Raw genomic sequence first — 72,089 nt, forward strand, 5'->3', positions numbered from 1 at the left:
CTCATACCTTCTGTGCTGGGGGGGCCCACTCTTGTCTCATATTTTATCTGTGTCAGCGCTCCTTCCTGACCCTTTCTCTGGGTCAGAACCCCTTGGCCCAGCCTGATGCACAGGCAACATCATACCATGCGCTACCTCTCCCTCATGTGCATCCTCCCATGGCCCCCCAGCCCTGTGTAATCCCCATGGTCATTTGCATGACCCCAAATGCTGCTTTTCCTCAAACACATGCACAGCTCCCCACATAGACAAGGATGAACTCTGCTAGACAGCTTCCAGTGCTTGGACCAGGCAACGCCAGCAAGAACAGGCGCTGGAGCCTCTGGCTGGCCAGAGACCTTTGTTTCATTCTCCCCACATGTCTGCACCCTGCATTTCTTACTCCTTAGGTTCAGGTGAGCTCAAACTGGAGCTGCAGAGGGGTCCCTGGTAGGGCTAGGCCAGCCCCGCCAGGGAAAGAGCAAGCAGACATCACTTGAACTCTCAGAGGCATCACACACTGAACCAGCTCAAATATAAGGAGAGAGGAGAGGATTTTTTTCAGATCTTTATTTTAAAACCCCTTTATTTTATACATAGAAGCTCAGCATTTTACAAATGTCAGTGTCTAAGTTTAGACGCCTCTGTTATATAGCTTCAGATGTATTTGATATCTCTAGACTTACTGAAGTTAGCACTAATTTGTGTAGTGCTATGAACATTTAAAAGCTGGGTGCTCTTATTTAATTGTTAACATCAGGAACCAATTTTCAGCTCCTCAGCAGGAAAATATTTGGCTAAGCAATTATATTAACAGCATTTTCGGTTCTCTTCAAATTTTTGCTCTTCAGGTTTTATAGAGATCAGCAAATTTACCATTTACTATTGCAACGCCTATGGAATTCTGCATAAACTTTTTTTTCTCTATGTTACCTGTAGCAGGAAGCATTAACACTCTAGTAAACACCTCATTTGTTGCTAAGTTGCAAATATCTTACATATGTAGCATAGAATAAATTCCAAATCAAATGTACACCCTTAGGCCAAAACTAAAGTCAATAGTACTAGTAAGGAAACTGATACAATATTTTACCCATATTAATTTCCAAGTAATTGAAAGTGAGACTATAACTATTAATGTTGCTGTCACTTGCAGCAGTTCTAAATTTGACTTCAGGTGTCAGCTTCAAGTGATTACAAAGAAAAAATACATTCAGATGAGTTATGATAATCAGAAAACTTAACAAGCATGTATTTCCCTGTTTACATTTCCCATTAAGGCCAGATAATGACAGCTTGGAAGCACTGAAGGAGTGTACGCAATTAGTATATATATCTCAGTGTCTGAGAAGTCCTGTGAGACAATGCTAACAAAATGAATGATATTCTTCCACAGTATCCTTCTAAATTCTGTCACCCACTGAATGTCACAAAAGCTTTCTCCATATGGGTCTCGGTCAACTCTCTGATTAAATGAGAAGAACACTAATATACAGAATAATAGGGATGGCTAATGTCAGGCAGATTTCAGATTTAGCTCTCGTGCAGAAGACAGGTGATATGGAATCAGTATGCACAGTCATCTTTTTCAAGCTCTGTTGTCTTCTCTCAGTGCCTCAAAAAATGATAAGAGCTGATAAAAGGCAGGGCGCTTTTCTGGTAGCTAAATGAAGCAAAGATGATGGGTATGGTTATTTAATTTTGGAATCACTCAGGAACTGTAATTTGCATTATTTTTTCTTGATTTTAGCATGCAGAAATTCATAGAGACAGTGATAATTATGAGGTAAAGAAAATTAAAGTTACTTTTTATATCTATCTTATGTTGTGATAGTTTAATCTTCTTCCTTCACATTAACATGTCCTCAAATATAAGTTGTTTTTCTCATTTTTCTGACAATTATATTAAAAAAAACCCCAAAACATCACTGTCATTTCATGGTATTACCAATAATGTGCCAAACAGTTCTTTGTTGCTGGTAAGAAGCAAGTCGTGGTCCACAGACAGATGACTAAAATTACATGAAGAAGAACAATAAATCAGGATAATTCTTGGCACAGAGGACACAGATCTCTCAAAATGAGATAAGCATGATCAGCATTTGACTTACAGCTCCCAGAAGACTCACAGATGGGGTAACGTATCCTTCTCATTCTAAGGGTGGGGTTATTTCACACAACTTAGCTATCTAAAAAGGTAGAGGTCCCATCTACATTTACTGTTTAAGATTTCTGTATAGGAAAGCAGATATCTTTTATTAAGATAGAAAGGACAAATGACCATGGAGAGGTACCAGTAATGGTCCTGTAATCATGGAAGAAATTTAGACTATTAGCTTAGCTCAGCACCCAAATTTTAAACCATTAAAATTAGGTGAGAAGAATCTCATCCTGTATATTATGTTGATGTTGAAGGGTGTTTTACTGTTATTTGCTTAAATACGCGGTTCTGAAAAGGGAGCCAATCTTCCTTTATGCCCTGTTTCCTGTACTAACACTGTCCTGAACTAGGCTGCTATATAGAATGTACTACATAGAAGCAATGGCTTTTGTAAGGGATTTTTTCCACTATGAACATTACTTCAGCTATCAACAGGGACTCCTAGTGACTCCTGTTATTTTGTTTTCTCCGGTTTGTATGTGCAGATATACATACCTCGTGCCAGCAGTTGTACATTATCTGGTAGATGATGTCTGAAACCTGTTGTGGTCTATAAAGCCTGTATCCTTGAGAAATTTTCTCAATCACCTGCATGTTATCATAAAGCTCATAGGGCTGCTTTCCCAAAGTGAACACCTCCCACATTAAGATACCTGCAAAAATATTAATGGAAATGGAAGACAAGAAATGCAAGTCAAGAAATGCAAGATAACCCCATTTTCTGAAACAAGACACACACATAGAACTGATCAGACTCTTTACAGAGAATATTGTCCAAAGAAAAGTACGGAGATGACTGACAAGTGTGATTCTGTACCCAAATGTAAAACAACTTCTACTGCAGAAGAAGGTAAACTTAGTTGATAAAGTTAATTATAAAGTATAATTAATGCGGACAATGATTGAGAAAACACAAGACATAGCTATCCATGGACTGAATTTTTTACAAAATACATACAAACATCCCCATATATGTGTGTGTGTACACAGAGAGCAGGAAGGAAAACCAAAATGACAGCTGTAGATATCTATGTGTTTATAGAATAATAAGACTTTTACTGATTTTTTTAAGTGAGTGGGACATATACTTCTTTGGTATCAGAAAGATTTCCGAATACTGTGTCACCTACACATACCTATAAAAACTGGATTATACTGAAGCAATAGAAAGACTGGATGATATCATAATCATCAGTTCATAATGATAGCTTGGCAAGAAGCAATTTTTGTTGTAACTGAACATATGTGATAATCATGCTAACCATAATATAAAAAAATTGTGAAATATTTGTTCATCATTTGTTCATTTCATCACAATGAGATATAATACTGGCAGCAATGATTTTTTTTTTTTAAAGAAATTTATTGGATCTTTGAGTTGCCTACAGCTTGAAGACTGGAGCACTGTAGTATCACAGTGGGATCAGAATAAAATGGTACCTGAATCTCAGCTTTCCCCGATGAGAACATTAAGAAACCAAGATTATTTGTTCTCTGACATCTGCTTTTGGGATATGAATACATCAGTTCAGTTCTTTAGCCCTTTAAAGACTCATTAGTCAAAAACAGCCAAACAAGAATTGATGGATCCCACTCGCCCCTTGCTTCCACTGCATCGATGGGTAGTGTTAAAATAAGAAAACACCTTCAAAGGAAAAATAACGTTTCTCATTGAGGTTAATGCCAACATTGAGGTTAACTACAATAAAGCCTGGAGCCAGGATTTCATCGATAAGAGCAACAAGAAAATGCATCACCAGAAAATCCAACTTCTGATTTAATCTTGTATATTATAAACAACTTGTAAAGGGCATGAATGAGCTGTTTCTCCGCCAGAGTCATTAATATTGGGAGACTAGCTGAAGTTAAAGATAAGCAGCAGCCCAGCATTTGGAAACACTTTCATCTGCTTTATTCACCATTGTTCAATGTCAAGAACAGTGGGCTGCCAATCTTTCATCAACTTGGCAGCTGCCAAAATTTTCCTACTAGAGGAGTAAACCCACGTAAGCGGAATTTAAGCCCGTTCACAAAAGGCTCCCTTTCCTTTGACAGCTTTTTCAGACTTTTAGAAACTCTGAACAGACTCCAGGGATTTGTAAATCATAGCTTGAAACCCACTGAAGTAGAAGTTCAAATGTTTGAAATTCCTGGGTAGAAAGTGGTCTGCAAACATATCTTATTTTTGCTGAGATACAGAGTCCCAGCTCACACAGTTGGCTTATGCACAGAGTCCACTCTGACCTCTGTGACTAACAGAAAAGCCCTTTTGACTTGGGCAGCACTGATCTGCCAAAGACACTGTTTGATCTCCACCACCAACAGTTTGCCATATTAAACACATACACAGCAAATGGGGAGAGAGCAGAGTTTCTATATGCCTAAAAGAAAAACAGTAGGGCTAAAAAAATCCAAAGAGGATAGGGCTTAGATGCATAAAAATATTAAACAAGAACATAAGCTGTAACTGCTTTTTACATTCCTTCAGTGTGTAAATGTCTAGCATTTCTGCTTAGTAAGCTGAGGAAATCCAAATGTAATGGCATATATGCATACATATTTATATGTTAAATTCCATACATACCAAAGGCCCATACATCTGACTTGCTGCTGAATTTGGTGTAATGAAAAACTTCTGGTGCTGACCACTTCACTGGAAACTTGGTTCCTAGTGAACTTATATACAGGTCATCCAGAACATACCTACAAAGCAAGAACCAAACTTGGTTGTGATCGAGTTACAGTGAAATAATGTTTACTGCTTCTTCCTTGTACATCACAAGGTCCCTAAGAAAAGCATGGGCAGAATCCCAAATTTCCAAAGGATACCTGACAGAGGCATTAGCTGTAACCTATAGAACAGATCATTGCTATCAACTTATTAGAGAAATAATGCAGAATCATAGAAATGCCTGTTGTAAGGCCATCTAGCCCAGCCTTCTTCTCAAATAGGATTACTCCCAACCTCAGATCAGGTCAGCCATGTTTTTGTGTAGCCAAGTCTTAAAAGCCTCCAAAGATTGCAATCTCATAGTCTCCCTGACTGGCATGTTGCACTGTTCCACCACCCTCTTGGGGAAAGAACACCTCTTACTGTCCAACTTGAACTTCCCGAGCTACAGTATGCGGCCGATATCTGCTGTTATATCACCTGGCACTGATAAGACTTATTTGTCTGCATCAGCTTTGTAACTGTAAGTAGCTCTAGGCAGCTTTTAGATCCCCTCTTAGCCTCCTCTTCACCAGACTAAGCAGCCTGCTCCCTCAGCCTCTTCTCAGAGGATGTTCTCTAGACTGCTCATCCTCTCCAGCTTCTCTCTGTTGAGGCTGCTGATTAAGATGTTTGGCCCCCAAATTAGGTGAAAAGCTTGTACACAAAGTAAACTCTCAGATTTCTTTAACAAACATGACTAGTGAAATCTCTCAGCTGCAATTAGCCTTTAAACCTTAACTTTTTGAGACAGCAGAATGACTTTATTCTAACCCCATAATGACTTATGGTCATTAATGGAAAGGAGACACAAAAAGCTGTATCACACCCTGTGGCTTAACTTTCGTAACAGCCAGTTGCTACCTGATTGATGCCAGTAAACTATATATACACTAACATCATAGCTTTACAAGGCTCCCAATTCTTTTACTTACCTAGTCATCCCAAAGTCAGATACTTTCACAGTAAGATTATTGTCAACCAAACAGTTCCTAGCAGCCTTTAGTAGAGAAATGAGAAAAAAGATGAGTGCAAAAAATACAAAGAGGAACAAATAATATCATGTCTTGGTATTTTGCTAATAATAATTTCTGTCCTCTAGCATTTCAACGAATAATGACATTCTTTGACTGAAGCATTTAAGTTTGGAACTGTAAGGGAACAGTAAGTAGTTCTCTTATTTCACTTTTTGACTATTGATTGAAAAACATTCTTTGCCATTATCCCAGCTTTACAAATAAGAATATTGAGGGATGAGGAAACAGAGGTGTGAAACCCACATTCACCTAGAAAAACACCAACAGAGCCAGAAACTAAACCTTGTCTTTCAAATGGCATCCTACTCCAGGGTCCTTTTCAGTAGTCTCAGTATTTACCAAGGCAACAAAAAGTGAAAAACATTGACTGGATTATTCACGATGCACTATAAACAGAGTGGAGCAATGAAAAGTGATTTAAACGTCTTGATTTATGAAAAGTTCAGTAGAAGCCTAGTTCTGCAAATGATCACTTGAGAACATTTATCTAAGGATGTATTCTCTGCCTGCATGCTTATTAATTTCTGTGATACAGTTTGCATCTACAGTTTTCAACCTGAAATCAAGCTCAAGTTTTATTTCTGTTTTCCCATGGTGCACAGCCAGTTTTTAGGAAGCTTACTTTATATTTACAACTTGAATTCTGCTGCTTAAGTTATCTGGTATTCCTGATTTCTGAATCAGGGTGTGAAAATTGGTGGAGTATGGATTTAACAACTTTGTTTACATGTAAAGACAATTCTTTGAAAACATCAGCAACTGGAACAGGTTGCCCAGAGAAGCTGTGGATGCCCCCTCCCTGGCAGTGTTCAAGGCCAGGTTGGATGGGGCTTGGAGCAACCTGGTCTAGTGGAAGGTGTCCCTGCCTGTGGCAGGGGGGTTGGAACGAGATGATCTTTAAGGTCCCTTCCAACTGAAACCATTCTATGATTCTATGATTCTATGAACAAGACATTTAAAATGGTACCTGAGGAGACTGCACGTCTATTGGAAAAATAAGCAAGTCTGTAACATAAATTGTCACAAATCTTCCAACTTATTTTTCTCTAGAGTTAGAAGGCAAAATACTGCTACTGACTCTGAAGCACAATGCACCAGAAATTTGGTTAGGTTCACTTTTAATAAGCCGATAAAATAACAGCTTAATTCCCCAAAGCCAGCATTCTTGAAAGCTGTTTTGCATAAACGTTTGGTCCAAGTCCTTGAAAGGCCTGATCCATTCATCAAGAGCAACTTGAAATACATGCTTGAAAACTGGCAGACAAATTTATTTAAAAGAGCTGCAGACTTTCAAGTTCTGTTCCTGCTTGCAATGCACCAGAAAAAAATCCAGTTTATCCCAGTAGTGTTCACACTCATAAGATAAATAATTGCCAGTTAGATAAATCCCTAACTCATCAAAAAACAATCTAAGTGACTGAAATCTTTAATATTGCACTGCTTTCTCCTGGAGAACTACAGCGTCATTGGACAGAACCCTTTACTTCGGTGGACTAATTTTACAATTGGATGTCTGTGCTGCCAACTGGCGCATAAATCCATGAGACTAGAGCCCATAAATGCAGGCAGCACAGTATGCAGTGCTGTAGACCTGTCAGCTCAGCTCTGAAGCAGAGTATATTAGCTTGTGGGCAGTGCTGTTTACATGTGGCTTTAGTGCCAGAGCTGCCTTGCATTGAGCCAGCTGGGTGTCTCTGTTCAGTGGACCATAATGCTTTCTGGGGTGAGTGCCAACAGATCCCGTGCAGCTGTGGGTGATCCTGAGGGGCAGGACTGTCTAGTGTTAGGTCATCCCCCTACCTTCCCTGTTGCATTTCTGCTGTGGGATAGCTTACCAAATCTCTGTGTATGAACTGACAGCTCTCCAGAAATGCCATAGCATCACAAACATCATAACATATTTCCAGAAGCTGAAGGGGTTGCAGTTCCTTCCCATGTCTCCTTAAGTAGCTGAGCAAACAGCCATTAGGCATGTATTCCATCACTAGATAGATGGGATATGATTTTGAGCACACACCATACAGTCTAACAAGTTTGGGATGATTAAGTTTCCTAAAATAAATAAAAATAAAATAATAAATGGAGATTCTTGTGCATTTCTGTAAGTTTTATTCTTCAAATATTAATACAACATACTGAAAGAAATTATTGAGACTGGATACAGTCCCTTCTCAGACTTCAAATATTCCTTTTCAAGAAGAACTGAGTGTCCTGCTGATTACTTTGAAACTCAGTATTGATGACAATCAAAACAAGACTCAATATTGATGAAATGACAACTTTATAGTCAAAACCTGAAATAGGATTTAGTAGCATAAAAGTGCAACCTTATTGGTGGGAGAAAATAGATCTCAGTTGGTGGGGTGGACCTTAGACCTTAAAGTGTTCTACTAAAACTGTGTTGCAGAATTTTCACACTGAGAGTCCTGATCATATCAGATAGATAGTTAACTGACAGGAATGTAGTGCATCCCTTCAGGACATGAGATATACAAAATATTCTTGAATTCATATGCTTCAATTATCATCTCATGGAATTTCACTGGAAATTCTAACATCCTTACCTCTTCGGAGTCAGAGACTAAAAATTCAAGTCTCATGTTCATATTTCTGGCATTTCTCAGTTACTGATCTGTCTCTCATTCCTACCTGCAGGATGGCAGGAACAGCTTTCTAACCATTTCTGTATAAATACTAATGAAGCAGAGTTTTAAGTGACATATGTGGAACCTCTGAAACTGTGGAAGAGATGTTAATTGAAAACTTTGTAGATGACCATATCAACCTTTGTGAAATTCTTTTGGTAATGCTTCAACTATCCTATATGGCTACCTATTTAGCTTGTGCCTAATGTACTCAACCCTACATAATGCTATTTTTAAGAGGAAATTCTCCTTCCTGTCTGTGCTATACATTACTGATTAATGTTTGAAGAGATCATTATTTCCAAATAATTAAGCAATGCCATAGCTTACATCATGGTCTGAGCTTCTTCTATGAATTCATCTTCTGACATGGCTCCTTCTTTAATCATCTTTATGGCCACATCATATTGTCCCTTCCACTTTCCCAGTTGCACCACTCCAAACTGACCACTACCTAGCTCTCTCAACAGGGCAATTTCTTCTCGTTTCATCTCCCAGATTCCTAGTGAGACAAAAGAAATTCATTTAGCAAAAGAAAAGGACAAAAGCAAGTGTGGTATCTCCCACAAGCAATGCTGTTGTTTTCTCTGGACGGTTGCAGAACCATGTGGCACTGAAGCAACGTACCTGTCTCTCAGCTTTGTGTTGAGTTATGGAAGGAGACTACACTTCCTACAAGTGTTGTTTGCTACTGCTTAGGTTTAAGCCTTATAAATAGATTTGAGAAAGAGTTATGCATCAAGTGATGACATATTTTCATGTAGGAGATTGAAGAACAAGTATTACTGTGCCAGGTAATGTGGCAAAGGGAAAGAACGGCCATGACTCAGGTGTGCTGGGGAAGGAAGTGTGCAAGGTCTTGCACAGTTGATATAAGACCTGACATAAAATGCCTTAAAGAGGGCACAACATGAAAGTTGATATAAAATGCTTTTGCATTCATGTTGCCCTGGATGTAGACTAGAGGCACTTATAGGAAGGGATACCCTATTTCATAGAACCATAAAGCCTCAATGCTACACCAGACAAGAGGAAACTACAGAAGGAGCTATTTAGTGAAAGACCATCCTTCCCAAATTCTCACACTGCCTCCTGCATGAACAAGTGGAAATGGCCACCAAACAAAGATTCTGTAACCTCCTGCAATCCTGAAAGCTGTAAGAGTCATGATTTTCTGGTTATTCTTTTCTCGGTGGCCAAGACTGACACCAGTTTCAAAAAGGAAAGTTATCTTCATACCATTTCCTAATGAAGCTGTGGATGGGACTTTGTTTACTTGTGTAGACACTGCATGCCGGAGCCTTGTCACCATACCTACAAAGAAAATCTGTTAAAGGTCACAATATATACATGAGTCTTCTGAAATAAAAGAAAATACAGAGAAACTAATATCTCCCTCTCCTTGCCATATTACAACCATCCAGGTAATGACAGATATTCAATACTCAGCAGCTGCTGCATCATTTCACAAGACTGAAAATTTTCTGTGCTTGAGGGCTAGTCCAGCAGAGGTGTTGCAAGAAGAGGTAGTACAATATCAAAAAGTACTGTACAGAAAAGGAAAGCAACTGTATTGATTGTGAATATGTTAGATCAAGTTCCACCCAAGCGCTCCCAAAACATGTTTCAGTATTTAGAGTATTCAGTATTGGAAGAGATTCATCATAATGCTGAGAAGTCCAGAAGTCTAAGCCAAAGCCAATCAAGTAGAAAGAGCATATAGGATTACCGGCCGAGTTGTGCTGATGGTAGTGTATAAGCTTGGGAATTGATTCAAAACAGTAATTTTCAGCAAGGTAATACTTGTTCTCAGGGGTTTTGTGCACATGGTAATGTCTGACTGTTCCTTTTTTACTTCTGAAAAACATCACAAAGTGCAGTACATGTCAAAGCCTTGCAAAGTGCCTTCCAGCCCATGCGTTAAAAGATTAGTTAGTTGCTGAATGAACTGCAACACTCCAGCTGGCCAGTTAAAAAAATATGTAGTAGTTGTCACCAGGAAGACTCACATTTGCCTCAATCTGATTTTCCCCCCTTAACGCCTGCTGGCTATGTAGTACAGGCTCCTAGTATGTTGGAGACTTCTGCTGCATACTCTAATGTGGTCTGATGGTTAGTACTTGTCTCCCAACAGTTACATCTAGAACAAAAGACTTTCGGATACTGCCTTTGCAATTGTTCTACATCTAACTTTCAACACCTTCCCTTCCCCATCTCCTTCCCATTCCCTTCCTTCTCTCTCACTCTTGAGACCCTGCTAGTTCCCTAGATTATGTTCCTGTTATATGCCTATGTTTAGATGAGAAAATTCTGGACCTTCGTTCCCCCATTCAGGGAGCCACTGTCATGTATGAATTCAAATAACTAATATGACCTGAATGTGCCCGAGGTTCACCTTTAACACAATGTAGAGATTTTGTTGTTGACCAGTCACACCAAGCAGCATGCCCATAGAAATGGTACACATTCTTTGGATACTCACTCAGGAACCTTGCTGAATACAGACACAGTGTACATTCCTGCTTGGCTAGATTTCCGAACCATAAAAGCACCTTCTTTCTGCTAATTTAAAAAAAAAAAAAAAAAAGAAGTTACAAGGAACAATGAGGTTGAGATTCATTTCAGTGAACTTTAGGCTTTTACACTGTAATGTCCACAAAGGAGAAAAGGAGACATGACTCATCTGACCTCCTTTAAGGACTACATTAGAACAAGATGAATTATGCCTTAGAAATATTTATTTCTCTCCACTAAAAAGAGGGTCTAGGTAACTGGTTGTGGTATCCCACTGTAAATATTTAAAATTAGCTGAGTTGTACCCCAGCCCAGATATGAAGCAACTAGTGTGCAATTTTGTTTTGGTGCACAGATAGAGATTTATATCTAGGGAGATGGAGAGTTGTTAACCCCATCTCCTTTCTCATGTCCCCTCCAGAGGTGGTACACATTGTAAGACCCAAACACTGTCACTTACATCTCATTTGAATGAGAGCTCTATCCACCACACTCAATTCCTTTACATAATGCATTAGATGGATGTATTTTCTATTGCCAATGTATTTCTGAACTACTGAATAAGTAGAAAGGTTTTTCACTGCACTCTATTGTATTTGGACTATTTTTAGTCTTTATGTGGTACTCCAGTCCTAACTTTCGATGTCCACTTTTACTTCTGTTAATGGTTTACCATACTGGGCTGGAAATTCTGGTTTTCAGAGTTCATTTAACAGCTACCTCCAATGTGCTAGGAATGGCTATTGCAGCAAGGAAAGAAGACATCTAGAACCTCACATACAGACCAAGGTTCATTGCTGTGAAGTTCAAAGGAAACTTTATGTCCCCTTACAGTTGACTGGAGTCAGAAGGATCCAGCACCTTTTGGGACTGGGACATAACTGCCTTTCTCCAGTGATTTGCCACACTTGAATTTCATTCCTGAACCTATGGTACAGATTTAAGGGAAACGACACTGAGCCAAGGCTTCCAAAGGGTTGGGTCATATCAAAGTTGTTAGGGGCTGAGTACCAATTAGACTGTCTGTGAGAAAGCAGCAAGCCACAAGAGGAAAACTTATTTACACAGCACACTCAAGGGCAAAGCATGGCTGAGGCTGGGTACATGGACATGTCCCTCTGCAGTTGTCTGCTGTAAAGACTTGTACACCTGACTAGTCCTATGGTGCTATCCATCCTTGCTCCTAGTCAGCTGCATCCAGCCAATGCTCAGTGGGCATAATGCTGAGATTGCGCAGGGTTGTCTGCTTGTCTGGGTGAACTTCTTTTATTCCACATTTGTATATTGCACGTACAACCATCACAGAGGATTCCTCTGGACTGAAAGAGTGGCAGGAAGAGCCACACTGAGGCAAGCAAAATAGGCCTAGAGATAAAACCAAAAAGCAGAGCTTTGAGGGAAAATGCACTCAGTGTTCGAAGCGTATTTTAGAGGTGCATCATTTGTTCATTTATGTAGAAGAGCCATCAATGCATCCAGGCATTTTTGGACATCTGTTTATTGATATCAAATTAGCACAAGTGTTTCTAGCACTCTGTAATACTACAGCTGTTTGAAGAGCGTCAGCATCCTCTAGCTACACAGTATAGCAAAGACAACAGGCACGGAAACATTTCCACGGTTGTTTTGTTTATATACAAGCGATAAAGGATATGTAGGACCTTCTGATGGAGCAGCTGCTCAGACTGGGCACGGGAGATATTACCAGCATACCAGCTGCAAAGAGAAATATCGGGCTTATTATTCACAGGCTGATTTCTGCATAAGGCACAGCAGAAACATGGAAAACGCCAGACGTCGTAAATATTTTCAAAACTGCTTTTAGAAGCCAGAGAGTAGACCTGTGACTTGTCCTGCATGTGTGATTTTTAAGCCATGAGATAAAAGGGAAACCACTAGTTCCCATCTGCTTCCTCTCATCCATCCGATGAGTATCCTCCTGAAATATCTGGGCCCACTCTGTGACTCTGACTTTTTAAAGTAAATCCTTAGAGGAGGATCCTGATGCTCTAATGCTCTGCCAGGAGCTCTACCAGAAGTAGTTTGCTCTGTTTCCTGCAGAACATGACACAGCTGTCTCCCTAAAAGCTGGGAGGTGCATAATTCCCCTCTAACCTTGAACCTTCTGCTTGTCATAATATTTAAGTAAACTGAGAGTTCCCAAATGGAGGAAACAAAGCAAACATGCTATGTCAGATCAGTTCGGGGAGCTCCAACGAAGCCTTTTTAATAGCGGTTCACTTTTATGAAGCGTCCCTTTATTAGCGTACTAGACTGATTTGTCTAAATGCCTTTTTTTTTGTTTGAAAACAAATACATTCATGCCTTTGGAAGTCTGTGGGCAGTGATGTTGCTGATCACAATATCTGCAATTATTATGATTATTATGACAGCCATACATAAGATAACATTGCTCTAGGTATAGTGGACATGTAAAGTGGAAAGACAGTCTCTGCGCAAAGAATCTTTTGGTTCTTATGAAGACATATTCTATACACTTACTCATGCTTAGCAATAGTCTGCTCTTCTGCTGATGTCTGTTCACTGAAACTGGAGTTTTCCCTGCAAAACCAAACCAGCATGCTGAAACCGTGAAAAATTAGTTATGAAAAATACCTTCCTTGGGTTAAAAGTCATACTACGTATCTTTTTTGAGTAGTCATGCCATGGTCTAAGGTGAATATTTCAAAATGTTGAGGCATATTTAATTGGATATTTTAATGACTTGGTAAACACTTATACAGCCTTTCCCCTCCACTGTGCAACGTGTTGGAAAGCCAGATATTCTCTGTGCATGCTGTAACAGGCAATGAAACTACATATCCCTTTAGTGACCCTATGAAGAGATTGTATCTACCTTTTAAAATATACATGGAAGATTTCCAAAACTGCACAACTCTAGGCTTCCAAATAAATGTTCTTAGCATGACAGACAACAGAAGGAGTTCATGGGGCAGAAAAAGAGGCCTCTAAAATAACCTCTTGTGCAGAAATAATAATGATTCTTATTTATGCTGCCTTTTGCAGGATACTGTAAAAGTAGGGTTTTTTTTTTTTAAGGAAACCTCTGAATCTAGTCCAGCGTGGTTTACTATGAGACAATCATCTGCTACGTTTCTGTCAGATTTTCATTCAAATACTTAGGCATACATTTAATGCTTATAAAGCCATGTCATCTTACTAAAAAGGAAAAGATAGGTCTGATGTAGCACTACGACAGACCTGGATTCCCTTTACCCTGTACAGGACTACTCACATGCATACAAAGGCACGAGAGTGCTAGCAAATCTGATTTAATGCTGAAATAAGAGTACAAAGATTGAAATCCCAGTGTCATTGAGGTCAGTGGCAAAACTCTATTGACTTAAATGAAACCAGGACATTCAGCTGATGTTTTTTGCATTCATGTATAAGTCAAGAAGACAAATTGTGTCTGGTTCTATACCTTTCAGGAAACTTTATGCTTAGTACTTGGAAAGTTATTTAAAAATAAAAATTTTCCAGAAATATTGCCTAATCTTTATTAGCAACCTGGATTATTAATTAATCTTTAATTAAGCAACCTGGATGTCCATAAATCCATGGGCCCTGATGGGATGCACCCGCGGGTGCTGAGGGAGCTGGCGGAAGTCATTGCTAGGCCACTCTCCATCATCTTTGCTAAGTCGTGGGCAACGGGAGAGGTGCCTGAGGACTGGAGGAAAGTGAATGTCACTCCAGTCTTCAAAAAGGGCAGGAAGGAGGACCCGGGTAACTATAGACCGGTCAGCCTCACCTCCATCCCCGGAAAGGTGATGGAGCAACTTGTTCTTGGTGCTGTCTCTAGGCACATCAAGGATAGGGGGATCATTAGGGGCACTCAGCATGGCTTCACCAACGGGAAGTCTTGCTCAACCAACTTGATAGCCTTTTATGAGGATGTTACCCGGTGGATAGATGATGGTAAAGCTGTGGATGTGGTCTATCTCGATTTCAGTAAAGCGTTTGACACGGTCTCCCACAGCATCCTCGCAGCTAAACTGGGGAAGTGTGGTCTGGATGATCGGGTAGTGAGGTGGATTGTAAACTGGCTGAAGGAAAGAAGCCAGAGAGTGGTGGTCAGCGGGACAGAGTCCAGTTGGAGGTCTGTGTCTAGCGGAGTTCCACAAGGGTCGGTTCTGGGACCAGTTCTATTCAATATATTCATTAATGACTTGGATGAGGGATTAGAGTGCGCTGTCAGCAAGTTCGCTGATGACACAAAACTGGGAGGAGTGGCTGAGATGCCGGAAGGCTGCGCAGCCATTCAGAGAGACCTAGACAGGCTGGAGAGTTGGGCGGGGAGAAATTTAATGAAATATAACAAGGGCAAGTGTAGAGTCCTGCATCTGGGCAAGAACAACCCCATGTACCAGTACAAGTTGGGGACAGACCTGTTGGAGAGCAGCACAGGGGAAAGGGACCTGGGGGTCCTAGTGGACAACAGGATGACCATGAGCCAGCAGTGTGCCCTTGTGGCCAAGAAGGCCAATGGCATCCTGGGGTGTATTAGAAGGGGTGTGGTCAGCAGGTCGAGAGAGGTTCTCCTCCCCCTCTACTCTGCCCTGGTGAGGCCGCATCTGGAGTATTGTGTCCAGTTCTGGGCCCCTCAGTTCAAGAAGGACAGGGAACTGCTAGAGAGAGTCCAGCGCAGAGCCACGAAGATGATTAAGGGAGTGGAACATCTCCCTTATGAGGAGAGGCTGAGGGAGCTGGGTCTCTTTAGCTTAGAGAAGAGGAGACTGAGGGGTGACCTCATTAATGTTTATAAATATGTAAAGGGCAAGTGTCAAGAGGATGGAGCCAGGCTCTTCTCAGTGACATCCCTTGACAGGACAAGGGGCAATGGGTGCAAGCTGGAGCACAGGAGGTTCCACTTAAATTTGAGGAAAAACTTCTTTACTGTAAGGGTGACTGAACACTGGAACAGGCTGCCCAGAGAGGTTGTGGAGTCTCCTTCTCTGGAGACATTCAAAACCCGCCTGGACGCGTTCCTGTGTGATATGGTCTAGGCAATCCTGCTCCGTCAGGGGGATTGGACTAGATGATCTTTCGAGGTCCCTTCCAATCCCTAACATTCTGTGATTCTGTGATTCTGTGATTTACTAGAGTGGTGAGGAAAACATTTAAGCAGTGGATGGCTGCATATTGATTCACCTTGGCTCATCATCATTCAGAGATAACTTTCTCAAGTAAGTGCTCGGTACAAAACCTTCATTCCTGCGAAATAAACAGTTCACAGTTTAGTTATTGTACATGACTGCATCTTAAATATGATCACTTACTTAAAACCGGAAAAGGGATTAATCAGAGAGTCACTTTTTAGAATGCCACTAACAGAAATGCTCATGGGTAAAACATTTCTGTTTTACTTACCAAGTACAAAAATACAGGCGTAATTTGTCTTAGAAAATTACATTTCAGTGAAGTACTCTTTTTGCTAGTCATTGAAATGGCTTCTTCCTCAGTGATTGGCTTCATTGTACTGTAGATTGGAGCAACTGTTCAACAATTTCATTATATGTCATCTCAGTTGCTGGGAGGAAGGACGCCAGTGGGTGCCAGCAGAGTATCCAAGGTTGAACACAGAAAGCCGATAGGTAGGCTCAGAACTCTTCCTGACGTAATGCCAGATGCAATTGAAAAGCTCAGCTAGGTGAATATGAACAGCTGAGCTACCACTTAAAGCAGCTGACAGCATGGCATGATGGACCTAAGTTATGAGGGCCAACAGGCATCTGTAGTTGTAAGGGGGTGGGCTGTATGCTGTGCCCATCAGAAAAATAAATGGGAGGAATAAATTGTATATTTGAAGATGGATGGATGGACACAGGAAGAAAAAGCTTCTTTAACACAGATCTCGGTAGAGCAAGAAGAAAACTGAGAGTGTATGGAAACAGCTGAAAGAGGTAATTCCTGATGTTTGTTCCTACTACATTCGAGAAAACAAGATCTTCAATATTTTTCAGGCAGAATTTAAAGTTTTTGTTATGATGTATATGTGACTTGTGCTTACAGAATCAGTACTGCAAAAGTCTCAGTTTCTCAAGCCAAAGAAAAAACTGTAAATGTCCCCCCTTTCTCTTGATCTCTCTCTGCTCCTTCATTCATTTTAGAGCACTCTATTAATGCTCTGTAAGCAGAGCTGCCTTTTATTATATGCTTTTACATAGCAATAAACGGTCCAGTGAAGGCATTTAAGAGCATATCTCAGCTTATTAATTTATTATTTCTTTGAGTTGCTGGGGTTGTGTGCTGCTTTCTTCATCCAGAAAAGTATGCCAGTCCTGTGAGTTATAAAGTGCGGACAATTCACCTTAGGTTAAGGTTGCTTTATTTGTTCTTTTTCTTGCAGTTGCAAACTTAATCAGTGAATTCTGAGTGGATCAAGTAATTTCATTCTGTTGCAAACCAGTCTGGGCATCCCTTAGCTCAAAAATTCTTCCCTTCCACATTTCTATATCAAGCACATAAAATCAAACTCAGTGAGTATCCATCATGAGACAGACAAGGAATCTTATCTCTTCCAGGCAGCTCCTGTTTGTTGCACTGCCTTTGTCTCCAGTGTACTCCTAAAGCTGTTTCTCATTTAATAACTTGTGAAGAGATGCTCTTTTCTGCCCCAGCTGGATAATTAATGAAAAATGTCTTATTTTAAGTTGCTGAAGGGGTTCCTCCACCTCTGAACCTCAAAGACAATAATTAAATCCTGTGCAGGATGTGGGTGCCCTGTCTTTGTGGAAAAGTATTGCTAAAGCTGAGGAGACTGAAATGGTAAGTGATTCATGCCTCAGCAGTTCTCACTGGTCTCCTCTGCTGTCACTGCTATTGCAGTAGTAATGGTGTTGGTCTAAAGATGGTTTGTGCATACAAGAGAGGCAACATTTGTGAGGAGAGGTTTTCTCTTTTTATTCACTTAAACTAAACAGTTGGAAAAAAAATGGATAGCTTCTGTGTACACAAGCCCTTCTTCAGGCACATATCAAAATTAAGGCCACTGTATACTATCTTAGCTGGTATACTAGGCAATGACTGTTGTAAATCTTACTCAACCCGGAAGCCAAGGATGGTAAAGAAAATGAAGTTGTACAGAAGACAATAAGGCTTCTAGAGCAATGTTTAAAAGCTACTAAGGTAATTCGAATATAGGTCCTGAAAGGTACCAGGACTGCCTGGATTGTTGTCTATGAAGATGAGATATGTGGAAGATCATGGTCATAGAACAGAAATATTCTGCAGGGCATACTTACCCTTCCAAATCCCTTACTTTCCACCAGCTGGAATCTTCCTCTTGCAATACATAGTATTTATTGCTTCTGACAAGCCGGATAGCTGAATTTCCTTCAGGTTCATAGTTGCATTGGGCAACAGCCATATTCAGGACTGACTTGTCTGGTGATAGCACCTGAGGCAGGCTTCTACATTTCTGCTTTTGAAGACAGAGGAAATAAAATGATAAGGAGATGCAGCACAAGGTACAGTAAGAAATAACACATGAAATGTACATGATCACTTATATCTTCAACATGTATAATGATATGAGGCAAAATAATCAAAGCTAAGAAGGTGGGCACAGACAAGCAGCTTTTTCCTCATCCATTTAGAAGCAGAGCCCAGATACTGTTGTCAACATTTGTGAGAAAGGTGAGAACAGAACCAAGTTCCGTGATGACACCAGAAGCAATTAACACTGAGTGGAGGCTGGCACTGTTGTAACAGGAAGCTCTCATTACCAGAGTTACCTGATAGACTTGACTTGTATCAACAGCCTGCCACCTGTCTGAAGCTGATACTGCTTAATGAACTGTTGCAATTCATGTGCTTTGAACACCACGTGACCAAACTGTGCTTTACTGTAACTAAGTGCAATGATGTCCTGTTGCATCAAAAGACCCCATCACAGTATTATTAAATAACTTTGTTTTTTTGAATGGCTTTTGATCAATAGCAATGTTACTATGAAGTACAACAAGCATTAGTCAATTGTTACTACTAATCATCGAAAGCAGAAAGCTATGCTAATTCTAAATCATTCCCTTTCCTTACTATGTTTTATTGATGTTTCTCTGCTAAGCATGTTGGATATAAGGAATCACACTCCTTGGTGCCTAACTTTTCCTGTGCAGTGTTAAACAAGTGTAGGTATGTAACTACGGGATTCATCTTACCTAGCTTTGACCCGTGTCTTCACGTGAAATATGTTATCCTACAGAAGTATCTACCTCTCATCACTGATTGTTGAGGAGGTCTACACAAATGACTTGGATGAGAAGCCTGGCATTAAAGTTAGGTGACATCAATCAAAAAATGGGCAAAAGAGCATCTAAATTTATGGCACTGAAATGCATTTAGAAATTGGGGAAATATCATAACTGAGAAAATCCAGACATCACAATTCTTTAAGAGCAGAGAAAACTACACTTGGAACACTGACAGCGAAGGATGGGGGAAAATAAGAAAGACTTAGGAGAAAAGGCTCCAAATGCCATCTATTTATTATTGAAAACCACTGTAATGCAATGCCAGGGAAGAATGCCGAGCGTCCTGAAGCAGGCTGTGATTCCTTTAAATCAAGTCCAAGTGACCATGGCATTGTACGTTTGCTTGTTTTCTCTTTATTGACATTTCTTTACTTAATTTAAACAAGGAGAAACCAAAGAGCCAAGTGGATGCCTGATTGTGTCCATTGAGCCAGAAGACACACATGACCTCTTCCTGCAAACACACACAGTCTCAATCTGATCTCACTAAGCTCCAATGGAGATACTAATTCTTTAAAGAGGTATCACTCACAGCAGAGTCCTCTTCATTTGACTAGAAGTAGGCCCGTTACTCATCAAGTATGACAACTTGAACCCAGTAAGGGTGGTTTCTGTTGGTCATATCTGACTTCGTTGGAAAGGAGCTTATAGCTTGAGGGCCTATGTTAGTCAGGATTCAAGTTTTAGACTGCTCATTTGCTTTCTGGAATAATGACAGAACTAGAATTGCCTGCAGTTGTCAGAAGGATGGGGAAAATTATAATCCAGAGCTTAAACTGTTTTCTCTACAGCATCTAGTGATGTTAGAGCAAGCTGATATTTAGTAAACATGTTTATAAGCTGATGTGTACCTCGACATTTGGCCTTGGTAATTTTTGTAGATCAAATTGTTCTTTCTTAATGTTCTGTGTTTTGCTTGTGGAATGATCAGAGTGTCATCTTCTGATGGAGCTTTCATCTTTTTGTGTGAACTGAAGAAATTGTAAAGAACTGGCCAGAGTAAATGGTATAAAGAATTATTATCACAGAAATGAGTTTTGCTTTGTCCAACCTGCCAGGGAAAAGAAGCAGCCAAAGATGAGCACATCATATTTGCATCCCTTTGGTTTCACTACTGGATGTGTATTTGTCTGTTGCAATATTCTGGATGGACTTCATCTGCAACCTGATACAGATTAATGTTGTGATTTGTGTTCATATACAGCTTTCCATCTCCAGCACTGGCTGAAAGCCCCAGAGCATTTCCTAATAGTATCTAAGTGGATCTTATTATTTCCTTTATGCTGGCAGTGATATTATTGTGGTTTTCATATTGATGACTGTGCCACTGTCATCTAGAGAGAGCTGTAGGTGACAGTCTGAGATTCAGCTGCGATGTGCATATGGGGAATGGTTACTACCTGCAGAACTGCACCCTTACCATGCAGCTGGAAGCACGTGCTGGATCACTTTAACTTCCATAAAACTTGTCCAATACATCATCATGAGAAGATACGTGTGTGCATCCAGTGGACTTCTGTCTGATCTGCTGCAGTATTGGTCTGACCTACGTGAACCATTTTCCATTCCAAAGACAGTGGATGCCAGGCACCAGCAGAGGTGAAAGTGTTTCTCAGGCAAGAAGCTCCTGCTTCCTGCTGTTAACAAGACACAGGGGAAGTGCCCACTGGTTTCCATGAAGGGACCTTTGTGCCCACTATTCTCTGTGATTGCATCGCTCTTTAGGAACCAGCTCCTCTGTGGATGACTAGAGGTATAATGCTGAAGTGATGAAAGGGACAGAGGCACCAAAGGTGCCGGATGTACGCATGCAAAAGCAATGCCTCATGCAAAACGTGATGCCTCTTGTCAGTTTTGCCTACATGCCAAAGTAATGCCTCTGGTCAGTTGGGAAGAAAGCAAGGGAGCAAGACTTGCAGAGGCTGGAGAGGGGAGGGACATGAACTGAGAAGTAGGTGGAAGGAAGGCTCAGGGTACGGTTGTACCTCTGATGATCAAACTGAGTAGATGAAAGAGCAAAGTAAAAACGGGCTGAGAGCTTATAGAAGTAGCTCTGTGACTAAATATAGACTGTTTCTCAACATAAGAAGTCAGTATTAGCCTTCTTAGGCTGATTGTATCATATGGCTTGGGAAAATGAAGTCAAGTTTTTCTAACCAGATGTGGTAGTTATTATATCTGCATTTACTGAACCTGTTTTAGAAGTAGCCGTCTGAAAACTGTCAGGTCCCTGCTTTTTAAATTTCCCTTTCAAAATATCTTCTCCGAACTCAAGCAGATAACAAAAATAAATCATAAAGGCCTAGCAGAAGCCACCATGTTCAGCAGCAGATTTGCATGACTGATGATCTCTCCAGATAGACAAAGCATCTCCTGATGGAAGCCAGGCAAAACAGACCACAGTATTCAAAACAAGTTACGCTGCTGCGTGTTCACAATGCTATTACTTTCAAATCTTATTATCAGAAAAAATATCAAAAGCTTCTTTGTTCATAGCTTCTTTACAAGGCTTTATTATTATTTTTCTTAAAGCTCTATTTTACAGTTCTTGTGATTTTATCTCCTGTCTCTTGATAATCTATGTTTCGTAAAGCCCTGGCTATTCATGTCAACTGTATACATAAAAATTCCAGCTTTTTCTCTTTTTTCTTTAAGTTACTTTCTGATTAACAGAGGGTAGCTAGGAAATAGACCCAGACTGTGTTCTAAAGATACAGAACAGAAGACAAATCAAAATAAAGCAGGAAATGCAGATTCAAAAATCCCATGATTTGAAACCCAGTCTGGTTTAATTTCGAGGAGGCTGTGTAACAATGTGTGAATACACAGTCAGACCATACTGTTAGTCCATTTTTAAGGGATAAAAACATCATAACTTAAGCCACTTTGGTCTCTTTTATTCTCTTATCACTGTTACCTCTTTCTCACCTACAAACCTCAACAAGCTGGTCAGTAAAACTAAAGTCAACGATACCACTATTGGCCTTGTATTTATACAGGAGAAGATAGATGAGGAAATAAACATAGAAGCAGATCTTCCAGTTTACTTTTATTCTTAGCCCTGCCAACTGTTAACCTTCTTCATCAAGCAGCTGCTATGCTAGAGGACTCAGACTGAATCCAGCACGAGTAGTACTTTTGGAATCCTGGTGTCCTGTTTGTCTCTTTGTGTCTGTGAAAGCTTGCCTTTCTCAGATGGGTGGGTGCTGGTGGGATGCCACACTCTTGGGTTTCTGTCTCATATAAAGTCAAGATATAGTCAAGAGCACACAAAGAGCTCAGATATGCTTCCCAATTCATTGACTTAGAGGCTGCCTCTGTAAAGTTGGGCTAAACAGACATTCCTAAACAGGCATCTGCACTCCTGACCCAACCCCAGAGGAGCACAACTTGGGACTTGCCTGAGATAAATACAGTTCATCCACCATTTCTCACCCATGCAAAGCAGGTATACGTGTTCACATCTTCAGTTACAATGTTTTCTCCAAGTACTATGAGCACCATTTTCACTGGGGAGGGTGGTGGAAGAGTGTTTTTGGCATCTATAGGAATGGGGACCTCCTACACACTAGAGAGCTAATTTTGATGGCATTCCCTGATCCCACTGGAGATAAGTGTACAAAGTAAAAGACATCCCTGGAAGGGCTATAGCCAGTACTGCCACCAGCCTGTTAAAGTGAACTGAATGTGGCTGAGACTTTCCCAGTGTGCCACATGGAGGAGGGAGATGAGTCTTTCCCTCTGACATGCCGGTGGATACAAGGATGATAAAGCTGCACTGCAGCATAGAGGTCTACACCAGCTTCCAGTGACTGGCTCTTTGCCATTCTCCATCCCATCCCACAGCCCTGCCACCTGGATGCCAGGTCTCTCCCTGTAGCCAAATACTCAAATGTTTTCACCTACCAGCATTTGAGGGACTGGAGGCAGTGGTTTCACAGACCCAGTTGTACAACACAGAGTCACATCTAGACGAGAGGGAGAATTAAAGAAAAAAAAGGTGAATTTAAGTAAGGCTTTATCTCTTGAGGATTTCTCACTTGCAGATCTATACAGTGGCAGCAACAGCATCATGACAACTGACATTTCACCTCCCTGAGGTATCAACATGCTTTAGCTCTGTATTTTCCAACCTTCTCTTAATTCAAGCACCATCTCAATACCTTTAAAATACCCATCAACCATTTTTTTCATCTATGCCAAAATACAAATTCAGGGAAACTTGCGGTTGTATTTAGCTCTGTGGTTTTCCCAGTTCTGTTAGCTTATTTGATAGCATACAGAGGGAAACACCTGTATGCTTTACATGAACTGACAACTCTTTACATTATTTAGTGTTCCATAATGATGAAACCTGTAGTAACGGTAGATAAGCCTATATCATTAATTTCAATTTTCAAAAACAAATGCCTGTTACAGGCAGTCTCAGAGATCTAAATCAGGTTCCTAACTGCTCACACCTACATTTTTGGAGTTAACTTTTAATTTTGGGTTCATACGTTTGTATGTAATACTGTGACTTTAAATGCTTAAGAACAAGGTTCAATCATGACTGAAATCAGTGGATCTACCAGTGCTCTACAATTCCAAATAATCAAGCTTTGTAAGGCTGAAGCCCAAATACTGATAAACTGCTGTTCCCTCTCCCAAATGTGGCCTTTCACTGTTAAGCATGTACACAGACAAGAGGGAATTCGCTTCTGAAAATGTGACACCTAGGAGGGTACTGCTTTACAAATTTTCCTCTCTCAGTCTTTACAGATAAAAACTGAAACCTCTAAATAATTGTGACTAAGTTCTACAAAAAATATTTTAGAAAAGCATGTTAAAATAAAAAAAGGTGCAAATTAAATCACACAGTTTAGAAAAAATCATATAAACATAATTATATATTAATATAAGAGTTTTACGTCTATTTAGTTATGAAACTGTATTGTTTTACACTCATCCATACACACTCTTGTACTGGACTTCTATTGTTCCTACCCATCCAGCTTATGGGACCTCATCACTAGAAGGGTCTTACAGCATAATACTACAATTTAGCTAGAGATCTTAAGAATAACGACAAAAATAATTCCATCGGGTTTATTTTGTAGGTAAAAATGTCACTAACTTTTTGATCAAGCACAGCAGATATAATTTAGTGTATTATTTCCCCCAGTTATACTATAAGCGACAATGTATAGCAGCTATGATGCTAAAAGGAGCTTAACATATACATGAAAAGGTGTAAGTAGATTAGCTTTTATATTGATTGCACTGCCTTAAATGTCCATGTGATTTGGCAATATTGTGAAAAAATCAATGAGACTAATCAAACAAATAAAAGAACACATTACATTTCTCCCAAATCGTACATCCAGGGGCTGATTTACAGGTCTGGTTGCAACAGATAAACTTCCCGTTGATGAAGAATCCTTTATGGTACTTGTTTAGTAAATCAGAATTGTCTTTAATTTCTGGAAAGCACAAAGAAAACAAAGACAACATGACAGGCTCCAAAATGGGAATGTTCCTTATGATCAATAGTCTGCTGCACCAAACCATGGGACCCCAGAGTGCTTACCGACTTCTAACTCTAGACACATATCCTAGTCACATTTTTATCTCTATGCAAACTCAAGTCTGAGATCCGTACCCCACAACTACCTGTTTCTTTGAGAAAGAAACCTTTCAAGGAGACACAGTAAAGCCAACAAAACACACGAAACCAAAACAGGATCCAACAGCTATGATTCAAAATCATGGATCTTAAAGATTTCACTATCAATAATAAAACTAATTAAAAGAAAACATTTTCATATATCAAAATATGCTGAGTATTTTCCTAGAACTATCTACTGTAAGAAAATTATATTCACTGATACTCAGTACGCCATAGGGCAAATCCAAACTAATATTTATCTGTTAAAATACAGTTCTTATTTAAGCACACCAAAAGGGAACACCATCACAAAAATATTTATTTTATATCTGAAGCACTGCTTTACTCTAGAAAAATAGCACCAGTTGTATCACTCTGCTAGTGATACATTAGTTCTGTAAGCTGTAATAGCAGTTTTGGTTTCAAAAGGTACCTAGAGGAAATGTAGATGGCGTAGAGTGAGACTTTAAAAACTGGTTGTGTCAGGACAGGTTTTCAGTCGTGCTGCAGTGAGCCAGTGTAAACTCAAGATTCCTGAACACGCGAGAGAGCTGCGAAAGGATCAAGAGCCCCCTTTTTGACAAGTGCTTTTTATACACTTTTTAAAAGGCTTGTAAGCAGTTGAATATTTGTGCTATTATTTGTCTCATGAGCAGTACAAAAAAAATCACAGAATCACAGAATCACAGAATGTTAGGGATTGGAAGGGACCTCGAAAGATCATCTAGTCCAATCCCCCTGACGGAGCAGGATTGCCTAGACCATATCACACAGGAACGCGTCCAGGCGGGTTTTGAATGTCTCCAGAGAAGGAGACTCCACAACCTCTCTGGGCAGCCTGTTCCAGTGTTCGGTCACCCTCACCGTAAAGAAGTTTTTCCTCATATTTAAGTGGAACCTCCTGTGTTCCAACTTGCACCCATTGCCCCTTGTCCTGTCAAGGGATGTCACTGAGAAGAGCCTGGCTCCATCCTCATGACACTTGCCCTTTACATATTTATAAACATTAATGAGGTTACCCCTCAGTCTCCTCTTCTCTAAGCTAAAAAGACCCAGCTCCCTCAGCCTCTCCTCATAAGGGAGATGTTCCACTCCCTTAATCATCTTCGTGGCTCTGCGCTGGACTCTCTCTAGCAGTTCTCTGTCCTTCTTGAACTGAGGGGCCCAGAACTGGACACAATATTCCAGATGCGGCCTCACCAGGGCAGAGTAGAGGGGGAGGAGAACCTCTCTCAACCTGCTAACCACACCCCTTCTAATACACCCCAGGATGCTATTGGCCTTCTTGGCCACAAGGGCACACTGCTGGCTCATGGTCATCCTGCTGTCCACTAGGACCCCCAGGTCCCTTTCCCCTACGCTGCTCTCCAACAGGTCTGCCCCCAACTTGTACTCATACATGGGGTTGTTCTTGCCCAGATGCAGGGCTCTACACTTGCCCTTGTTATATTTCATTAAGTTTCTCCCCGCCCAACTCTCCAGCCTGTCTAGGTCTCTCTGAATGGCTGCGCAGCCTTCCGGCGCGTCAGCCACTCCTCCTAGTTTGGTGTCATCAGCGAACTTGCTGACAGTGCACTCTATTCCCTCATCCAAGTCATTAATGAATATATTGAATAGAACTGGTCCCAGTAGCGACCCTTGAGGGACTCCGCTAGACACAGGGCTCCAACTGGACTCTGTCCCATTGACCACCACTTTCTGGCTTCTTTCCTTCAGCCAGTTCACAATCCACCTCACTACCCGATCATCCAGACCACACTTCCTCAGTTTAGCTGCGAGAATGCTGTGAAGACCGTGTCAAACGCTTTACTGAAATCGAGATAGACCACATCTACAGCTTTACCATCATCTATCCACCGGGTTACATCCTCATAAAAGGCTATCAAGTGGGTTGAGCATGACTTCCCCTTGGTGAAGCCATGCTGAGTGCCCCTAATGATCCCCCTATCCTTGATGTGCCTAGAGACAGCATCAAGAACAAGTTGTTCCATCACCTTTCCGGGGATGGAGCTGAGGCTGACCGGTCTATAGTTACCCGGGTCCTCCTTCTTGCCCTTTTTGAAGACTGGAGTGACATTCGCTTTCCTCCAGTCCTCAGGCACCTCTCCTGTTGCCCACGACGATGGAGAGTGGCCTAGCAATGACTTCCGCCAGCTCCCTCAGCACCCGCAGGTGCATCCCATCAGGGCCCATGGATTTATGGACTTCCTGATTGCTTAATTGGTCCCTGACCCAGCCCTCATCAACCAAGACAGATTCCTCCTCTATCCTTACTTCTTCTGGGGCCTCAGGGGTCTGGGGGTCCTCAGGACAGCCTCCAGCAGTATAGACAGAGGCAAAGAAGGCATTCAGTAACTCCGCCTTCTTTTTATCCTCTGTCTCCAGGGCCCCCACCTCATTCATCAGTGGGCCTACATTGCCTCTAGTGTTGGCTTTACCTGCAATGTATTTGAAGAAGCCCTTTCTGTTGTCCTTGACCTCTCTTGCAAGGTTTAATTCCAAGGAGGCCTTAGCTTTCCTAGTTGCCTCCCTACATCCTCTGACAACAGACTTATATTCCTCCCAAGTGGTCAGCCCCTCCTTCCATGATCTGTACACCCTCTTCTTCCACTTGAGTTTGCCCAGCAGTTCCCTGTTTAACCATGCAGGTCTCCTGGTACCCTTCCTTGACTTCCTACCTGCTGGGATGCTCTGATCTTGAGCTCGGAAGAAGCAGTCCTTGAATGCTAACCAACTATCTTGGGCCCCCTTACATTCTAGTACCCTGTCCCATGGGATTTCCCCTAGCAATTGCTTGAAAAGGCCAAAGTTAGCCCTCCTGAAGTCCAGGGTTGTGATTCTGCTAGCTATTCTGTTCCTGCCACCTGAGATCCTGAACTCTACCATCTCATGGTCACTACAACCAAGGCTGCCCTCAACCTTCACCTCTTCAACCAGACCCTCCTTGCTAGTGAGGATAAGATCCAGCAGCGCTCCTCTCCTAGTTGGCTCATCCACCATTTGCATCAGAAAGTTATCATCAACGCACTGGAGGAACCTCCTGGACTGAGGATGGCTGGCTGAGTAGGCCTCCCAGCAAATATCAGAGTAGTTGAAATCCCCCATGCCAACCAGGCCCTGTAATTGCGAGACTGCTCTCAGCTGCCTGTAGAAGGCCTCATCACCCTCCTCATCCTGATCCGGTGGCCTGTAATAGACACCCACAACAGTATCACCCCTGCCAGCCTGCCCCTTAATTCGCACCCACAAACTCTCAACTCGCTCCTGATCCGCCCCTGGACAGAACTCAATACATTCTAGCTGCTCACTCACATAAAGAGCAACTCCACCACCTCTCCTTAGTGGCCTGTCTTTCCTGAACAGGACATAGCCATCCATGACCACATTCCAGTCATGCGAGGCGTCCCACCAAGTCTCTGTAATTGCCACTAAATCATAGCCCCCTGACCAAACACGGATTTCTAACTCCTCCTGTTTATTCCCCATGCTACGCGCATTGGTGTACAGGCATTTCAGGGAGCGAGCTGAGCACACCGATTTCACCCCAGGGGGATGGGAGGCCTCCTGTTCTACCTTAACACTAGAGTGTTGCCCCAGTGGTGCAAGCCTAGCTACTACCCCATCCCCCTTCGAATCTAGTTTAAAGCTCTCCGAATGAGCCCTGCTAATTCCTGTCCCAGAACCCTTTTGCCCCTACAACATAAACCTTTCCCATGTATTACCATCACGCCTGGTGTCTTATAAAACCAGCCATTATCAAAGAACCCAAAGCCCTGCCTGTAGCACCAGTCTCGTAGCCAGGCATTAATAGAGAGAATCCTACTATTCCATCCCACGTCATCACCTGAAAATGGAAGGAGGGAGGAGAAAACAACTTGTGCCCCAGACTCTTTCACCAACCGTCCTAGGGCCTTGTAGTCTTTCTTCATCCCCCTCAGACTATGGGATGCAGCTTCTTCCCCACCTGTCTGGAAGATCAGCAGGGGGTAGTAGTCTGTGGCCTTCACCAGGTTGGGGAGTTGCCTGGTGATATCCTTGATTCGGGCTCCAGGCAGGCTGCAGACCTCCCTGTGATGGGGGTCAGCTCTGCATACTGGGCCCTCAGCTCCCTTTAGGAAGGAGTCTCCAACCACTAAAAGTCTTCTCTTCTTCCTTGTGAAGGAGGTAGCTATATGCCTGTCAGGTTTTTCTGACTGTGGTGAGACCTCTGATATAGGTTGCCTCTCCACCACATCCCCATTGGACCAGCTGTATTCCACTAGGGCTTCATATCTATTGCTCAGAGGCACCTGTGGAGGCAAGGTAGGCAAGGAGGGCACTCGCCTATTGCCACGGCCATAGACTTGCCTCCACTCACTCCTCTCCTCTAGGTTATTGTTTTCCACCTGAGAGGGGCAGAGTACAGGGGTCCCTCGATCCTGGGAGCTCTCCAGCAGGTGCTCCCATTTTTGTTGCAGGGAAGACAGAGCCTGGCTCCACCAGTCTATCTCCATTTCAGCCTCCCGAATGCTCCTAAGCCTTTCTACTTCAGCTTGAAGCCTTTCAACCTGGCTTTGCAGCTGTGCTGCTCGGCTGAGCAGATCATCTACTTGCTCACAGCCTTATGAGCAAGTAGCAAAATGACACAACCTTACTTTTTACAAATTTTGTTTTAAAAAATCTTGCTGAAAATCTTGGTTTCTAGAAGGCTCAGTGTAGTTTGCTGAATGCTTCTGATCCGCGTTCTTCATAACTTTGCTAAATTAATTGACATACCCTCACTTCTGTGTATGCAAAGGGAGTCACAAACAGAAAGGCAGCTCACACACAGTCTTACAAGTAAAACTGGGGACAGTATTTGTTCCCAGCCCATTATAGATTGCCTATTTTTGTTCCTACAATGGCCAGCATGTGTGAGGGCTGCCCTATTCAATGTGAGGTTTTTGCCTTCACTGGAGTCACGCGGGGACATGTTTTTCTGCTTATAACATATGTTTTGCATGACTGTGATTTTACTTCATTGAAAACAATAGAAATTTCCTTGAGAAAAAAGAGGAAAATGCAAAGGAAAAAGCACTAGCATTATTGGTTATCAAAATGGCATTCATGCAGCTAAGCGCTATGCTAGCCACATCAGGAATGGTTGTGCTCTATTAATCTGCATCAGTAAAGGCTGAACATATGATGAAGATTAAAAAATGCCCATGAAAAATAATACTAAAAAGCTTTGTTTTGGCTTGTTTCTCACTGAAACCTTCAGCCTTTAAAATTTCTAATCCATTCTTGAAAATACCATTCATATCAACCAGTCAGTGCTGAAGTACGAAAAAGACTAAAAACAAGTGACAAAGAATGGCACAAAATGATGAGGCAGGAGCATTTTCCTCTCTCTCCTCATGTTATTTGAATATTTTGGGACACAAAGGTATAGTGTTACCTCTATGCAAAGCTGCAAGCCACTGCTCCCGGCTCTCTTCATTACTGGCATAGACGTAGAGAAGTCCACCCTTGTACACAATCTGGAAGAGGTTAGGAAAGCAAGCATGGTGAGAGTGTACTGCCTGAAAGTGTGTTACCATGCAGGAGGGGAAAGGAGAAGGGTATAGGAACCAAAAAAATAGGCTTTGTAGACCCACATTGAACTTTCACAACTTAGTAACACTTCTCAGAGGTCACTTATATTATTGCCATTTCATGTAAACACTTCATATTTCATATAAGTAAACATAAACATAAACATAAATAAATATATACCACCTTAACCAAAGTGATTCATGTCCTAAAGCACAGTTGCAGAAACAAAGGACAGCATCGAATATTTTGGATATTACCATCTTCTATGTACAAAAGGCCTTGTAGCCCACATGTAAACTCTTTCTTTCCACTTCAGTTTTTCCACATTCATCTTCCAGGTTCTGGCTTGTTTTACAAAAGGCCAGACCAAATGATCACTGAGGCCAGGAATCTGTCTCTGACAGCATCCAGTAAGAAATACTGAGGCAAAGGATATGCTCAGGGCAGCTGTACAGTGATCAGGGAATCCTGATCCAAAGGTGATGCATTTATACTTAATACCCTTTGAGAGGTATTATTCTTCTGTGAATTTGTTTAGTTGTCTTTTTAAGCAAATAACTATTATCTACAACATCCTGCAGTAAGTAGTCCTACGACTTAACGACACAATATGAACAGTCAGATTCTTTTGCTTGTTTTCAGACTGTCTTCCACTAGCTTTGTTTGATGTCTACCTAATAATTACTAACATCTGCTTTGCTTTTTGGATCCTGTTTAGTACTGGGCTGACTGTGTGTATGTGTGTGTCTGTGTTAGGTCAGGGTTTCATTTCCCTCATGTATGTTGCTTTTCAGTCATCTGCACTGAATTTCAAATGCCACTTTATTGCTTTTGTTTGTTAGACTGAAGAGCTCTTGTTATTAAACGTGTACTCCCACTGGTAAGTACACACGACTGACCAATATGTTTCCTGTCTCTTTATTTAGTTAAATGGTGGAGCCCTGCGAGCTTTTCTCTTTAACATGTTATCCATCTGATCTATTAGTCATTGTCAAGTCTCTCCTTTGACCTCTCTTCAGTTTACAACATCTTTCTTCAATTATAGTCACCAGAACTAGATACAATATTCTCCTGGTGATCACAGTAGTGTCAAAAGATATTGAGTGCTTTTACTCAATATGTGCCTGCTTCCATGTCCAAGGATGCCATTAGCTCCTTTGGCCACAGCATTACACTGGGAATTTATGTTCAGCTTTCATGATTCTAAAGTCCTCTTTAGAGATACTGTTTCCCAGAGCAGAGTCCCCCATCCTGTAACTACAGCATGCACTCTTTTCCTCAGTTCACTGGATTATGCACTCCTGACATAAATACGCTAATTTAACATAAATGTGTCACTCAGTGCCGCAAAAATAGGGGAGGGAAAAATGAAAGGAAGACCGGAATGTCACCTAGGATCAACCAGGTAGTGAAATATTAAGTCTCTCTCATGAGGTTGCCCTTGGACATGGCAATTATTGCAGGGTCATGAATTAACGCACTGTTCAGCAACCCTGTAATTCACTCTAGCAGCCTGCTGCTTGCAGTTGTAGTGTTTGGCAGTGGCACTCCAGAAGGGGATCTGTGGGCCCTTCTCATATCTGCATGTCCCACTGCCCACAGAATTGAGATTGATGGAGGCTCTAAGGAGGAACCTGAGCTGGGCAAGGGGAACAGATGAAAGGCAGCAAATTTGAAGTTATGGTTTTCTCATCACATTTAATTCTTGAACATGTGTAGTGCTTTGTGCATCTGCATCTTCTGACACAAGGTGTAACCTTGGTTTTCCTGACTGTGGCACATTTGAATGGTAATCAGTCAGTCAGGAGTCAAATCCTGAACTTGGTATTAAGGCCAAAAAAAAAAAAGTGGAGACAGTGAGAATGAAAATAAGAATTGTTAAGTGCTTAATTCCACCTTAAAATAAGTGATAATCACATAGCGTAGCGATCTATACATTCCAGATAGATAATATTAAAGGAAGTATCTGATAGACCTTTGAATATAAAAGAAACAAGACTTGATTTAAATTCTACCACAGTTAAATAAAAATATTTCATCAAAGTCACAACTTCAGTAATAGGGACTGGTTTTCTATTTGCTGTAATTATCAGTAGCACTCAGCAATATCAGGTGTCACCGCTTAGGACAGGAACACTAGGTGTAACCTTAGGATGACTGGCATATTTCACATGAAATGTAGTAAATGAAACAGATTTCGTGGCTAACCTGAAATGGATATTGTCTTGTGGGAGGTGTTGATTCCTCAAGATTCACTGTCTCAACACATCGGATTTTCTCAATCTCAATTGATCCCCTTTTACTTCCTTTTTTCTACAAGAGAAAAAACACAGCAGACTGTAAACTAATGTTAATACAATATAAAGTATTCTAGTTTGACGATTCTGTACTATTTAATGTTTCAGGCTGTATAAGCCATAGCTTCATGTTTGTTAAACTTTTAAAAGAAAGGTAGTAGAAAATCTCCTTGGTGCCCTACCTGCATCTAATATATTGATCAAATTCCTTTTCAAGTCAGTCAGTTACAAGAATTACAGGACACAGCCCTACATCTGAGAAAGCATCTGCTGCAACTGCAAGAGTACAGGGCAGAAGGGGTGACTAGGAGGAAAAGAAGAAGGAGGAATTTAGAGGAAAATACCTTAAGTGCAAACCAGAAGCCTAGCTGTGGCATTCATAGTTTTGTTAAGGTAATGGAGCTTGTTCTCACTGAGCTTCCCTACAGTTTTGTAATGGGATGTAACTCACAGGAGGAGTCCAAATATATGAAAAAGAGCAAAAACTTTAAAATAAGTTGCTAAGGACATATATTTGCATTCCCGACGGGAGATCTTCTGTGTGAAAAGCCACCCTTTCATGATATACAGTCACCCCTTAGGAAACAAGTATAGCTTAACCATCTGCTTTGTGCAGCTAAGAGATGATATTATGAACTAATTATGCCTCGCACAAGTAATTTCAGAAGCCAGTTATTTACATCAGTTCAGAGGGAAGCCTGAACAAGGAAAACATCCCTATTCAAGACAATGTGTAGACATATGCCGATGTTAATTACTTGCTTAAGTTCTCTTTGGAAGGACAGAAACAGATGCTTAATGGCAAGCACAACTGTAAGAGCTGTTCTGAATAGAAACACTCTTAAGCCTGTGTCTAAGTGTTTTCCTGAACTGAAAGTAGGATTTGATACCCTATAATTCTACTCAAAACAAAGTACACCTGTTGTTCTAACACATAATGTCTAATCAAGTTTCACAGAAGAAAACCAGAGGAATAAAGTGACACTGGAAAACCTTAGTTTGCATAAATAAGTTTACTTTAAAAAATTATTTATTTCTTACCCCTTTGTCATATTCATAATAAGAAAGGTTTGCTTTCGTCAGAACAAACAACCTTTTCTTGTAATTAATTGGTGATATTTTTTTCTTCTGTTGTGACTTCTTTAAAAGAAGTTCTTCTAGAATTGTTTTCTTCTCCATTTTATTTCCCTAAAAGAACATAATAGCTACTTTTATTACTATGGTTAATAAATGTAACAACACCAACTATAGAATCTGTAATAATGAATATATTAAGTCATTGCCCTCTACATGTTTTATAAAATTTTATAGTAATACATGGTTACAAAGCATCTGTTTAATACTGATTAAACTAATGACGTTGTTTAGCCTATTCACTCAGTAAAAAAAAAATCATAGTATACAAAAATTAAGCTACAGCTATACTGTAGTTCTAAACAAGGCGTCTCTGTTACTTTATCGTCTGAGGATCTCTCTTTTAAAGCCATGAACCCTTTCTGGCAAAAAGCACAGTCTGCTTTATGCACAAATGTATTACATCTGCAGCGTAACATGGAAGTCATTACAGCAGCAAAGAGAACGACAACAAAAAAGAAAACCCTTCTATTTACAGACCAGAAGAACACACCTAGTACTGAGTGTGTTCCCTGAACTGGAAATTTCCCATTTCTTTCTTTCAACTGAAACAAATGCATGTTTATGGAACAGTGGCATGTAGAAAAGATCAAAAAGTAAAAATATTCTTGCAACTCATATATATATACATATATACTTATATCTATGTATTTTTTCTTAGCCTTGATAATCATACAATAGAAAATGCCAAGAAGGATGAGAACCATCATATTTCTACAAGTTTATTATGGTTTCAGGTTATCTTACCCAAATATGAAGAAAGTCGGTCACTCCCTTCGCCCTGTGCGTTCTGGACCTCCAAAGGGAAGCGTTGTGCTAAGCTACCCACTTTGTTATGTCCCTGCTCGCTACAGATGGCCCAGCAGAAAAAGAAAATTTGCATGGCACTCATCACACCCACTTGATCTATCCACTGAATCCTAGCCAAACCCAGAAAGTAACAAATATCTAGTAGGAGCAGTCTGAAGATGAAAAGGGGGGTGTTAGGAGACATTACTCCACCATGAGTATCTGGCTACCTTCCCTGTGGACAGGATGCCTACTTACACCTTCCACCAACTCCCTTTTGGACAGACCAGTGTATGTTAGTGCCACTGGTGAGTCAGCTTAAAGGCAATTTTGCCATGACATGTGACATCTGAAGGAGATATGAGCTTGGGGTAGATATAGGAAGAGTTGGGGCTGAAATCTTTCTATTGAGATACCTGCTCTGATGTGAGGAAAAGAGGAGTATCCACCCCACTTTAGGAATTTTTTCAGGCATTACAGTGTAAGTAGTTGCTCTGACTGACTGTAGGAGTAACTAGCATGAAGTTAGGAGTTAGTTCAACATAGCTTAGAGAAGCTGTCTTTGCGATTAAAATATTAGTTTTGATAGAAAACATAAAAACCCCACGTCATTCCCACAGGAGAGCAGTAACTCCTACTTTTGTAACAGCCTGTCGTTTTGTTTCCTGACACTGGGAAACATCCAATCTTCAGCTCCAGCCCACTGAAGTTCATGGAGTTCGCAGGGGTACTGGAGGCCAGAAAAAAGGATGAGTGAAATGGAATTTCAGCTACTTTATTTTAAAGCATCATTTGAAAATCCTTTTTCTAAGGTTGTCACTGTGTGATGTTTACAAAATTTCTTAACTAATTGCTGCTTTAATTAATCTGAACAGTCACCTGGACTCCCAGGGCTGATAACATTGCCCCTGTGAGAGTAGGTTTCTAATCCACATCGGCTTTAACACTGTGACCACTGAGAGCCCAGAGAATATCACCTGGAGCCACACGGAGAGACAGCAGTCTACATGTAGTGTGGCTTAGAAAAAAGGTCAAGTACTTTCATTACTACCTGTAGAAACACTAACAAAACAACCTCTGGGTTTGACAAAGTGTGCCATGAATACACACCAAGAACTGAGTAGAGACAAAAGGATTTATTGTGATACGTAATTTCATTTAAATATTAGAAAATTATGTTCTATAAACTGTACCTTGCAACAGCTATTTGTTAATAAACAGTATTAAAAATACAGGAAGATATATTAAATATATCAAATACAAATTATGAAATAAATTGTAAACTCCTACAAGTTTTATTAAACAAAATTATAAATATTTATAAGACTTAAAATTTTGTTTTCTTGATATGGGAAAAAACACATACTCTTTTTTCTAAAGTAATTAGCTGAAAACAATATTCTGTTAAATTTAGAAACTCAGTGTCTCTGGATATGTCCTTCCATAGTAAATGACATACGGGATCACCTTGTGATCTAACAACATGCCTTCTGCCTTGCTGTCTGTCGACCTGTAGCAAGCACATGACCTAGTTCTAAGGATGCAATAGAAGGTGAAGGGTATAGGTTAAGAGAAACACCTATAAGACTTGAAAAAGCCTATAAAAAATATCACATTCCTTAGTTTCTCTGAGGCAGAATACTCTGTATTCAGTGTTTGAGGAAGCAGCTGCTCACACTGCAGTGTATATAAGGCACTTCATTACTGGAGTGCTCTGGCTCAAGTTTAAAAAAATGTTTTCCAGATTTTGAATTCTCATTACAATTTGAGATAGAAAACAATTTCAAACTCTAAAAAAACTTGACAGCAAAACTACTTCCTGTCCAGATCCACTGCACAATGCTCTTCTTTTTCTGCTTGTGGAAAAGAAATTACAACAGCTGAAATTATGCCAGATGAAATATTCAAACTTTTTTTTTTAAAAAATGAGATTAAAATTCCAGGAATAAAATGTGTTTGTGCTGCACTGCCTTTTCACTGCCCAGGCTGCCCTTCCTCTGTGAGCAGACTCTTTTGTGCTGAGTCGGAACGTGCTTGCACTAACCACTCATTCATGCTGAAGGGATGATCTTTTGGTGCAGAAAGTGCAGAGAGTGGCCTGTGCTGTGTACAAATTTCTGCCTACCTAGAGAATTGCAAGGTACGGCATCCTCCCTCTTTGCTGGATGGAGCTCAAATCCTTCAACTGTGAATCTAATTTCTCCCTAGAAGAAAATAAAAAGCCGTATGGAATTAGGAGTAAAAATTTGTTCCATACGATTTGAAGAGACATGAAGGATCTAGGGATCTTTGATTACTTTTCCATGCTTGAAATTTGTGTCTTGTGTTCCCAACAGTTGTGCTTGTACCAAGGATATTTGCATTTTCTTTGCTTTCTGTAACACAATGACAAATATAAAAGGTTTGTTCCCCCAACAGATCTTTAATGTCTTGGAAACCACCCTGTCTCTCAGAAAACAGGGTGTTGTGAGACAGTTGTGAGACAGTTTATCAGAACTGCGCTCAGCAAGGAATGAGCAAAAGGGGCTGGGACATCCTGGAGGCACCTTCTCTAGCATTAGCTGTTGCTTCTGCTTCCTTCTCTGGCAAAGTGGTTTGGATGTGGTGGTCACTGATAAGCATTTTCTAGTGGTAGGCTGTAATGCAGTATGCAAGCTGCAGGGTACTCTGGCTCCTTCGCTCTTGGTAACCTTTATCTTCAGAAGAGTGAGCAGCTGGGAAACAAGAGGGAAAGGGACAGCAGTTGTGACACGACAACCTTGGAGAAGAACCTGACTAAGCTATGGTGGCTGGGGAAGCAGTCACGTTGGAAGCATGGCTCCTGGCTCAGAAATGTTGTCAAGGTGGAGCTCCTGACTTCCAACCAAGTAGAAACATCTCCCTCCCCTGGACAGAGGAAGCAAACTTGTTGGGAAGTACTTGCCACTAAGGCTTGGCTCCATATCTTCAACAACATAACCCAGCAGGGGTATGCTGGGGTGGGGTGGGTGGATGTAGAGGGACATGGCCAGGATGATGGGATATGGAGTGTGCCAGGAGAGAGGAGGGATAGTGGCAGGCCTGGTGGGGAAGGCAGGACAGCAGAGAGTGAGGTAGGGTTGGGGAGATGGGACGGAAGAACAGGCAGCTACAGGAGTAGCTGTCTGCAGCAGGCAGCGGCTCTGCGGGGGAAAAGGCAGGGACTTGTGCAGCCCTAAGCAGAGGCTTGGGCAGCTGGTGGGGAAAGTAACATGGTCCTGGACAGTGGGTGAGGCAGTTGGCAAGGGCCTGTGTGGCTATTGGGGTAGAAAATACGGTGTGAGGCATCTGCTGTTGTGGCAGACAGAAGCTTGGTGGGTGTGCAAGCAGAGCCATGGTAGGGGTCAAGCTGGGGGGGGTGGCCCAGCAGCTGGTTGGGGACAGCAGGCAGGGGTCTTGAGAGCTGGTGGAGGTGGTAGGTGGTAGGCTGGTGGGGCAGCAGGCAAAGCCCTGGGCAGCTAGTGGGGTGGGTGGTTAGATGGCAAAGCGGGGGCAGCTAGAGGGGCAGCAGGTGGAGGCTGCATTGTACGGCCATGTGTAAGGGTGTGGGCAGTTGGTGGGGAAAGTAATAGGGTCACGGACTGGGCAACTAGCAGGGCAAAAATGGGGTCAAGGTAGGCGGGAGAGGTGTCAGGCAAAGGCCTCGGCGTGGTGGGCACATGGCCATCAGGGTAAGCTGCTGCAGAGCTAGATTACCCCCATTCTGCTGCATGGACCATCTTCGAGATACTCCATCATCTCCCTCCACCCCTGCCCCAGGGGCATGCCTATTGGTGTGAGGACAAGGCAGCAGGCTTTGTGGGCATTCACTGTACAAAACATGGCCAAACACTCCTTCATTTCATAGAAATACTGAACCTTCTGTGGGTGTTCTGTCCTGCAGGTTCAGAGGGAACCATTTCCTTCGTTTCAGGTTAACTATTTCAGCTCTGTAAGCTGTTCATTTGTAGCTCTGAAACAACCCAGGATTTGGAATAATACAAATTTTCTTTCCTTTTCCAAATAAAGTACATGTAGAGGGTGAGTTACAAATTCTATAACTTCCAAGGTGTGGTAAGACATGCAAAATCCGTAATCTCTAGTTACTTAAAATTATATTAGTCTTGCTACTGAACCATAAAATTTTTAAGTTTGAATGTTTTGATAAACTGACCCTTTTCCAATCCACCATACTTGAAATACATTTTAGTTAATTAAACCAGTTGCAAAGCACTACCTTGGTATTTACAATTTATGACTAAGGTGACTCTAACACAAATGGTGAATAAAACGCTATCTGAAATGAGACAAGCAATTTATTTTAATATGATAGAAATGTAAACATAAAAAATCCGAACACATTTCCAGTAAACCACGGTATTTAAATACAGATATTTATGATGCATCCTCATGGTATTTGTTTTAGCAAGTCATACTCAGGCTAAGGGATGGAACCGTTTCCTGATCCTGGTGTAATGGAAACCAGTGAAGGAGACAACTCACGTGCACATACAGAATAGTCCTAATAGTCTTAAGCTTTTCTGTCTTCTAATTTTAAAACTTAATTTAAAATGGTGGTTTAAATTATATTGCATTTCAGCCCTCACTTTTCAGTGAAAATGTTCTATTTGGTATTACGTATTTTTCCTCACATTACAAGATGTGAAATCTTTGCAATAGTATATTTACTGTTTTGTATGTTAAATGTCTGATTTCACTACATACAGCAAACTTATCTTCCCCCCCAGAAGCTCTCTTGTTCCCTCAATCTTTTTTCCATACAATTAAAAATTACTGAGGATCAGAACTTTTTGCATGCAGGATATAAAACCAAAACTGCTTTTTGGGGGCATGCCACAATAATTCATTGTTTATAAAGGGGATATTAGTGGGGTCTAGCCTCAAGTCCCTTAAAATATTATCACTGAAATGTGTTTAAACATACATTTCATTTACTCTGGTTTAGCATTAGTCCTTTGTTGTAATGTACGAGCTGTCTTCTATTTGAAATGGGATATTATTCCATAGGGTGACAAATTGCATTGCTACTTGTTCTTGTTGCCCATAGCTGGACTTACGCTTTGAGTAGGAGGTTGAATTTGATGACCCCCTGAAGGTCTCTTTCAAGATTGACTATTCTGTGTCTGCTTTTGGTTGTTGCTAACATTACACAAACTGTACATCTTTCAGGAATAGGTGAAAAACTACTTTCTTGTTTGAAGGTCTCACCAGCCCTGCACTTGGTGGCACAAAGCTGCATCTGAGGGCCAGACCTGCCTTACAGACCTTTAGTAAGCAGGGCCATGTCCCTTAAAGGAAGTAGACTAGTAATCTTACATTGTATGAGTGCTACTCTACTGTTTTTGTGACTTGAGCTTGCTCTGAAAGCAGTATGGACATAGTATATGTAAAATGCACAGTCTGTTATCCTGTTAATGTGTGTTTAGATCGCTGAGGTTTTGCAGTATTTCTTAAGCAGTGATCACTTACCTAGACAAGTAAAGCTAACAATATAAATTATATACATTTGTAATACACGTGTCAGGTATGAAATAATATCTTCATGTTATTGCCAAGCAATCGAAGTATCAGTCAGGTATCAAATGACTCTTAGATTAAAAGTAAAAATACTTTTTAAGGCTTTTTTTGATCACCTTCAGATCACTTCAAATTTTTTTTACACAAACTTGGAAGCTAGTTAAATCATCAATAAGAACTGATTATTTTCAGCTACATGCCTAATTTCAGCAGCCAAAGATATAAGCAAACCATGAAGTGCATTGGCACTGTTCCACACAGATTTTAAATAAGGTGTTCATGACAGACCTATGTACACGTGTAGCTACCAGCATTGGGTCTGTGCCAAAGAGCAAAGCTGAAACGGCACACCATCAATAGTAGCATCAGGTTGACTGGGGACTGTCTGTACAAATTGGAGATAAATATATAAAAAAACAGTCTGTGGGACCTACGGGGATGTATTTGAGGGTGCCAAGAGAGCTTGCTGATGTCATTGCAAAGCCACTCAATCATTTTTGAAAGGTCATAGAAACCAGAGGAAGGTCCTGGACAACAGGAAGAGGACAAGTATTATTCCCATCTGTGCAAAGAAAGAACTAGGAAATTGCAGACTGGTGAGTACACCCTGGGAACAGTATGTAACATGTCCTCATGGAAGCTGTTTGCTTACTTGTGAAGGGCAAGAAGCTAGTTGGGACACGCCAAGTCAGATTTACCAAGAGTAAACAGTGCATAACCAACCTCATTGCCTCCTGAGATGGAACAACGTGCTTAGTGGGTTCAGGGAGAACTGTGTGTGTCAAACCTCGATATTTCGCAAAGTATTTGACACAGCCTACCCGACAGCCTTGTTGACAAACTGGTAAGATATGGGCTGGGCAGGTGGGCCACAAATTTGGTAGGAAGCAATCTAAATAGAGCTGAAGGGGTGATGGTTAATGGCTCAAAGTTGAGCAGAGTGAGCCAGTCATGCATGGAGTTCATGGGGGTTGATGCACGGTCTGATAGTATTCATGTTGTATGTACACCTGTGACAGTCCAGGTGATGAGAATGAATGTGCTCTCACCGAGCTTATGGAGTACACCAAACCAGGAGGAGATGTAGGCACACAGGAAGGGAGAACCACTGCACAGAGATGTCATCAGACCTCAGGGCTATTAAGAACTGCAGAGAGCTGCATGTGGGTTGGAATAAGCCCAAGCAACCCCACAGCCTGGAAGCTGGCTGGCAGTGACACAGCTCTGTGGCCAGGTCCCTGGGGTTCCTGGTGGGCAGCAATGAACATGACCCAGCAGTGGGTCCTGGAAGCAAAGACACCCTACAGGATGATGGACTGTGTCAGCGAGAGTATAGCCAGCAGACCAAGGTGTCCACACACCTGCTGCTCTATGCAGCACTTGTTAGGCTGCACCTGGTACATCCTGCCCAGTTGTGGTTTCTGCATTTATTTGAGAGACATTGAATAACTGGGAGAGGGCCATAAGGATGGTTAGTGTATTGAAGAACTTGATGTACAAAGAAGGATTGAAGGAGTTGGGTTTACTGAGAGAAGGGAAGGGAAGGGAAGGGAAGGGAAGGGAAGGGAAGGGAAGGGAAGGGAAGGGAAGGGAAGGGAAGGGAAGGGAAGGGAAGGGAAGGGAAGGGAAGGGAAGGGAAGGGAAGGGAAGGGAAGGGAAGGGAAGGGAAGGGAAGGGAAGGCAAGGGAAGGCAAGGGAAGGAAAAAGAGAGACAAGAGAGAGGAGAGGAGAGGAGAGGAGAGGAGAGGAGAGGAGAGGAGAGGAGAGGAGAGGAGAGGAAGAAGAGAAAGAAAAAAGAGAAGAGAAGAGAAGATGAGAAGAGAAGAGAAGAGAAGAGAAGAGAAGAGAAGAGAAGAGAAGAGAAGAAGACAGGAGAAGGAAAGGCTTGGGGGGAACTAGTTACATTCTTCAAATATTAAAATCAAATATTAAATATCAAATATTAAAAGGTATTTCTAGAGAAGATGAAGGCACTCTTCACAAAGATGCACAACGACAGGGCAAGAGGTAACAGACAAGTTGCCTCAGGAAGTTCTGTCTGGATATAAGGAAAAAATACTTCACTGTGAGAAGAGTTAATATTGAAATAAGTTGCCCACAGTTATGGTGGAATCTCCTTTGCTGTAAATACTTGAGACTCAGCCTGACATATGCAGGGCTGTCCTTTCCCACAGGAATTTGGGCAGAATGCTCTCTGGAGGTCCCTTTCAGGCTGGGGAGCACCCTGTGGTTTTGAGCTCTCACCAGTCTGTCTTTCTCAGGAGACCCAGCAGATGGCATGGTTCAACAGCGGTAAAAATCCACCAGTGGCAGTAAGGTGAGTTTCATACTGGAATAAATACTTAAAAAAACATGTTGATTTAGGAAAAAAGGGCTCAATAAGAACCACTTCTACTTCAGAGAGGGGTATTCAGCATAGTTTAAAAAAAAAAAGTTTATTTTGTGGTCAAGTTTGTATTAAGAGTGTGTTACATGTCTGTGTGCCCAAGCCAGGTAAGACTACACTATTCTGGTAGGCCTTCCTGGTGTAGGGTTAGCCTCACAGGTTAATGGTGATCTTCCCTGGCTCTCCTTTTCTGACAGGAAAGCCATTTGACCAGTTAAGGAGCACTTTATAGGTGCCTTATAGGTAGGTAGTCTCATGACCTCATGTACGCATTTGAGCTTGTTGAGTGAGTGAGTGAAAGACATGGGCCCTCCAACACAGCAGAGACATTACAGGTTGGTCCTCAGAAAGGTGCATCACCAGTCATCAGTGGGACCAGGACATGGGACTCTAAGTAGAGAAGTCATTTGAGACCTTGCTGCTTACCAGTTTAGCCCGTATCTCATTCCTGGTGAGTGTCTGAGGAGTCCTTGGGAAACACAGAGGCAGGGAGCAGGCTGCACTCTGTGTGTGATTGTCTTCACCTGAACAGAAATGCTTGTTAGAGATGATTAGGCTCTGCCTAATTTTATTGTTGATTTATTGTGCTGTTGGTGTTACTGTACTCTGATACAAGCCATGAATATATCAAAACAAATGCAACAAGATAAACTATTTCTGTTGATGCAAAAGACTTCTGGTTAAGTAATATTTGCCTTGGTAAACAGGTATGGATGAGAAAGTGAATAAATACAATGTACCACATTCAGGTACATCCAGCACAAGTGAATGTTGCAGCTGGAAGGTTTTCCCTAGCTCCTGTCAGCTTGTATGTATGCATCACCTTAATTTCAAGGAGGAGCTCACAGAAATGAGCAGACATGTAATATAAACAGGTTTTATAAGCTGATGACCACTTGCACCTGAACGCTTTGTGATTACTGTCAGTTTAGGCATTTTAGCTGAGTGCTTGGAGGAAAAGCTTATTTATCTTTTTATTATTGGACTTTATAGTATTCAAATGCTGTTGCTCCTTCTTACAGGACAAAGACGTAGGTCTGAACTGGGCAGTTTGAAGGTGCTCAATACGACGAAGTAGCAATATATTTGTACAAATGTTTGAGGGGGACAAACTGAGCTGTCAGAAGTGGCATTTGACTGATTAATGGTGGTAGTGGGGTGAATTTGATGAAACTTGTTTTAAATAAATTCAGAAACAATATTCAAAGGACTAAGTGCTAGCCCTGGAAGCCCACCCTCGTAACACAGTGGTCAGAGTATTCGTTTTGAAGAGCGCTAAAAAAGAGCACTTTCCTTAAGTAATTTCCTTGCCAGGTTTGGGAGAGGAATTTGAAACATGGTCCTTTGTTTCCTGTGGAGTTTGTTTTGCCGTAGGCTGCAGGGGATTCAGGGTGGTTTCTTCTGGTCTTTGAAACCGCTCCTCTGAAATATGTACTGTATTAAGAGCTGAAACCAAAACCTCTCCAAAGAATTCATTAATCAGTATCACAGTGTCAGTCTTTTTCTCTGTGGCCAGCAGTTGTCTGGGTACTGGTGGAACTGGTGGAAAAGGATGAATGTAATTGGTCTGCACCTTTGCTTAGAGTAGGAGACAAAGCTTTAGTTCAAACTTTTACTCACAGTGAAGCAGACAAGAGGAATGAACTGCACTCTCCTGCAAAGGTGCCAAGACTGTGCTGTTCCTCTGTCCTTATGAGTTTAGCCTCGTATATTATAAAGAATGCCCACAATGGCTAGCTTAAAATGATTGGGTTTTTTTTAATGTTATTTCTGCCAAAATCACTACTTTCCAAAGTTTTGCATTAACAGAAATGAATTTTTGTTTTGATTTAGCCACAAAACCAGGGATCTTGAGTCTTGGAAACACTGTAACTGCCTTAATGTGGTGCTTCTCAGCAAGGCTAATTAGCCCACAAACAGTGTGCTTCTGATGTAATTACATTGCTGCTTGTTCTGGAGCTCATTTATTGCTTGATAGTTTGAGGATCTCTGTGCCATACTCCACTGCACAGTGTAAGGGTGCCCTCGTCATCCTAATGTCTTCCTTATGTCTTGCTCATGCTTTCACTTTGAAAAAAAATTACTGCCCCCACTCCTCTTAATGTTTAGCACTTACTTAATTTAGCAGACAAGGTGGGGCTTCAAAATTGAGTCAGTTAAATGAGTTGGTGGAAATTTACAGCAGCAGAGGTTGTCTAGTGGCCAAAAATGAAGGCCAAACAGAGAAGGACAGAACATTTCAGTCTAGCTTCATCAGGAGGGTAGAGACTGTCGGGTCACTTACAACCATGTGTTGAAGTAGGGAGCTCTTTGCCCTGGGAGTGTTGGAATTTCGGGAGGTTTGTTTGTTGTCAGCCTGATAATGTCAGAGCTCTGACACCAGGACCCAGCCATAGCAAAGGGTCGTTCAGGGTAACATGTGGTTATTTTCAATCTAAATTCCCTTTAATGTAAAAATAATGCCATCGGATAAGGCCCAGAGTGAGGACAGAAAAGGAGAAGGATGGGAAATAGTATGCATTCTCAGAAATGTGATGCAGTGCACAGGAAACACACTCACCGTGGATAAATACATTCTTCCTGAGGTAGACGTGTCCATCCTTCCACCCTTGTGTAAGGATGGCAGTGCATGTGCACAACAGCAGCAGTTTCTAGAGGAAGAAAAAAATCCTTGATCGTTCCTTTCACTTACCTGTGGTTTTTTTGACCTTTAAAATGTGTGAAATGACGAAGTAATTGAAAGGGCTTGGATGTGCTCCCTGTTAACTGAATTGAACCTTTGGATCTGAGTTCAGTGCAGTCAGGATACTGGTGTCTTCTGTATAAATGAGGGAATGCTGACTTCTAAGTAAAAACGCCCAAAGAGCTCAAAGCTGGGCTCAGGGTTCCTCAGGGCTAATCAGTGTATAACCATAGAGATAGGCAAACAGAGCTCTTACTCCTAAAACCACAAGCGAGGAACCCCATTATTGCTCTGTTATTGCTCTGCAAAAATGCACTGTCTTGTTCCTGGAGTGATACTGCTGGGTTTGCTCTATTCCTTTATGAAACACCATTTGAAGTGTTTAAAAGCTTAGATTTCACTTTATGGTATTCATGTTTTTCCAGACTTTCTGTACATGTTAACAATCAATTTTTATTATTCTTGTTGACTCTCTCTGGACTACATCAACGTCCTTTCTCTAAAAGGCTGCCAAATATTTCACGGAGGATTATAAATGTTTTAAAAGAACTAGATTTAATTATGCCTTCTTGTTTATTTGTAGCCATTTGTTGTGTTGATGGTTTCATGAGTCTTCCTCACACCCAGGCCCTCACTATGTGTTTGTGTAATATATGGGGTTCAGTTTTCACGACCTGTGCAGCAAATTCAGGAAGCAATTCTGCAGTTAGGCTCAGACTCTAAATGAGGTTCATTAGGTTCAAACCCATATAAAGCTGAGTCAAGAAAATGTGCTAAATCTCACATGAAAAGTACATAGTGTGGCACATTGTTGTTGATGAGGTTTGAAAGAAAGTGCAACATCCCACTAGCTGGCTTATTTGAACTTGAATTGTGTTTGTGAGTTGAAACTAAGTTGCGTAATGGCTTTGTCAAACCAAAATGTTTGCGTTTGTAAACGCATCCTCTGAAAGGATTCTGTGACTCCTGGCATATTCTGTGTTGCAGACGTTGCAAAGTGCTGAAATATGTGGAGTTAGTGCTTAAGATAATGACGACCTTTATGACCTGTTCTGAGTCAAATCTGAGTCTTGATGGCTCAGAGTAGTGAAACTGTGAGCAGATATACTGAGCAAGGGGCCAATCACTAATGTATCAGGCCATGCATTCTTCGTATCTGAGAGAACCTTTGTTATTCAGATATGTCTGCTTTATGAGAAGAGCTGCTGTAAGGCTAAATGTTAAATCTCAAGACTCAGAGATAACAGCAAGAAAAAATCTAGAAAGGGTTGCTTCAGTTTATTCTTAACTAGCAGAAACTATAGTGGACTTTTGCGATCTCTTCTCGTCATAAGAATAATATTGATGAGTGTTAAAATTGCAATTCTTACAGAACAAAAATACTAGCTGTCTGATACCTCTGTATCTGAAGTTTACAGATTTCACTTAAAAGGAAATTTTTCACTTAGGAGATGAAAACAAGAGTCTATGGAGAGAAAAACCTTTGTTATTGACGGATCTAAACACTTCCTGGTACACATGCCTCCCGAGAACATGTATAGCATTGGTGGGGGGAAGGAATAGTCTTGGCTGTAGCTACTAAGGACTTTGATAATACTTCCTAGAATCTGAAAGGTTTCATATTTTTCAGGAAATGGTGCTTTCAAATGGTGATTTTCTTAGTGTATCAGGCTTCCAATTCAAGCCAGGGGACCTCAAGGAAGGTGCCGAGTGCAAGGCCAGGAGCTGGATTCCCATTCTTCTCCCGTACCTGTCCCATCTCCATAGATCTGAATTCTGGCTTAAATGTGTCTTTGTAAAAGTGCTGGTTCTGGAGGCAACATCTGTTTAAGACCTTGGCAGCATGTAAGCAAAATTTAGTTGCATCCAAAATCCAGATCAAAGTGTTGAATTTCAGCTGGCTAGGAATGCTGAGCAGGTTCTCAGCCTCCCATCTCCTGAAGCAATGTTGTGCTCAAACCTTTTGTAGGTTTATGGAGCAGAGAAGTATCTCTGTGTGGGATTAACTGCAGCCAGCGGTGCAGAGGCTCATACACCTCCAGAGCACATGGCTATGCAATACTAGCTAAAGCCTTGCATACTGGAGTAGCTCACTGCTAGTCACGGACTGCAGGCACACTGCTAGGAAGAGACTGATTACCTCTTTCTGTTTAGCCTCCAAATACCAAGTAACTGGCTTCTGGTTAGCTACAGGAAACTCAGCACTTGGGAAAAGAGAAACAAGTCTGGCCAAAACAACTGGATGAAGTTCATGAACATTCAGAAGAAAAACACAGTTTCTAATAGCATGCCTTTTTCTGCATGAGCCTCATTTACAAAAAGGAAGCTGAGGTAAAGGAGAAAATGATCTATGCAAGGTCACTCAGATTGCTTTCTGCTTGGCAGAGGCTGTTGGTTAGTGGCTCACCTTCCGCTGAACTGATTTGACTCACTAGAACAGCAGAGTGTCTTCATTTTTTGCCAGGTTGTTTCTGTGCATTGCGTAAGTTACACCGGCTCATGGAGAACTCAGATGAACAACATAAAAGCTGGCACAACCAAGGCAACAGGGAGTGTGCAGCTGGCAAGAACTAGCTCTTATGGTAGTTCACTGCGTGTCATGAACCTGCTTCCTCTATAGTGCTGGTGGCAGAGCATGGCAAAGAAGAGCAGGTGTTCTCAAACTTCATTGATGTGGTTTATCTGTTTATTCCATCTGGGAGTGGATAAAGACAACAGCCTCCTTCTTCATTTTGTAATCTTTTGCTTTGTTGTGGGATTGTGTGTGTGTACAGAGAGAAAAGCACCTCTGTTTTAAGTTGCATTCACATTATATAGACATGGGGAAGTTGAATTTTTAGGGAGAAAGCATGGACAAACTGAAGGAAAGCAACCCTGTGTCCTACCTAGCCAAATGCAGATGGGAGTGTTGCAGGTATTGAGACTCACGCTCATGAGTCAGTCTAAGACGACATGAAATCAAGGCATTAACAAATTTCTAATTTTGTGCAGCTTTTTTCCTTCTAGATGTGTTGAGCCAGCGGGGTTCACATTATCAAACTTGTCTTTCAAACCATAAATGCTTTTTTTGGTTTGTTTTTTAATGTAAGTGAATTTTTCTTTATTCTAGAGCAGAAGGGCTACTGGAAAACACCTAGTATTGTGAAATTCACAGTACTATGGCAAATGCAGCTGATGCTGAGAGGGAGCAGATGTTCTGGGCCAAGGCCTGGGGAGTAGTTCTGGAGAGCCAGGAGCCTGGCTGAAGCTGGTCGAGCTCTCAGGAGGGTGCTCTGCAGTGTGTTTTCTTTGGAGACAAGAAGTTCTTGCCCTTTCTCATCTCCTGGCTGCTCTTTCCTATTCTTGCAAACCTCTCAGTTGTACTAACATAACTGTTTGTGGTCTTTGCCATTAACTCATTGCTCTGTGCTAAAAAAAAGTGCATTTTCATGATGCGAGCTGGGAATTATGATGCAGTGTTAGGAATAATGAACTGAGAAGGGAGGAGATGGGAATGAGACAGATTGCCATTAAGGAAAGCAAATAACACAACTACACTCACTAAATAGTTAGAGAAAAAACACTTTCGGAGGGAACTGGAACAGAAATTTCTAGCTAGCTGCTGCCTGCTTGCCTGCCTCTTCCCTGTTCCTTAAAGGAAGCATAGGGCCTGAAGGGATGGGGAAGTGGGGAAGTTGGGCTGATAGAAAACCAGCTCTGCCAGATGCCAGCCAGCTTCATTGCTCTAGTTCAATTGCTGACTCAACTCACTCTTCTCACTGAAAATTTTGATTATTTTGTATCAGCAATTTTGTTAAAATATTCCCCTGAAAGCATTTATTCTAGTACACCTTTTTTAGCTGAGCTTCATATCCACCTCTTTCGTCTGCCCAAAACCCCATGTGAGGTGGTGAGGCCTTCCTGCTGTTACCCATCAAAGTAATCTCTCTAATCCTGTTGGCTCCTGCTCTTTGCCTCCACCTCCCAGCCACACTTTCTAAAAGGAAATACTGTCAAAGGGGTATTAGTGTTAGACACATCGATTGGATCTCCTATGTGAAAATAAATCTAACAAAGTAGTCTTGCTTCATTTGTACCCTGAGCCTTGTGTTGTTTCAGTGCAGCAATATGTGTCTGTAGGAGGATGGTCATGGGGGCAGTGACCTTTAGTTAGAAATATTGCAGTGTGCCTTCATCCCTAGCCTTGGGACAACAGCTTTTATTTTTTTTTCCTCTTTCCACTCCTCTGAGGAGAATCTGGTTTCACATTATATTAAAAGACTTAGGGTTTCTTTTTTTCTTGACACTGCCCCAAACAAATATGTTCCATTGGCAGAAACACTCTTCATTCTTTAGGTAGTAGTAAAGTGGTTTTTATTCCTCCTTCTCCACCTTTTTTAATCTGGCAGAACGTCCTAGACAGAAAATGATGATCTGGTTAAATCTACAAATTTTGTTGTGGGCAGAGCACTCTGTATCTGAGTTGCTTGGGACACCGTTATCCTATGTGTATGTCTGATTTGGCTATCATGAAACAGAATTTGTGTGTAAAACTTTCTTCAACTATTTCATGAATGGTAGTCTCCCTTTGGAGATTAAACTGACATTCATTGCAGTAAATATTACAATTAAAACCAAGCACTGTTCCAGGATGAAGAATTGGCTCTATCTGATGAACTTTACATGGCACTTGCCTTAAAGTTGGAAGATGCTTCACATTTCCTTTGCTAACAAGAGTAAGTGGTGATTAATGCATCTGTAAATTGTTCTAGTTGTGCATTGCATTTTAAATTGCCTGAGCACAGCCAGCAGTAACCCTGTTGTGGAGTTAATAATTGTGGAGGATCAATGGGTGCTTGATGACGTCCTCCTTGGAAAAAGTTTTGAGGGTCTCTGCAAAGCACAGGCAATGTTTGCCTCTTACTGTTGGTTCTCTTCTCCACTGTTTTATCTCAGCAGTATTTCATTTCAGTAAGAGATACAGAGCCACCTGTGCATAGGCATGAGATTTGTCTTTTTCCGGGCTTCTGGTAGCGTTCACACTTGCATGAGCAGCCCCTCTGCCAGTGGCAGCTCTCTGAACCCCACTTTAAAAAGGTGATCCAAGGGTAACTGCATTACCTGTTCCCATAGCTCAGACACCTGGCAGTTCTTTCTTTTGAATTTATGCACATTATCTCTAGATTGAGAGTTGGGTTTAGGAAAAAAAACAAGCTAGGTCTTTAAAGAAAAAGCTGTGTAAAGGTGTTTTAACAAAGTCTAAATCAGTTTTAACTTTTATGGAACCTTTCATAATATAACAGAATGAAAGTGTGAAGCATAATCTGTACAAAAGTACTCGGCACAGATTTGTCCATACAAATTTTCTCTTGTAGATCTCCGTTCAAGGTCCTGATACAACATCAGTTTTGTAGTGGTGTAACACTGCTGACTTCTTCTCACTGCAAAATTTCAGTGGCATAAAACTAAGTGTGGTAGTAGTAAATTAACCCTTCTTTTTAAAAGAATAGCTGTCCTCATGCCTTGGGGGGAAATAATAAAACGCAGGTTTTAGCTGACAGCTGATGATTAAACCATCCAAACATCACAGGAGGCACATATTAACTAAATGTCTCATTAAATTTAAGGGCAAATAAGTTTTTTTTACAGAGTGGACAAGACAAGGCATCCAAAGTTCAGTGAATGAAGAGGTGGAAAATCAGTGGAGAAATGCTGCTGTTAGATTACTAGGGTGGCATTCAATAAAGAGGCAATATCACAGATTACAATTCATATTGAAAATCATTGTTTTAACTGGGAAATTATAACCACAGATTTTTGCATTGAACTACTGCTTGTAGGTCTTACTATATAATTCCAGAAGTTCAAGGTAAAGGACTGGGGTATACTGAAAACAGCATAAGGATTAGACGGAAATTACAGGTTGTATACAAAATAATAAATATCCTGCAAAGATTGCAATTTGCTTGATTCATGGTGTACTACTAACACCATAAACCACAAAAATCTAACTTCAGAGAGCTAAAAATGTTAGCAATGCCCCTGTAATTGAGTTATATATTGAAGTAACTTGTTATATATCCAGGATAAATGTTAGAAATAATTCAGGTTGAAGCTCTTTGATGAAAAGGGGAGAGGGTTTTACTGTAAACTCATACATGAGTTGAGTAACAATATTAATGTGGGTATAATTCTGGAGATGGATTACCTGTCCTTAAAATTTGATTTTCAGCAACCTTTTTATGCAAATGCTGAAACAAAGTCGTAACTGTACAAAATACTGCCTCACTGTGGCACGTAAAGAAATCTTTACATGCTACAAAATGATACAGATATCTTTGTTGAGGTGGTGATAATTTGTGCAGACACCATGCAAAAACTGCTTTTTAATATATGGAAAAAGTTTTTCTTTATCTTCATAAATATAAAAATTGTTCTGGACCAAATTCACCCATGGCATAAGTGACCATATCACTATTCTTCTCAGTGACATGTATCTGTGAATTTAGTCTCGTGATACTGAGATGTGTCCCTAATTTACATGCTGTTTCCTTATTCCTGTCTTCCATCTCCTGGGATTTTATTTCCTCATTCAAAACAACTGCAGATTCCCACCACTTTCAGTGGAGTCAGAGTGGAGCAGAATGGCTGCTATTTTCTTAATTTGCTCATTTAAAGATACTTGCAACTTATTAAAAAAACAAAACCAAAACCAAAAGCAAAACAGAAAAACTGCATTCTGCAGATGTGATGGGCCTGGGTGGTTGGGATGGGCCGGGATGGGTGGGATGCAGTGGGAGAGAGAGGGGGTAATGCAAGTGCATAGACAGACTGAGGAGATGAAGGAGATGGTCTGGGAGGGGGCATGAAAAGGCCCACAAAATAGATAATGCAGATGAGACTAGAGATGATAGGAGAGGTCAGCTAAAATACCTACCTGCCTGATGCGGGGGATTTTGATATGATGGAGCTTCCCTCATACAGAGAGTAGGGAGCTGTTATTTGCTACTTCCCTTTTGTAGTGACTATTGAAGTCGAACTGTTTACTTACACACTGAAGTTAGGAGGCTTCCTGGAAAAATAAACAGACACAGTAGGCAATGTCTAAAAATGCATATATATTTACTAGAGCAGCGTGATTTCTGAGGTCCTGACTTGTGGTTTATAAGTGCTTAGGATGGGCTGTACTGAGGCTTTCACTTGCAGTAGGGGGACAGAGGCTTTCTGATAATTGCTGTCTGTGTCAGTCCCTGCATGGGACATCATATTTCATTTAACTGGCTGTTTACTCTAGGTGCCCACATACGCTGCTTTATATTTGACTTCTGACCCTCTCCTCTCCCATGTAATTATACTCCCGGCCTTTCTCAATTCTTGGCTTTATTGTCCCAGACCTGTAACTAGTTCAACCTTAGTTTTGCTCAAACTATAACTTATTTTTGTGAAGCTGAGCCAGAAAGGAGATGGCACAGAACCATCTTCTAGCTTCAGATGTTGGGGCTCATCTGAGGAGAGCAAAACCAGGTGGAGAAATGCATGAGCCTACACTCAGCTGGCAGCTGAAACCAGTAAAGGCACGGAGATGCTTGGTCAGTGGAAGGTATTCTTTCTTGCTGCAGCAGTTACAGTCCAGCTAACCAGGGAGTTCAGCAGCTGGTTCACCCAGATTTAATTTGCAGTTCTTTGAAAACCTCAGAGTGAGAATTATGTGCTTGTCAGAACAGCCAGACCTGCACATTCCTCTGCAGATGTCTTGGCAGTGCTTTCCTCAATATGTCGTTGCAGGAAAAATCACCGATGGCTTGTGTTGCGGTGCTTCTCCTTCTGCTTTCCTCATTGAGGACAATCTTAGCAAAATATGGTTTGTTTTTTTTTTTGTGTTTTCTCCTTGTTATAGAAATTTTCACATAATTAATGTAAAAGTTCTTATGAGTTAGGGAGACAAGGATCAATAAGGGTGAAATAGAATGAAGAATAGAATAATTAATATAAGTCTATCTGAATAAACACAGGTGGGCTTTCACAATCCATGAATATTGTTCTCAAAGCTCCTTGTGTAATCCTGACCTAGGACTGAACAAATCATCAATCAAAGCTTAATGAGTAGCTAAGCAGGAGAAGGCCTAGAAGTATTACCTTCTGATGATTTTAGTAAAGGGGATGTATGGTTAACCTTTTCGTTACCTTAAAAGAAATATAGGACACTTAGAAATAAAAATTAGTATAGATAAGGTTTTAAATATAACTTTAGTTGTTTTTAAGGTTGAATGTTTAGGAGACACTGGCGGTAGGAACCGGACTCTGGTCAACCTGGATCAGGACGGGACGCTGATCACGGCAAGAACATTAAGGACACCGATCACAGCAAGAACACTGAGGACGGGGTGTCGACCGGAGTTGGAGCGGAACCAGAACATAAAGATCAGCTGACCAATGGAAAAGAATGGACTTTTGTGGACTCTTGACAAAGGAAGAAAGAGGAATTGAAATAGTTAGTGGATTATTAACAGAAGCTTATGAAATGTTTATGATGTAATTGATTATTAGTTTCTATATAAACCGATAGTGAATTTGAGTCAGGTACCATTCACTGCAGTGGTGGTCCAACTCTGAGTTGTTTAATAAAACCAGCAAACCTAGAGACCCGGACTCTGCCAATTTTCTTTAACACTCCTGTCCCAGAAACAAAACACAAAAAAAAGAGGAAAATTCAAAGGCGTAAGAATGGAGAAGGCAGAAAAAGTAGAAAGGCTTAATGAAAGGAAAAGAAATGAGGAAAGGAGAGGGATGATGAGAACAAAAGTAAAAAGTGTAATTTTCACATCAGGTATGAAAATCATGCAAATTAACTTCAGCTGCTTGCTGCAGTGGAATAAACTACTTCTATTATACCACTGCCTATTCTATTAGAGTGTGTATTTTTATTTTTAGTGTCAAGTATTTGGGTTTGTGATTATTTTGAATGTAGCTAGCACTTGTTGCGTTTATTTGTATCCCTTGTTCTTCAAGGTAACTTAACCATTAGAGGTTTTATGGCTTATGAATATTTCTGTGGACACATGATTAAACTGCAGCCAAGCTACTTACAGTTAAGGGAATCTTAACAGAAAGAAGTACTTGATATTTAAGAGGCTTCATCTGCCTTCTTATGTGAATAGATGAAGACTTTGCAGCCTAAAAACATTGCATGTCTTTGTTACTGCATCTCTGGTATGCTGCTACCAGCTGTTGAAATCAGCCAAAGTATTGTACTCTGCCCTCAGAAATGTAGTGTGTTTACATTCCAGATGAATTCCCAACATGCCCTGCTTTACTGAGAATCTTTAGATTTGAGCTGCTTAAATCTCCACCAGCAGTGAATTGTCATGCTTTCTTGATCTGCCAAAGCTGCTTAACAGTTTAGTGGTATTTTTCCATGTAACATTTCAACACAGAAAAATCAACAGATAATAGATATGAAGTGATTGTTTACCTAACTTACATTCAGATCAGGTGAAAGCCTCAGCCATATCAGTTTGTCCCATAAAATGCAATTCTAGTATTTATTTTTCTCCATCTGTGCTTCCTCTAACATGGTCACTCCTGTTGAAGAAGCGTAGGATGTTTATGATGCCTTTAACACTGTGTGCTTTCCATCTATGTTACCACACTGTACTTCGTCTTTTAGTGTTTTGCTGTGGGTCTTTCTTACTTTGGGAAATGGTTTGTGGCATTGCTCTGCTCCTATGGTCCTGCATTCTAAAATTCAGTGGCTGACTTCTGTTTCTTGTGTGTCATCTGTTAGCCTTTTCTTCTTTATCGGATGAGACAGACAGGCCTTCACACAGAGATCTCTTACACAGAGAAACTAGCCCATGGCCTGCAAATATGAATCAGTTTGAGCAGATCAGAGAAGATGGTAAGGCCTCACTATCATGAAACAAAAATGAAGCAATGCCAAAACCCTGCAAGAATGGTGTAATCCCATCCATCACTTCAGGAGAGATGCTGGGGGCAAAAGTAAATTCTTTAGAACACTGAGACAGCTGGTAGGTATATGCAAGTGATGTGCATGCTGTAGAGCTTTATTTATCATACATCTGTAGACAAGTTTAAACATAATTCTCTTCTCAGCTTCCTGCTACTTTAAGACTAAAGATTCTTTGGTTTTTATAAATAAATTTTGAGGGTTGCAGTTCTGCGGTAAATGTTCCATCTTGTCATTTCTAATTAGCAAGATACATTTCTTTCAGTGCCTCATTTTGTTACAATCATTCCTTCGTATGACACACTATAAATCATATTTATGACATGGTTCTCCACTCAGAATGAAAAACAATCTTATGTATACATGTTGTTAGGGGAAGAATATCATCAATGTTTCTTTGCACAGGGCTTGTCCGTACAACTTTGACTTTCATCAATAGTTTGAATCCACTCTGACTGCTTGTCTGAGAGGGGCTAGTTAATATCCGATTGCAGATCCTTAAAAAATAATATTTTTAAAAGGATAGCAGTATTTCTTTGAACCAACTCATCCTGTTGAGGGGTCCAGTCTTGCTGACAAAATGTTCTGTCAATATAGCTTTTTATGGGATGGGCTTAACAGTTCAGGGGAAGAGTAGTAGGAACAACCAAGTCAAGGTAGGTGGCGTGAAAAAGGCTTTATGCTGCTTTTGTTCTTATAAAACTCACTCTGCATCCTGAAGCTTTGATCCTAGGACACCTGTGCCATAGGGACTGAGTATCAGAGCAGATCTGCAAAGCTAATTGCTTGCCTGCTCTTCCTGTCCTGGTGTGGTTGTGTTCCTCTGGCATGGAGGAGCACACTACTGCTTGCAGGGTACCAGGGGAGTGTAGTAAGCAGACTGCAAAAAGAAGCCTGGTTCTGCATGATGTTATCCTTTATGTTGTCACTTAAATCCAAGCAAAAGGGGCCAGAATGACAGCCTTTCAATACTTTTCCACGTGTGAGAAATGATGGCACAGACCATTAGGAAGCCCAGAGGAAGGTGATGTCGCGCGGGTACCACAACAACAAAGGTTCTGGTCTACTGGCATAGTTGCATAAAGAGAAACATTACTATTCATCTGCTTCAAGGCATGGTGCCCTTAATCTCTTCAGTCTGACACATGTATTTTTTCCCTCTGGTAAGGAAGCTTGTAAAGATAAAACTGATGACCACAGTTTTTACACTAAACAAAATCCAGATGTGTTTGACTTTATAATTTTGGCATAAATATTAGGGAAGCACTCTACCCCTTACAGAAACACAGAATGACAGAATGGTTAAGGTTGGAAGGCACCACTGAAGATATTTTCGATGAAAGCCCCTGCTCAAAGCAGAGTCACACAGAGAAGGCTGCTAGGGTTGTGTCCAGTCAAGTTTTGAACAGCTCCAATGACAGAGAACTACTCCAGCGCACTATCACCCTTACAGTAAAGCAGGGTTTTTTCCTTATGTTTAAACAAAATACCTTGCCTTTCAATTTGTGCCCGTTGCCTTTTGTCCCCTCACTGAATACTGGTGAAAAGAGTTTGGCTCTTTTTATGTGCTCTCATCAGGCATTTGTACACATTGATGCGATCCCTCCTGAGCCTTCTTTTCTCCAGGCTAAATGATCCCAGCTCTCTCAGCCTTTTTTCCTATGTCAACGCTCCAATCCCTTAATCATCTCTGTCACGTTATGCTGGACTCAGTCCAGTATGTCTGTGTCTCTCTTGTATTGGGGACCCCAGCAGTGGACACAGCACTCCAGACATGTCTCACCAGTGCTGAGTAGAGGGGAAGGATCACCTCCCTCGACCTGTGGGCAATGTTCCTCTTAGTGCAGTCCAGGATACCGTTGGCTTTCATTGCCACAGGGGCACATCGCTGGCTCATTGCCTGCTAGATGTCCACCAGGACCCCAGGTCATTTTGTGCAAAGCTGCTTTTCAGCAGGTCAGTCCCCAGCACATACTGGTGCCTGGGGTTGTTCCTCCCCAGGTGCAGGACTTTGCACTTCCCCTTGTTGAACTTCATGAGGTTTCTGTCATCTCTCCTGCCTGTCGATGTACCTCTGGATGGCGGCACAACCATCTGGTGTCAAACACTCCTTACATGGTTTTGCTTTCCTTAAAAAGTATAAAGGCTGTTTATAGACAATGTAAAAAATCATATTAGTGTCCAGATTAGAAGACCTGCAGTGTATTTAAGATGTATAAACTGAATATATTTCAGGAGTACAAATTCCCTTTTGCTGAGCCTCAGGAAAGATTTTCTTTCTTAGTACATACATAGTAATGAAAGTTACGTGCATCACAAAGAGAGTGACCTTATATGTTTCTTGTTAAAAATAGAAAAAGAAACCACAACATTTTTTTCCAAATGTCTGGTCAAATAGGAACTTGTCTTGGAAAAATTTCTATGGAATACTAGTGTAGTATGAAATGGAAAAATTTAAATAATGGCAAAAAATAATAATTTTTAAGTTCACCTGCTTATGTAATTTCCTGTCCTAGTAATTTTCTTGTCGCAAAGTGTGCCTTGTGTCAAAAGAATGAAAGCACAATGAAAAGTGCTTTTGTTTCATTTTTTACTTAGTGTTTCTGAACTATTATAACAGAGAAATAATTCAGTCTTTCCTGTCTTTTGGGTGAGATATTTTGAACGTGTATGAGTCAAGGTGCTTATTTTCACTCATAATTTTGGTATTAAAATGCAATTTTTTGTTAGGGTTTGATTACATACAGATCTAGAAGTAGATGGAAGGAAGAGTCAGTTTCTTCAGATACAAAGTTTAGATAAGAAAGAATGCCTTTGTGATCTACAAGAATGTGTTTTGTCAAAGAAGACTGAGCTTTTGTCTTTGCTGTGAACTAGCAGAAACCAGCAGGATGTTTTCATCAGAGCAGGTTGGGAAGGAAAACCAAGGAGCACAGCTTGCAGGGCAGCTTCCAGGTGCCCACGCAGGGAACTGGTGAGCTCACCCTCCTGGTCCCAGCTTCAACCCTGACCTTGGCCTCTGCATTCATCTCCTCCTTTTAACCTGACAGCCAGCTCTGTAGCAAGTCAAGAGCATGGAAGTGTCTATGCCAGAAGTGCACATCTATTTGTCAGTCCCCAACACAAGGGGAGTTCAGCCCAGGTGCCCATTCAAGGAAGGGTTTTAGAGGAGATAGTCTGCAGGATTAGAAAGAGGATCTGTGCAAAATAAACAGCATGTGTAAGGAAATGTACTTGTTGCATTAAACACTCTAGTGAATCCTTTTGCTTTCCTCCTTCCCATTGCATCAAGATGAAATTTTCTGTGATAACTTTTGCTGTCCTAAATAACTGCCTGTATCTTACTGTTCTGCCTATGGTTCAGTGAGGATGAATAAGAGGAATTAGTCAGATAAATGATATTTCCAGGCTGTAACTTTTTTCAGTCAGAAAGCTTGTCAGTTTTGAACTTTTCCTGTAAAGCATGTAGGGCTCTACAGAAATTAGCTGAACATCTGGAGATAGTGTGTAATTCACAGGAAAAGCATCATCTCTCTCTATTTTACACGTTCTTCAGACCAGATAAACTAACTGTCCAAGTGCTTCTCTTTCTTCACTGTCTTTACAGAAAGTTAGGCAGCAAAAACTTTTATGCAAAAACGTAGACCTGACGTAGTTTTTTGGAGGCTAACATTAGGCTGGATGTAAATAATGCAGTGTTGAAAGAAATAAACTGTAAACACGTAAGTAACAGGGCACCATGATCATCTGAGGTAGCAAGTCTCTGCTTACAAGCAAGTGATGTAGAGGGCACATCTACACAGTGTTTTCAGACTGATGGGGGCTTCACTGTCCATAGAACACGTGAGCCGGTTCAGGTCTGGAGCAGGGGAGCTGTGCTATGCAGCTTGGTGCTATGCTCAGGCTCAGGTAATCTATTCTTCACTGGGTTTATTGGCTGGTATCCATGACTTTATCCATAAGACATCTGCTCCATAGCTGGCTTACGTTTGACTCGCTTGCAGTGGGAACAGAATTCACTCATAACTGTCTGGATAAATGCACCCAGAGCATCTGAGGAGCAGTACAAAGTGTACAGAGGAACTGTTTTCTAACTGAGGAAGTGGGTGGTAATGCGTTCCATCTGTAATTGCAGACACATAAACGAAGAGAAGAAAAAGCATCAATGGTTTCAGGAATGTTTAGCTTTTTTTGGCTGTTCTAATTTGTTTCTGATAGGCTGATATGAACTAGTATACTGGGGACTGTGGATCAGAAGGGATCTAATTTTTCTATTGCAAACTGTAGCTTGGCACAGGAAATTTCTTCCTCTCCAAGCAGTCTATGAAGCATAGCAAGAGTGTACACAGAGGAAAAAAAAATGACCAGGCTTTTTTTTCACTGGATGTCAAGAGTGTTATGGATGACAGAAGGGATTTTTGTGGAGTAGCTTTAAAGGCAGTGCTAGGAATCCTGTCAGAGGCATACATCTTATGAATGAGGTGTCTCCTGGGCTGTCTTTCACAAAGTTCTACTGTATTTTTCTATTTGTTCTGTAGACCACATTCTATTACTGGTGGATGCTGTCCCATCACACAACTTTGCCTTGAAATCCAGTTGTTTCATACCAACTCAACAACATGTAAGTGCGGTGACTAAAAACAGAAACTCAAAATTATAGAGCACTGCTTCACAGCACAGAGCTCATATAATTCAATGAACTTGCCTAAGAAAAGTACTTATAAGACTGGTGCACATTATTCTGCATATAGAAAACACTGCAGCTAGAAATTACTCTGTGTACAAAAGAATTGCTTGATAAGGAGGTACTTACCTTTTGTACTTGCCTTTGGTTTCCCAGGATTGCACAAAATGTATTTTTACTTGTATCCCAAACAGAATATTTACCTGACTGCAGCATATTTAGAAATGCTAGGGATAATGAAAATAGACCTATCTCTGTTGCAAACCTGGAGATGTTTGTACCTATCTGGTGCTACAACAAATGTGAATTTGAAGTAAGGTTGTGCCATCAAATCAGTAGAAGTCAGAAATGCTCTGTAAGAGATGCAGTATAGGAGTGGATGCTGGATTACTTCTAAATGAAAGAGTTTGGAAGTTTCTCTGAAAATGTAATTAAATATAAGATAGGTCTGGCTGAAACTTTAGTTCCTTACTACCTCTATTAAGCAATGACTATACTCTTCATAGCCTTTCTCAATGAAGAGAAATAGAAAACTACAAGATGCTGTACAGCCTTGATCACACTGAGAAGTACCTCTTCTTTATTGTCTAGGTAGGGTGGTTGGAATTACAAGGTTCTTAACTTTAAAACGTCAGGTGGGTAGGTAGCAGGTGTCAGGCTTGCTTATAAGCAGGTCACATGCTGTGACTGAATTTCTTGCAAAAAAGATGCCTTTAGAAATAAGCAAGCTGACTAGAGAAAGTATCTGATGTCTTCCGTGTTACTGGTAGATAATTAGGGCGGATTCCTTTAATCGCAGAAGGCTCAACCACAGAGACACCAAAACATTCAGAATGGACCAGGATTTTAGGAATGGACAGTCCCCCAAGAAGTACTGACAATTGGTGTCTGTACTTTTTCTGCAAGAAAAGTTTTGCTGTTGCTGGCTTCATGCTTAAAAACATATAGGTGATGGCAGCCCTTCTGAAAAAACAATTTCAGTAGAGAGAGGAGGTATTGAAGAGACTGGACTGATCACATGGCACAAGGAAATGGTGATAAGCAAAACAGGTCAATCCAGTGGCCCTTTTTTGTTGACTAATGCAATCTGTAAAAGTGTTTTAAGTGCTAAAGCAGGATTCATGGTGATAAAAGGTAAAGAGACCTTTGTAATGAACACAAAAGAGAATTTAAGGATTTTGATTCCTTCATATACTTTAGGAAAGAAAGGTAGAGCTGAGTAAGGCAAGAGAGATTGTAAAAATGGAAGAATGCTTTGGTAGAGCTTGGGCCCTTGGCTGTTTTAACTGTGTGATCATTGTACCAAACAGTAAGTCCTGCAGTCTGCAGCTGTTGTCTTGTAGAAGGTTGTGAATCAGAGGGTTGGTAGTATTAATGATCATAAGCACTGGGCTTCAATTACAGTTTTCAAAAATATAACCAAGGGTTTTTTATGACCTCTCCTCTCTTTAAAGGAGCAAAATCAACTAGCTGGACTTAAAATTCTAGGTAACTAAATGTCTTCTAGAAAGGATACAGTGAATATGTAACGATCACCTCATTAGTTGTGGGAATAGACAAATTATAGCTAAAAGTACAGATTACAGGAGCAGGGACTATTGCTACATCCAGAATATGGGACAGATAGATGAATGAGTGCTTGCCAAAATCTCTCTTCTGACAAAAGAGAAAATCCAACTGCTGGGCATGTCTCTGAATGATCTATGTCTAGGGTAGTAGCTTAGGACACAAAAATCCACCGTGTTTAAATTATAACTTAATCTATGATGATTTTTAACTATATTGTCATATTATTTTTTTGTAAAGAGAATTGTGCAGATATGGCTTTTGGTTGTTGTTTAGTACCACTGGCAACTCCCAGATGTCACACTGAACATCTCATTCCATTTTAACAGAAGGGAGTTAGTGAAAGATTAAATGTATTCTGGGAATTTTTTCTACAGAGAGGATTAACAAACCATATACAGAACCATAAAAAGTGAGCTAATAGTGAGAACTATTTTGTTTTTCAAAATAGAGTATGGCATGTAAGCAGATCCAGGAACACTTACTTTTCTGATGTTGAGAGATAAGAAGGGGACATTCAGTGCAGACATGAAGCTTGCAAATTCAAGACTGATGAAAGCTAATGCTTTTTTTGACCAAAAATATATTTAGGCTTTGGAACTCACGCCACTGGAGGTTGTTGATGCTGAGAATATAACAAGATTCATAAATCATTTGACAGAATTGCAGGGTTAATAAGAACATTCAGGGTTGTGTTGGTTATTGGTTTTAAAAAAAATTGAAAAATCAGAATGCTATTAAACCACATCCTTCTGGGTTTGAGACAGTCTCTGCTAGAAAACAGAAAGACACTTAATCTGTCTGATGTGGGATTCTTACTTTTCCTCTGAAGTATCTAATGCTTGTTGCTACTTGAAAAAAAGATGCTGGCAGATTGGATAGATGCTGGACTGATTGATTTAATAATTCCTTTTCCCTATGTCTCTACACATTGTATCATTTTCACATACATTTATTTAAAATGATCCCTGAAACAGTTCAAGGCAGAAGATTGAGTCCTTTTTCTTTTATGAGCATTTATATATGAGTATGTAATGCCTAGCATGTGATGTTCCTGTTAGCATATTGTTCTTTGCCAGACCACTGCCGCAGTAAACCAAAAAGCAGAACTTATCTCGTATGCAAAGCTTAGAGCAGTGTAAAACCCAATGTCTGTCTGAATTGCTTCGGCCTCTCATTTCTTCTGTCTTAACTTCTAACAAATTCCTGAGAAATAATTGATTGTATGCATTCATTTATTTCATAGATCCCCAATTGCAATATGAAGCAGTTTCTCACTAATGAAAATAGTGATGAGAACAATTTAATATGGAGCATAAAAGGCTTTAATAATTGATTTGATCTCTAAGACTGAAGTTTTCTGACAGAAGCCTCAGGTGCGAGCTTGCTCTTCAAATGGTTCTGTGCAGTTTTATGGCTTTGAAAATCCTGTGAAATACAGTCTTAAAGTTCAAGAAGCTGAAGCAGGCTCCACTTGCATGGACTCTCACAACCTGTCTCTGTCTCTGCTTCTGCTGTGTCCAAGGGGTAGTTAACAGCATCATACACAGCCCATTTTTCAAATTAAGACTAAACTTCATCAGTCATGGTTTATTAAAAATACAAAACAAAAGTTATTGCCTGCTGTTCTTTTCTACTCATCCTTCTGTCTGTTCCTCAAGGTATTGAATTATGTTTTATCTATCCTCTCAGCTCTTGATTCGATGTCAGAGCACCTACATGGGGCAGAGAACCTGGATGCTGGATACAGCGAGGGGTAAATTGAGTGTCCCAGGCTTCCCTTAAAGTGCAGCCATGTTACAGTTAAAATCCTAGCAGGGAGCATGAGCTACTTAATGCTTTAGGGGTGTTCTCTGGCCTTACATTTCAGTCATGAGCCGTTATGGCTCTTGACCTGTATCTCCCACAAGAGCAAGCCTTGAAAGGCCACGCTAGACCTGTCAGTGTCTACATGACCAGTGTCCTATAACAGGACGTCAGAGATGAAAAAGTGTTTTGATTCATGAGGCTGATAAGCCCCGGCAGTATGGGATATACCATTTCTATTTGCATGCCTTCTGTGCCAAGGAATTTTTAATATTCTATAATTCTCATATTTTCACATGATTTCTGTTAAGGGATGTTAAAAGTAGTCACAACTCCAGCACATTTGAGACTAGGGCATTCCTTCTGCCCAGCCACTGGAGCCCTTCCCAGAGACCCAGAGGTCTCTGTCCCAGGCCAACGGGTGCAGCTGCTGCTTTCCCATTTCCAGCACTGGGCCCACCAGTGCCGAGCTCCTCACTCGCTCCAGTCCATCCCAGCAGACGGTGTTCAGGACACGCACCGTTCCCGCCCGGTGGCTGGCAGCCGAGACCCCCACGTGAACTGAATCCAGGCGCTGGCCCCATATTCCCTCACGCCTGCCAGGCGGTTGCGGGCACCTCGCCCTTACAGCACTCGCACAGGATGGAGGGTGGGATTGCACAAAGAAATAGTTAAGAAAGGATTTAAGAGGTGGATAGGACAGACTGCTGTGATCAGGCACAGGGCTCAGTTGTACAAGCATACTGACCAGTGATGTCTTATGTGCAGCTGGACCATTTTATATGCTTTTCTGCCTAGTCCCTCTCTGTTCCTCCCCAGTCCCCTTCCCTAAACATTCCTTAAGTTTGGCACTGAGCCTCTTGTAATATCCCAAATCCTTATGTTCCTCTTGCTTCCATTTTCTTATCAGTTACAAAGCCCAGACTGGCCTTTTCCAAACCTAGGCCTGTAAGTTCTTAATGGCCCATCAATTAGTGACTGGAGACTTTTGGTCTTTGGCATTGCCTCTGTCATTCCTTGTCTACCAAGTTTGTGTCTCTGTTTGTTCTTGTTTATTGCTTTGCCCCTTATGTGTTATCCCCTTTGGCACTGACAAGGTCCTTGATCAGATAACCTTAATGGTGCATAACCTTATTTGGCACCTTCCCAATACCCTTGCAATTTCTTTTCTTTTATGATCTCATTCTGTTGGTTCCAGTACCTATAGCTGTTTTAAAAACTTATATAACAGTATTATCAACTGAAATTTGGAACTAGGTCTTCAGGAATGTTTAAAAAAAAAGTTAATTAATGTTACAGTTTACTTTTTAAAAAAATAATAATCAGAGATTGCTGTATAACTATATTCCAGGACCTGCAGCATTAAAAAGCAGTAAATACCATGAGAGTTAACACCACTGACATGGTGCGTCTCCTGCTAGCAAATACTAGTATTTCTTCCTGTGTTACATATACAAAGCCTTAACAGTTTTAGGACTATGCTCTTTCTCCCAGTACAGTCTGCTTTCATTCCCCAAATCTTCTTTTTCAGAGACCTTTTTTTTTCCCCCCTGAACACTCTGATTTGCAGCACTAGAAAGCTGAGGACCAGAAGTGAGGACAGTCTGTGGCAGTGGAAGCCATCTGCTTACAGCGGGGCCATAAATCCTCATGGCTGCTGCCCCATCCAGAGACAGAACATGCATGATGTTGTTGGTGCTGATGGATGTGGAGAGAAAGTAACCTGGAGAAACCACCATCTCCTTGGCCTGCCTCCCTCTCTCAGCCCCTCGATGTCCAGCAGTGTCCCAGTAAGTGCATCAGGGGGGTGTGCATGTGTTTTTCACACTGGGGGACCTCTCTGCATGTGGAACTCCAAATTGCATCATGGGTCATCTTGGGTACCATGCTGTAATATGAAGGTCTCTCTACTTTGCTATTCCTATTACCTGTTTGTGCCATTCAACACTGCTGTTACTGCATCTCCTTCTTTTTATTGTATGCAGCAGTTTTTCAGATTACTTCCTTTCCCCTAGATGCATATTTCTCCCAGACATGGTTTCACCAGGCCCTCACCCTCTGCTTCTGATCAAAGACTCTTTGCATGATTTCTTCCTTTTGACTGGTGGTTGACATTCTTCCCAGTTTAGTAACATCTAAAAATTACATTTATGTGGTATCCCTTTACTTTCCTGATTCTAAATGCATACTTTAAATAAAACCAGATTTACACTGATCCCTAAATCTTCCATTAGCTGTCTCCCCTGACATTTGTACTTAGCTGTTTATCATGACTCTTTGCTTATGTTCATGGAGTTTTTCAATCCACATGACTGTTTTCGTGCAAGCTGGCTCACATTAATTTTGCAAGTGAGATTTTGTAAGGCAGATTGCTATAATTCAAGGGTGGTATTTGCTGCATTCTTTTCATCCACTAATCTTGTATTTCTGACAGAAAGCAGTCATGAAGAAACAATGAACTTAGTGCTGAAAGACAGAAGGTGCAGCTGAGTTCAAGATGTGCAGCATCAGGAACTCACAGAGTAATACAGTAGAAACACTGTTTGTAGCTGAGGCTTCCACTTATGTGCATGCAAAAGTGTTTTCCTTCTGCCATTTGTCTAAATACACTCTGCCTGTGTGAAGTACTGCAAATATGCCAAAATAGCAAGTAGAGTCGGGGAAGATTTATAGTTCCCCTCGCCAGATGGAGCAAGTATATGTTTACAGAAAGGGGAAGAAAATGATGTAGCTGAAGTTTCAAAGATCACAGATGGATGCTGAATAGGAGAACTCTGGGCTTGATGTTGTATGACAGGTTTTTTGGAAACACAGAGAGTGGAATTATTTCACCTGATTTTAAAGGTCTCAGCTGTCACTGGAGAAGATAGGGATTTTTGGGGGAATTTATATTTCCACTTTAGCTCAAGCTGGATCAGGCCTGTTGACCTCAGGAAGTAGCTTAGATGCAGATGTCTGCATTTTATACAGCCGCTTTTGACCAAATGAAGCTGCTTCCTGATGTAATTAGAAAGGAGGAGCTTTAGCTGCCTGTTTTACCCTGTGCTATGCCAGAACAGAGAGAACAGGAAGCTTCTCATTTCTTAGGCCCAAGGCATATCTTTCCACAGGTCACTTTCCACATTAGGTAAGGTGGTGGTGGTATTACAGACGTTGCTTCAAAGTGCTACCCAAACCAATTCATCCCAGCACATTTTATGTGAGAGATGAACAACAGTCAAATGCCTCTTCCTGTGCTAGCAAACGGTGCACGGTCTGGAGGTGCATCTGCTTTGGCAGGTGGTTGGACTAGATGATTTCCAGAGGTCCCTTCCAACCCTAACCTGTCTGTGATTCTGTGGAGGGGTTGTGGCTGCCACTGCCACCTCCTCCTTCACATACGAGTGTGAGATAGGGCTGGAAATCTGTTTCCCCGCACACTTTCATAGGCCCCTGAGACAGAACTGGAGCTGCTGTTGCCACCACTACGAACGTAATTAAAAATATTTCTCATGAAAATGGCACACAAGCAAGTGAAGTTTGGGAAATCCTGATCTTCATGGATTTGGTGGATGCCACTAAAAATGAGTTTAAAGAAAGCCTCATCACCAAGGAGAATGTTGCCCTCTCCAGCTCGTTCCCTTCTGCAGACAGTGTTACCTGGTCCTGTAGACTTAACATGAGGGCGTAGACTAGATTTTTCTTTTAAAGCCAAACTTCTGATGCTGTTTTGTCCATCCAAAACAAAATCTTACTGCTTTCTGACTGCTGTGCCAGTATTTTGGGGGCCACAGAGACATGTCCTGGAGCTTACAAACAATTCAGCAAATCGAGATGAGAGTCAGCTATTTGTTACCAACAGAATGGAGCCAATTTTTTCAGTAAAAGTGCCATGGGAGACTTTCTTTTCCAGAAGACAATTGTTGCTTTGACTCATTTTATAATAGTGCACATGGCCTTTTGCATTTTTGTAGTTGATAAGGCCATTGCAATTTAGACTGTTGTCTCAGTGGAAGGACTGAATTAATGTTTGTTAACTAATCATCACTGGTTAATAACTCCCTAAAACTGAACATCGCATTACCTGTGACATAAGCTCATTCCAGGCACCCTTGCTGCATGATGTAAGGCAGTCATATGTAGCTCCTTCATTTTTATCCCTGTTTATTTGTTTTGCAGATATCTATGGCTCTGTAGTTTTATTATCTTTATTAAGAATAACCTTTATGGGCAAAAGAGAAGATGAATGCATATTGAAATAACATTTCTATATCTACTACTAACACTGTAATCAGATGCCTTTCAGTTTTTCATGGGTTCTGTTATGTGTGATGGTTAAGCATAGGCTTCTCATTGTTCTGCAGCTGTGACGCTTCCCTTTATCTGTGGGAAAGGCACATTGGGTCTGGGAACAGCTCAGTCCTCTTGATCTTTTTATTCAAGCTGGCAGCACATTTCCAGTTGTGATAGTGGCTGGATGATGTTGGTACCTTTCCTGCTGTGACTGAGACTTCTGTTTATCCCCCCTCCCAAAAAAAACCCTCAAAAACCAGCATCACTGACAGAGCCAGTGCAAATCTAAATCCCTAAATACCAAAGAAAACATGAGCTTTGTGTAAGACATCCTTTAGGGGTAAAAGTAGTGAGGAAATAATAGTGGACAAGGCTGCAAAAGTAACATGAATTTGGCTGCATGACGTTTGACATGTATCTTTGCTTTTATAGTCCTTTTTTTTTCTCAAGGTAGTGATAAAGTGCATTATGTCTCAGTCTTTCATCACAGGACAGTGCCTGTGTGCAGCTACCTTATGTTGAACACTTAGTGGCTGTCTCCTGTACCGCCGACTAGATAATTTGTTTTGACTTTGAGGAAAGGCACTTTGTCTGCCTGCCTCTCAGATGGTTGTGGTCCATGCAACTTCATCTATAGTGTTTTATTATAAAATAGAGAATAAGACCATGATTTTGCACCAAGCTCTTTTATAAATGACCCTTCCCTGTCTTGCTCCACAATCCCCTGGATGTTGATGAGTGGGGTACAGATAAGGGCAGGAGTCTGCACTACCAGATCTAAATTCAGGTGGTGTTGAACAAAGACTTTAGTGGTAGGCAGCTGTGGTTACATAGACAGCTACATTCCCAATAAGTATTTTACTATCTATACTGGGGCAGAGCACAGCTGAATTTGTAGACAGATTTAAAAAACCCCACAGACTCATGTCTGCTCATACTGTTCAGATTTTATGTCCCTGCTCCCTCTCCAAGACCAGATGCTTGTTCTCAATGGGTGTCTTTGAACCAACACAAGAAAAACAGCAGCTGCCCAGCCTACAAGTAGAGCGTGAACTGTGGGATGGCCTTGATCACCTTTGACAAATGGCCATTGAAGGGTGGGTATTTATACCCAGGCTCAGTAGTTTGTTTGTTTAGTGATCTTGCTATTAGTATTAAGGAAGGAATAAATGAGAGCAAACAAACATTTGGGCAGGATATGCATTTTTATGAGGTTAACTCATCCTTGGGGAAAGAAGGAAGGCTCCAATCAAAGCATAGCCCTATTGCAGAAATCTGACTGCAGGGGCAGTTTCATTTATTGAGGATTCAGTCTCTAGCAGGCAGCAGCGTTGAATGATTTAAGACTCTGGCCCAACAGAAAGACAACACACAGGAAGGGTTTACCACTGCTGTGCAGTTTAATAGTTCTGAATTAAACTGGTTCATTTTCAAAGCAGGAAATATACTACAGTGTTGACATTTACTGCCCTCTGGCAAGAACGTAGTGGGTCCATGTGGTAGTTTTTTTTTTTTTTCCCTCCCTAATAAAAAAGGGAGGAAACCTTCTCTTTTTCTTTTACCATTTGCTTGTCTTTTGCATATCTTCAGCCAGTAATGGGGAAAAAAGCTTGGAAAACATCACAAAATAGGGAGAAAATGAGGGACACTACACCAATTATTGGATCCGTTAATAGATAAGGAGGTGTCTACCCAGCCAGATAATTGGCAGAAGGGCTGGATAGATCAGATCTGTTCTCCTGATTTGCTGTCCACAGTGCTCTCTTCAGAACTACCCTTTTATTGCAGCTTGCTATTTTGTAAAATATCCTCACATAGCCTTCCTTGAAGGGGTACTCAGTCACACAGTGAGAGTGTACACAAATCAACATTTTACGTTATTGTCAATAAAATCAAATGGGAAAATATCACTGTCAGGTTTTTCCCATATTTGGAGTGAAATTCTGGCCCTCCTAAAGTCAGCAGGTATTTTGCCATCAACAGATGAAGAGAATATTCTGTGTATGCTGCCTGCCTGAGGCAGATGACATTCAGATACAGCTTCATTGTGTTATGTCTTACTTGTTCAAAGTTGAAACTTAAGTCATGATTCCTCATTATAAAAATAAAGTTTCTGGTGTTGCTTCTGCCTGTGCACAGAGGAGCATTTTCTGCTTCTTTGGCATTAAACTCTGTAAGACATCTGTACCCTGTAATTGGCAGGGACTCTTATTTGCTAAAAAAAGGGATGAGGTAATCAAGTAGTGAGTAAACCAGCTGATTGCTCACTAGAACAGGCCTAACAGAGCACATACAGGAGAAAAGTATATAAATCACTAGAACAAGTAACTAGATGAAAAATTGTGTAGTGCATCTGGGCATGATAAGTCATTGCTATATAGGGCATTCATAAGCCCGTTCTGAGCTTGTTGTTTGAAGTTATTTTGACATTAGCATAGCAATGCACAGTGCATGGAGTAAAAGAAATCCTCCTCTCCAACTGTCCCATTTCGCCCCAAGCTTGTCATCCAGGACTTTCTCTCATGTGCTGAGAGGCAGCTCCCTATGTGCATAAAAGAGGCAACCTGGATTCCCCTGTTCACTACAGACTGATAAGTGTCAAATGCTGTGTTAAATTAATATGCCGTTGGGCTATGATAGCATGCCGCAGCTGCACTATGGGTTTTCAGGATGCCTGTGAAGATAGGCAGCTTGACAGGAGCTATAATTAAGGTGTTACGATTACACTTAGTGGCTACCCAGCCTGCTTGCCAACCCCATTCGTTCCTGTATACTTTCAATAGTCTTTCTTTTTCATTGATGGATTAGCTTAAGAACTCACAATAGTCGTATCCAGAATTATTAATTTACACATGCTCACATTACTAAAGATTCCTTCAGTCCTCCTTTATAAACCATCTGTTTTCAGGCATTTTAGAATGATTTCTTGGGGGGCAGATTTCTTTTTGTGTTTTTTCTGTGTTTCAGAAAGCACCCGAGAATCTTTGGCATTTTTGGGATTACTCATTTCACCACCTTTAATTATTTATTTTTTTAAAATGCATTGGCTTATTTTGAATTGCAGAATTCAGCAAACAAAGATATAATCTACTGTAGTAAAATAATGCAGAAAAAGGAAGAAAGCAATAAAAACATCCTCTTTTTTCCAAGAAGACAGCTTTGCCCTAGCGGAACAAGCCCTCTCCAAATATTTAACACATCTGCAGCATGTGATGGAAATGAGTCTTAGCCTATTTGGGACACAAAGCTAACAGAATATGAAATACAGAGCATCAGCCCTGGAGGTTGCAGTAGGAAAGCCTTGAAGCACCAGTACCAAGTGAACAATCAGTGATGTTTAATTTTGCAGAAAAACTTGTGAGTTCTTCACTAGTTTTATCTTTCCAAGGTAAGGTTTAATATGCTCTTTGTGCAAAACATGTTGCAAAAATGCTATCTAAAGTTGGCAAAGATACAGCGAGACTGTCCTTCCTAGCTCTTTCAGAAAAGGGTTGGCTGATGACTTTAAGAAGGAGTATTTGTATCTTTTGTTAAAAACAGTAAAACTAATACAGCTCTAGGTGCACTCACTGTTCTTTTGAAGACAGTTCTCCTTAATTCTGCTACCCTTTAATTATCTTGCATTGATGATATTAACAGGTTATTTTTCCACAATTGTTTTACTTATAACTTCACAAATTGTTCCATTTTCCTTTCATAGATGTTCTTATGTTTGTTGACATACAGAAAAAGAATCAGAAAAATATTTTCAAAGATAGAATAATGATCTAGCTTTAACTTTGGAGATTTTTATGATAAATAAGGCTCAAATTAATTATGGGTTCACCAGTTAGTCTTGCTACTCACTTTTTTTTATCAATAGCTAGGAGTAGTTATATGTATATACAGGACATGATTCGAAAAACTACAGTAAAATATATATGTGAACCATAGTAAGCTATATGTAAACTATAGTATATATAAACTATAGTATTTATAGTAAACTATATGTAAACTATAGTAAACCATAGTGTTTAGAGATTGCTTGGAAGAACTTTTAGTCTCTCCTTGAATATGCTAACATATGTGTGTGTGTGTGTACGTACCCTAAAGCTAAATGGTTGTGCTTTCTACGCTTTGGAATTTTTGTCTTAGTCCTGTTAATACTGGTCAAGTAACCTAATCTCAACAGTCACATACTTTTTTTGGACATCTTGGCAGGGAAACCATCAGTTGATTTGGCATGGAGCCTAACCTTTCACCCCTTGAGGTGGTCCCTTCAGGACATAAGAGAAGGCACATTAAGTGGATTAGTGTGTGGAGGCTTACATTTCTGAGAGTGATTTCCACGAGCATCACATTCTTAGGGTTCTAGCAGCAATACAGCCCTGTGTAAGTGAAAGTATGCATCTACTTCAGTGCTATTTTTGTTCTGTTCTGTTGTCTTTTCATACTAAGGTTTTCTGCTGCATTCATATCCTCAGTGC

At 40.9% G+C, this 72,089-nt stretch overlaps 1 protein-coding gene across 1 annotated transcript; it reads right to left on the reverse strand.

The window, feature by feature from the left end:
- Nucleotides 1-1,567: 1,567 nt before the first annotated feature.
- BMX (BMX non-receptor tyrosine kinase) lies at nt 1,568-34,001 on the reverse strand. The gene is made up of 17 exons (XM_068395282.1): nt 33,864-34,001; nt 32,734-32,838; nt 30,389-30,470; nt 24,668-24,787; nt 23,232-23,293; nt 18,315-18,493; nt 13,549-13,608; nt 12,708-12,762; nt 11,015-11,094; nt 10,262-10,389; nt 9,772-9,846; nt 8,863-9,034; nt 7,723-7,939; nt 5,786-5,850; nt 4,725-4,843; nt 2,636-2,793; nt 1,568-1,642 (listed from the first exon to the last, which is right to left on the reverse strand). Exons 1-17 carry the CDS (start codon nt 33,999-34,001, stop codon nt 1,568-1,570), a joined length of 1,890 nt encoding a protein of 629 aa, XP_068251383.1.
- Between the last annotated feature and the right edge of the window lie 38,088 nt (nt 34,002-72,089).

The sequence above is a fragment of the Nyctibius grandis genome, chromosome 2 (genome assembly GCF_013368605.1).
Source record: "Nyctibius grandis isolate bNycGra1 chromosome 2, bNycGra1.pri, whole genome shotgun sequence".
Lineage (NCBI taxonomy): Eukaryota > Metazoa > Chordata > Aves > Nyctibiiformes > Nyctibiidae > Nyctibius > Nyctibius grandis.

What these genes read in the sequence shown, in the direction of transcription:
- BMX (XM_068395282.1), bottom strand. Translation starts at nt 34,001, where the DNA reads ATGGAGAAGAAAACAATTCTAGAAGAACTTCTTTTAAAGAAGTCACAA. An exon ending in AGCAGCTGCTCCATCAGAAG is followed by an intron (nt 11,095 to 12,707) that starts GTCCTACATATC and finishes TTTTTAAATTAG; the next exon opens with CAGAAAGAAGGTGCTTTTAT. An exon ending in GAAGAAGCTCAGACCATGAT is followed by an intron (nt 7,940 to 8,862) that starts GTAAGCTATGGC and finishes TATTTATTTTAG; the next exon opens with GAAACTTAATCATCCCAAAC.